The 72,089-nt window shown below is 39.6% G+C and overlaps 1 pseudogene; it reads right to left on the reverse strand.

Annotated features, from left to right (window-relative positions):
• Positions 1-1,211: 1,211 nt before the first annotated feature.
• On the reverse strand, positions 1,212-45,397 carry LOC140806836 (uncharacterized; annotated as a pseudogene).
• Between the last annotated feature and the right edge of the window lie 26,692 nt (positions 45,398-72,089).

The following is a 72,089-nucleotide window of genomic DNA, read 5'->3' on the forward strand; positions in this document are numbered from 1 at the left end:
ACCGGTTGTGACTCATATCTCTGTAATGAGTTACAGGTGATCGGAAGAAGTAGAAGACTTAGGGAAGGTGAGACCTTCTTGAGGTTGGGCAATGGAGCAAGAGTTGCTACCAAGACCGTGGGAAATGTTTACCTGTTGTTGAATAATGATTTTAAGTTGATTTTGAGAGATGTTTGCTTGTACCTGATTTGGTGAAAAAAAAATTGTTTCCATTTCTATGCTTGATAAAAATGGATATTCTTGTTTATTTAGCAAATGTGTTTGCAACATTTACAAGAATGAATGTTTAAATTGTACTGGAGAACTTGAAAACGATCTATATAACTTAAAATTGAAAGATATTCCACTAAACAATGTCCAAGCAATAACAACAACAAACAAGAAAAAAACAAGATTGATACGAAACCTCGTACGAATGAGAAGCAAACACGATTGTCGAAATCGCACCCTCAACTCAATAACAAACAAGGATCGATTATGTTGTCCCGATCTTTTGAAACAAGTAACGATTTGTGATATTCACCTCTAAGCGATTAAAACTTAGCAACAAATATCAACGATAAAACAATTGAATTTCAAACTAACCTTCAAAGATCTTGTTATGACATCCGAGCGAAAAACAATCGACAAACGCCACAAAGATGCAATCTTTGATAAGTTTGATTTTGGTAAAAACAAAGCAATGAAATGCCTTGAATGTTGAGAATAAACTCAAGCAAATTTCATATCATTCAATAATGTTCCGTTCATCCCCCTTACAATGCATTATATAAACAATAAAATACAAGAAAAGTTGTGTGAAGAGGCTTAATAAAGATAAATAGCAAATTTGACAAGGAAAGTGCGCGCGGCAGCGCATGATCTCGCGCCATGGCGCGCACCATACTGCCATGTTTCAGCTCGGACGCGCGGTAGCGCCATTTCATGCGCGGTGGCGCGCTATGTACTGTCTTCCCGGGTAGCACCATGCACGCGCTGTTCTGCCTCAAGGCACGCGCGGCTGCGCGCATGCTGCTGTCCTCATGGTCATTTTGCACTTGAATTACATTCCAAACACTTCCATCATTTTGTCCATGTTCACCAAGCTCCTCTAATTTAGTCACCCAATTTGTAGATCCTCCTTGGTAGCTCATCATGAGTCCTTGAAGTGCTTACTTAAATTTCTTGCTACGTCCCCTCGTTATAGGTCCTTCGGGCAACTCCAGCAAATCCTATGCCTTCTTTGATGCTTGATCAACCACGTTTGCATCATCCTCCCTTTCTTGAAAAAGATTTGTCCTCAAATCTTGATCATCTCCTACATCAAATAAAGAAAGATCACTAACATTAAAAGTAGAACTGACATTGTACTCACCTAGTAGGTCTAGTTTGTAGGCATTGTCGTTGATCTTTTAAAGTACTTGAAATGGTCCATCACCCCTAGGTAAGAGATTCGAACGTCGTTTTTCTGGAAATCTTTCCTTCCTTAAGTGCAACCGTACCCAATCTCCCTTTTCAAAAAAATCTTTTTCCTCCCTTGTTGGCCTGCTTCGTATATTGTAAATTCTTCTTCTCGATGTTATTCTTGACCTTCTCATGCAAACTTCTAACGAATTCAGCTTTCTTCTTTCCATCCATGTTCAACCTTTCACTCACAGGCAAAGACATCAAATCCAAAGGAGTTAAAAGATTAAAACCATAAACAATCTAAAATGGTTAATAATTTGTAGTAGAATGCACGCTACGGTTATAAGAAAACTCAATAAATGACAAACATTCTTCCCAATTTTTCAAGTTCTTTTTGAGTATAGCACGCAAAAGTGTTCCTAGAGTTCTATTAACAACTTCAGTTTGTCCATCCGTTTGAGGATGACATGTAGTAGAAAACAACAGTTTAGTGCCAAGCTAAGCCCACAAAGTTTTCCAAAAGTAACTCAAAAATTTAACATCACGGTCAGATACAATAGTCCTAGGCATACCATGCAACCTAACGACTTCCTTAAAGAAAAAATCTGCAATGTTGGATGCATCATCGGTTTTATGACAAGCAATAAAATGTGTCATTTTAGAGAATCTATCAACAACAACAAATACTGAATCCCTCCCTTTCTTAGTCCTTGTCAAGCCTAAAACAAAATCCATAGAAATATCAATCCAAGGTTCACTAGGAACAGGAAGTGGTGTATACAATCCATGTGGTTGTGTTCTAGACTTAGCTTGTCTACAAGTAATGCACTTTTTACAAACACGCTCAACATCACGTTTCATATGTGGCCAATATAAATGCTCATGCAAACAACTCAAAGTTTTAGTCACACCAAAGTGCCCCATCAAACCACCACCATGTGCCTCCCTCACAAGTAACTCACGAATTGATGACTTAGGAATGCACAATCTATCTTCTCTAAATAAAAACCCATTATGCAAATAAAATTTATCATATGGACATTGTATACATGTTTCCAATATCTCCTTAAATTCCTCATCCAACAAATACAACTCTTTCACATGCTCAAATCCAAAGATTTTCGATTCCAAAGGTAGAAATTAAGACGTACCTCCGTGATAGTGCGTCGGCCACTACATTATCCTTACCTTGTTTTTATTTGATTATGTAGGGAAATGTCCCTATGAATGCCACACACTTGGCATGCCGCTTGTTCAGTTTCTGTTGTCCCCTAAGGTATTTTAGAGACTCATGATCGGTATATATCACAAACTCCTTAGGCCTCAAGTAGTGTTGCCACATCTCCAAAGTCCTCACAAGCGCATACAACTCCTTGTAATACGTTGGATAGTTCAGTGATGCTCCATTGAGTTTCTCACTAAAGTACACCACTGGTCGTCCTCCTTGCATCAAAACACCTCCAATACCTACACCTGAAGCATCACATTCAATTTCAAAAGTATTAGAAAAATCAGGCAAAACAAGTAAAGGCGCATTAATTAATTTTTGTTTAATAATATTAAAAGACTTCTCTTGCTCCTCGCCCCAATGGAATGGAACGTTCTTCTTAATCACCACCGTCATCGGTGCCGCCAGTGTGCTATAATCTTTTACAAACCTCCTATAGAAGCTTGCAAGACCATGAAAGCTTCGAACTTGACTAACATTAGCAGGCGTTGGCCAATCTCGAATAGCACTTACCTTGTCCTCATCCACTTGTATCCTGTGAACTTACCACAAAACCAAGAAAGACAAGTTTGCTTGTACAAAAATCACATTTCTTAAGATTAGCATATAAATGTTCATCCTTAAGTATTATCAGTACAAGTCTTAAATGCTCAACACGCTCTTCTAAATCTTTGCTATACACAAGAATATCATAAAAATAAACCACAACAAATTTCCCTATGTAAGCACGCAAGATATGATTCATCAACCTCATAAAGGTACTAGGAGCATTAGTTAAGCCAAAAGGCATGACCATCCACTCATATAACCCATACTTTGTTATAAATGATGTTTTCCACTCATCACCTTCCCTCATTCTAATTTGGTGAAAACCACTTTTCAAATCATTCTTACTAAAAATGCATGCACCATGCAACTCATCTAACATATCATATAGTCTAGGTATGGGATGCCTATACTTGATGGTTATATTATTGATTGCCCTACAATCTACACACATTCGCCATGACCCATCTTTCTTAGGAACTAATAAAACAGGTACAACACTGTTAGAGTAGGTGCCCGTCGAGCCAAGTGTTGGCCGAGTGTTCACAATGAAACTCTATGTATAAGCAATCTTTATTTTAATAATATTTGGATTTATTGTTTTGGCACTTCTTTATCTGTATACCCATGCTAGTTGCATAGATAAAGCCCTTGAATATACAAATAGTAAAAAGAATATGAGATGCTCATATGATGAGTATCATGAAACTCATATTTGTAATACTGTATATTCTAAACGGTTCCTAGTCGATTCAACCGCCACTAAGAAGGATATAGACCGCTAGAGCTCGAGACTAGTATCTGCGATGTGAGTACCATGTTTCATTGGTAGGGGACATTGTGATGTCCGGGCATGCAGATAGGTGCTCCTGGTAGAGTGCACTGAACAACCCTCTATAAAGGACTTTCCAAGTGGTTCTCACTTATCGAGTGGAAACGTCCTAGTTTATGGTTGTACACCATTAGTCCTTATGACCTGGGACAACATTGAGACTCTATGTGCTAGCGTTTCACTTTGACTTGTTTACCGACTCTCATGGGGTCTTAAGGTGGCAAGGTTGGGTGTTATGTCGAAACATATAGGAGTCGATGCATTGTAGTCTGGGATTCACCGCTTACCTTCGGGTATGGATATCCTATGTGTATGAAGTATGAAATCTCTGATCAGAGCATGGTGGTAATTATGAAAGGGGTTTCATAGATTACACCATCGATGCAACTACAACATGACACATAGTATCGATTCATTGACAATTCTCGATAAACCAATGGTTGTCGAATCTATCTGGATATATGAGTTGAAGGGACCGTACTGTACGCTAACCATAATTGAATGGTTCTTGCAGGCACTATCATTTGATACCTAGGGAATCATGTAAGCGATGCTGCTAGGCATTTAACATGATTGGTTGGGTACTATCAGACTTGAGTTCTGACGTTCTTGTTATCAAAGTGTTGATAAGTAAGGATGGAGCAATTGGGGTATGCTCATATAAGGACATGTTTAGTCTGAATCACATGGAGATGTGAAACCCACGGCTAGTTGTATCAGTGAACCATTGAGGGCCACGAAAATACGAGCTTTCTAGATCCCGTTGAGAAGTAAAATAGTTCAATGTGTTTAACGGCTTATAAATGAGTTTATAAGCGTAAATAAAAATAGAAGTACGACTTCGATGAGAGAAATGTAAATTGTAATTTATGGAAGTGTTCCTAAATTAAAAGTTGGCCAAGTGAATAATGTATTTGAAAATTGTGATTTTCATAAACATTATTATGGACTAAATTAAATTAATTCAAGTGTTGAATTAATTAAATCATATTGAGTCTTCTGGAGCTCAATTTAAATAAATTATTTAACTAGTGGACTTGAGTAAATTCAAGTAATGTTTAATTAATCTCAAAAATGTTTGAGATAATTAAATTAAGTCCGTGGGTTTTTAATTTGTTGAAAACCATATAATATATGCATGCATGGGAGGTGAAGGGTTGGAGACTACTTTTTGGGTTATCAAGGCATGACATGCAAAAATGTGTTTTTGCTTTTTGCTTTTTGCAAGACCAAGACAAGTCTCTCTTCCCCCTCATTCCATCTACCATGGCCGAAATATTGAGCTTAATTCTCTCCAAATTTTTCTCTCATTTTCTTCTTCAAGTGTTTAGGAAAGAAAACTTCTTCTCATTGAAAAATCCTCTTAGTTTTCTAGTGCAAATTAAGAGGGGATCTACCTAATTGGTGGTGGGCTTAATAGTTGAGCAAGGAGTGCTCAAAGGAAGCTTGTAGATAGTTTCTACCATTGAAGAGCTAAGGTGTTTACACCTTAGTTGGAGCCATACATCAATCCTTGTGATTGATAGGTACATTTCTTAACACACTATGAATGTCATTTTGTGTTTATTGTATTTGCTACACATTAAATCAAGGTGGCCGAAATTTCTTGTTGAAAAATTCGATTTTTAAACTTTCGTTGCGCTTCCGGTCACCGTAACCGATCCCCTTTCAATTGGTATCCGAGCTATGGTTACGATTTTGTGAAGCAATTACAAGGTATTATGTTGAGATCGATTTCTAACCGCATGAGAACAAAATTTTGTATCGAATCAAGGCCGGTTTCGGGGGAATTTTGGGCAGCAAGTTGCTGCCCGTTTTGGGCAGCCCAGCTGCCCAAAACGGGCAGCCCTTGGGCTGCCCGAACAGCCCCTACAATTTATTAAAAATTTTTTTTTGCCAAGTTGGCTGGAATCCGGCGACGGAGCTCCGGCAACGGCGATGACGACTAGGGTTTTCAAAAGATGTTTTGAAATATCAAAGTGTCATGGGCCTTGATGTTGTTGGGCCATTAGATGGTTAACATATTTGTGAATTTTAAATGAGCCAAAATGTTTTTGGTGAAAAATGAGTTTTTGGGCCCTTAAGTTTAAAATTACAAAAGTTGCAAATATTTTCTCATGAAATAAATATTTTAAGTTGGACTTTAAATATTTATAGTAAATGGTGATTTACAAGAAATTCGGTTATAAATAAATTAATTTGAAAGTAGACAAAGGTGTTTGTATACTTTGTTAATTTCGTTTATAATTGTGGCGGTTAGTGATTGGATCAAGATATATAATATTGGATCAATTAATTATTGTGATAATTAATTGATGGTGTATGATATGTGATATTGTGTATGAAGGATGATCAAAAGCCCAAGCCCAATTTGCTAGGTGTATGCTAGGATATTTTGTGTTGAATGATTGTAATAATTATCAAATTTAAAGTGGGCTTGGTTTATGGCTTGTTCCCACTCCCATGAGATGTATATCTATTTGCCATGGATATTTATTTGTAAATATTAGTATAGTAGATGATCAAGATTGGAAGATGGTGGCCATGATGATTATGAGGATCGAAGACATGTAAATATTGGAAGCTAATGTAATAGTTGCATTTGCATTCCATGCATTTCCCTAGGATTGGACCTAGACCCGTGTTTAGCTCACACGGACCGTTAGTATTGGGGCGATTGATCATCCTTGTTTGTTTACTGTTTATAATATATGCATGATATGTTATAAATAATGAGTATGTGCGTTATTATTATGATAATAACAAAGTTGCATGAATCCGGCAAACATACGATCAAACATGGCGAGCTTTTAAATAAACTTAATGATGAGACCTTTCAAAATTAAAAACCCTCATTTTGAATAATATTCAAAATTAATATCAAGCCCGAAAAGGGGAATTATAAATTTGTTTATAATTTCCATGTCTTCCATCGAAAATGGGTGCATGATGAACGCTACCCGTACTCGGGGCTCGGCTCATATTATTGGGGGGGCCCTGGGTGCCGGAAAGCTGTGACATCCATTGACATGGTGATGTGAACTACGTGGAACTCCCATGATTTCGGCTCATATTATTGGGGGAACTCATGGCGACCGTCCATTAAGGTTCAACATCGATGGATAAGGCTTGACACGTGAAGATGAACGACGTCATATTATTGGGTCCTAATCAAACGTGAGACAAAAGTTTACGTAGAGGGTTGCATTGTGATGCAATTGGAAACTACCTTTTAGGAATTGTGATTGGCTGATATAATTCGGGATCATAACTCGCTAATTGGACCTTACGTCTCTATTGAGGAAAGGAGTTTCCCGTTTTCACTAGAGGGTAGTGAAAGATGTCAAAACAGTGGGAGAAAATATTTATGAAGTAAAAGTCCGAACTTCATAACTTACTAAATATTTTAAAATAGTCATCAACATTTATCTGTTTTTACTTTTCAGTACAAATTGACAATGTCTTCGATTCGCAATCCGATATCTGCAATACTTGACAAACACATATTAACTGGACCTAATTACCTTACTTGGCTAAGAAACCTGAAAATCGTCTTGAATTCGGAAAGGGTAGCATATACACTGACTGAGTCGCCCCCTGTTGAGGCTCCGACTGACTGCACTCCTGAGGAATTGCAGGCTTACAAGGAATGGTGTGACCATGACTTGATAGCCAGGTGCTATATGCTGACTTCTATGAATGATGAGTTGCAGAGGCGTTTTGAGGATGCAAAGAGTGCTGCTGACATTCATTTGCATCTCAAGGAGCTCATTGGTGAGCAAATACGGCCTCTTAGACATGCTACCGTCAAGGAGCTGATCACTTTGCGCATGCGAGATGGGGCCTTGGTCCATGAGCATGGACTGATGTTGATTGGGCTCGTGGACAAGCTCGTTGGCATGGATCTGATCTTGCCTTCGGAGTTGACCACCGACGTGTTGCTGTTATCATTGCCTAGCTCATTTGATCCTTTTGTGGTGAACTTCAACATGAACAAGATGGAGCCGACCCTTGAGGAGTTTTTGAATATGCTTGTTACGTTTGAATCAACCATCAAGAAAGAGAAGTTGGTTCTTTATGTGGGTTCTTCATCTGGTACGAAGATTGATCCACATGGGAAGGGAAAGAAGCGTTCTTTCCAACGTCCCAAGAAGAACGTGCCCTTGATGAGGAAATCTCCGAATCCCTTGTGGCAGCTATACCAGTTAAGGCTGACAAGACTGTTGATGAATGTCATCACTGCAAGAATCCTGGACATTGGAGGCGTAACTGCATAGAATATCTTGCCCAGAAAGGTTCTAGAACTGGTATGTTCTATATTGAAGTAAACATTTCAATTAACTCTACTTTTTGGGTATTGGATACCGGTTGTGGCTCACATCTCTGTAATGAGTTACAGGTGATGGGAAGAAGTAGGAGGCTTAGGGAAGGTGAGACCTTCTTGAGTGTGGGCAATGGAGCAAGAGTTGCTGCCAAGGCCATAGGAGATGTTTACTTACTGTTGAACAATTATTTTAAGTTAATTTTAAGAAATGTTTGGTTTGTACCTGAATTGTTGAAAAACATTGTTTCCATTTCTATGTTGATAAAGATGGGTATTTTTGTTTCTTTTGCAAAGGTGTTTGCAATATTTACAAGAATGAATGTTTGATTGGTACTGGTGAACTTGAAAACGATCTCTATAACTTAAAATTGAAAGATATTCCACTAAATGTCCATTTAAAGGCAGACACCATATGAGATATGGATGGGTAAGCCACCCAAATATTCTTATCTTAGAATATGGGGGTGCCCTGCTTTTGTGAAGCTGGTAGTGGGAGATAAAGTGGATAGTCGAACCATTTTATGTTTCTTTGTGGGATATCCAAAGAATTTTGTTGGATATTATTTCTATTATCCCCAAGAAACAAAGGTGTTTGTTTCTAGGAATGAAACCTTTTTGGAAAAGGAATTTCTATTGGATAGAAAAGGCGAGATGATAGAACTTGAAGAGGTTCGAGAGACACCCACAATTATAGAACCCATACCTGAAGAGCCAAGAGAGGAGATACAAGCTCCTAGAAGATCCGAGAGAGTCTCGAGACCACCTATGAGGTATGGTCTGCTTCTTGAAGAGGGCCATGATGAGCCTAACCTTGAATGTGATCCAAGGACCTTCAAGGAAGCGTTATCTGATGCCGATTCATCCAAGTGGCTTGAAGCAATGGAATCTGAGATGAATTCCATGCATTCGAACCAAGTGTGGAATCTCGTGGATCCACCTGAGGGAATTGTTCCCATAGGGTGTAAATGGATTTACAAGAGGAAACTTGGGGATGAGAAGGTATTGACCTTCAAGGCACGATTGGTGGCAAAAGGATATACTCAAAGACAAGGAGTTGACTTTGAGGAAACCTTTTCTCCAGTTGCAATGTTCAAGTCCATAAGGATATTGCTAGCCATAGCTGCATGGTATGACTATGAGATATAGCAGATGGATGTCAAGACAGCCTTTCTGTAAGGTTCGAGATTATTATTTTTCATTAATATGATATCCGGAAGATATGGGAATGCATGACGTGCAAGGAGAGGAGAAAAGACATGAGAAATTAGAAGATTGCAAGACCGCACCCGCGCCCAAAACAGGAGTGCACCCACGGTCATGCAATTATGGATTTTAGCAAGAAAAGCCGAAGCCATACCGCACCCGCGGTGCAACCCAGACCGCACCTGCGGTGACAAGACCGCACCCGCGGTGCAGAACAGGACCGCACCCGCGGTCGAATATTTTAGAAAATGATAGAGTTGCCGAAGGCACAGCGCACCCGCGCTCCTTGAACCACCGCACCCGCGGTCGTGCGTGCCCTTTGAAGAATGAGCCATGGGTTATATAACATGCAAGATATATATATAGAGGTGGCTTCATTTCCTCCTTGCTCAGATGAAACAACCGAGAGAGAGAGAGAGCTTAAGGAAAAGGAGAGTTCTTGCACTTTGAATTTAGATTTCTCAAGATTTAGTCACCCGAGTTGTATTCCGAGTTGATATTCTTGTTCCTCGCTTTAAGGGCTTCAAGGTGATGTAAGTTTCCTTCAATTCCAACATGATTCAGATTTTATGGATTACGGAAATTGTAATATGATGGTTATATTGTGTTCTTGACATAGTAAGCATAGTATATTCACAAATGGATTGAATATCGAATAGCATACGCAATGGTTATGGAATTTCAGATTGTGGGAGTTGAAATAATGCAGATTTTGGGGAGATTATGATTTTGTTATTGATGTGGTGAGTTGTGGATAATCTACCAATTATTATTGAGAGATTAGTATCGAAGAATCAGAACATTACATTACTGTATTGTATTGAGATTGAATTGTGAATGGTACAAGATTCACTTTGAGTTATGTTTTGATAGAATGTATCTTTACATTGCCATTTCAGACTGTCATTGGTAAGATTCGTCTTCGAGACCTCGACATCAATAACGGTTTAACAAGAAAGGTATAATGCATGTTTTGTTTGGGGAGATACAACTCAAATGAGATCCCATTTGAGTTTCCCAACCAAAATCACATACTAGATTTATTGTGTATTTTGTAATATGACTATGATTTGTTTATAGATTTGTATTCAAATCTTTTAAGATGATTATGCATTGTTTACAGATTGTTATGCATTGCATTTAAGATGGGGAGTCTTGACTGAACAGTCAAACTTCTAGACGTTCGGTGGTATCACAACGTAGAGGAAGATCAGTCTCCTATTGTAGAGGTGGATATAGATCAGACCGAAGTCTAGGAATAAGACGTACCGTCACCCCGATTGGGAGAGTAGGTGATAGATCATCTTATTCACACCAGGATCCCTAGAGTTTTAGTCGAGTCGAGTCCAGACATGGTTTGATTCGCATTGCATGTTCATATAGATGTTATTCATACTAGCATGTTTCATGTTTGAGAATGATTATATGCATGTATACATGTTTATACTGGGATTTGTTCTCACCGGAGTTTCCGGCTGTTGTTATGTCTGTATGTGTGCATAACAACAGGTGGGGCAGGATCTGGATCGAGACAGAGACGAGATTGATATAGCGTGGAGACTACGGGCGCAGCAGATGACTAGTGGCTTTTATTAGACTTGGAGTACTTGTATTTGGTATTTTGTACTAAACACTAGTTGAATTGATGTATTAGAACAAGACATGTTTGTATGCTTGTAAAATAAATAAAGACTTTATGCTTGTTTATATAACATTAGAATTAATGTTGAAAAGCGAAAATTTGACCCACTTTTTATAATAAAGATCCATTTAATCCCAAAGAAATGAGTTAGAGCCCGGGTCCCCACACTTTCTTAATGGGGATATTAAGGAACTGAAGGGTTTACATCTGTCGGAAGTGAGCATATGGTATGCAAACTCCAGAGATCTGTTTATGGTCTAAAATAGGCATCTAGGAGTTGGAACCTCAGATTCGACAGTACAATCAAAGAGTTTGACTTTGCTAAGAATCCTGAGGAACCCTGTGTGTATAAGAAGGTCAGTGGGAGTGTTGTGACATTCCTTGTGTTTTATGTTGATGACATTCTAATCATTGGGAATGATGTAGGAATGTTGCAATCTACTAAAATATGGTTAGCAAGTAAGTTCTCGATACAGGACTTGGGTGAAGCATCTTTTGTATTGGGAATACAGATCTATAGAGATAGATCAAGAAGATTACTTGGTCTTACCCAGTCCACATATATTTATACCATCGTGAAGCGGTTCTCGATGGATGAGTCCAAGAGAGGACATCTACCAATGTGTCATGGCGTGTCTCTATCCAAGTCGATGTCTCCCAAGACTGATGCAGAGATAGCGGCGATGACACGCATTCAGTATGCTTTGGCAATTGGTAGTATCATGTATGTGATGATATCTACACGTCCTGACGTGGCATTTGCACTAAGTGTAGTGAGTAGATATCAATCGAACCCTGGTCTTCCGCACTGGAAAGCTGTGAAAGACATCCTCAAGTAGTTGAGAAGGACCATTAAATTGTTCTTGGTCTATGGGGTGGAGAACTGAAATTGGAAGGCTATACCGACTCTAGCTTCCAAAGCGATATCGATGACTCGAATTCAACCTCTGGATTTGTATTCATGCTCAATGGTGCTGCTGTCTCTTGGAAGAGTTCCAAGCAAGACAATACTGCGGATTCTAGCACAGAGGCCGAATACATTGCTGCATCAGATGCTGCAAAGGAGGCGATTTGGATAAGGAATTTTGTCCAAGAGTTGGGCGTCATTCCTAATGGAGTTGCTCATGTCCCGGTGTTTTGTGAAAACACGGGAGCTATAGCTCAAGCAAAGGAGCCAAGGTCTCATCAGAAATCCAAACACGTATTAAGAAAGTACCACATCCTCTGAGAGATTTTGGAAAGAGGAGAAGTGTCGATTGACAAAGTCGGCTCCGCAGATTATGTTGTTGATCCACTAGCTAAGCCTTTACCTAGACCAATATTCGAGATGCATCGCGAATCAATGGGTTTGAAGCATTTGGGCAGTTGGCTCTAGTGCAAGTGGGAGATTGTTAGAGTAGGTGCCCGTCGAGCCAAGTGTTGGCCGAGTGTTTACAATGAAACTCAATGTATAAGCAATATTTATTTTAATAATATTTAATATTGTTTTGGCACTTCTTTATCTGTATACCCATGCTAGTTGCATAGATAAAGGCCTTGAATATACAGATAGTAGAAATAATATGAGATGCTCATATGATGAGTATCATGAAACTCATATTTGTAATACTGTATATTCTAAACGGTTCCTAGTCGATTCAACCGCCACTAAGAAGGATATAGGCCGCTAGAGCTCGAGACTAGTATCTGCGATGTGAGTACCATGTTTCATTGGTAGGGGACATTGTGATGTCCGAGCATGCAGATAGTTGCTCCTGGTACAGTGCACTGAACAACCCTCTATAAAGGACTTTCCAAGTGGTTCTCACTTATCGAGTCGAAATGTCCTAGTTTATGGTTGTACACCATTAGTCCTTATGACCCGGAACAACATTGAGACTCTATGTGCTAGCGTTTCACTTTGACTTGTTTACCGACTCTCATGGGGTCATAAGGTGGCAAGGTTGGGTGTTATTTCGAAACATATAGGAGTCGATGCATTGTAGTCGGGGATTCACCGCTTACCTTCGGGTATGGATATCCTATGTGTATGTAGTATGAAATCTCTGATCAGAATATGGTGGTAATTATGAAAGGGGTTTCATAGATTACACCATTGATGCAACTACAACATGACACATAGTATCGATTCATTGACAACTCTCGATAAACCAATGGTTGTCGAATCCATCAGGATATATGAGTTGAAGGGACCGTACTGTACGCTAACCATAATGGAATGGTTCTTGCAGGCACTATCATTTGATACCTAGGGAATCATGTAAGCGATGCTGCTAGGCGTTTAACATGATTGGTTGGGTACTATCAGACTTGAGTTCTGACGTTTTTGTTATCAAAGTGTTGATAAGTAAGAATGGAGCAATTGGGGTATGATCATATAAGGACATGTTTAGTCCGAATCACATGGAGATATGAAACCCACGGCTAGTTGTATCAGTGAACCATTGAGGGCCACACAAGTACTAGCTTTCTAGATCCCGTTGAGAAGTAAAATAGTTCAATGTGTTGAACGGCTTATAAATGAGTTTATAAGCGTAAACAAAAATAGAAGTATGACTTCTATGTGAGAAATGTAAATTTTAATTTATGGAAGTGTTCCTAAATTAAAAGTTGGCCAAGTGAATAATGTATTTGAAAATTGTGATTTTCATAAACATTATTATGAACTAAATTAAATTAATTCAAGTGTTGAATAAATTAAACACTAGTGGACCTAGTAGAGTCCAAATAATTAAATTAATTCAACTGTAGAAGTAATTAAATCATATTGAGTCTTGTAGAGCTCAATTTAAATAAATTATTTAACTAGTGGACTTGAGTAAATTCAAGTAATGTTTAATTAATCTCAAAAATGTTTAAGATAATTAAATTAAATCCATGAGTTTTTAATTTGTTAAAAACCATATAATATATGCATGCATGGGAGGTGAAGGGTTGGAGACTACTTTTTGGGTTATCAAGGCATGACATGCAAAAAAGTGTTTTTGCTTTTTGCTTTTTGCAAGACCAAGACATGTCTCCCTTCCCCCTCATTCCATCTACCATGGCCGAAATATTGAGCTTAATTCTCTCCAAATTTTTCTCTCATTTTCTTCTTCAAGTGTTGAGGAAAGAAAACTTCTTCTCATTGAAAAATCCTCTTAGTTTTCTAGTGCAAATTAAGAGGAGATCTACCTAGTTGGTGGTGGGCTTAATAGTTGAGCAAGGAGTGCTCAAAGAAAGCTTGAAGATAGTTTCTACCATTGAAGATCTAAGGTGTTTACACCTTAGTTGGAGCCATGCATCAATCCTTGTGATTGATAGGTACATTTCTTGACACACTATGAATGTCATTTTGTGTTTATTGTATTTGCTACACATTAAATCAAGGTGGCCGAAATTTCTTGATGAAAAATTCGATTTATAAACTTCCGTTGCGCTTCCGGTCACCGTAACCGATCCCCTTTCAAGCACAAGGAGACATAGACTCACGCACAAAACCTCTTTCTAACAACTCACTTACCTGCCGCTGAAGCTCCTTAGTCTCTTCCGGATTGCTTTTATAAGCTGGACGGTATGGTATTGGGTGTTTTCTTAATTGCTTGCAAGTGCACAACGGCAAGTTTGTAATAAAATGTTTTTTCGAGTACAAGTGTCGATCCCACGAGGAATGTATTTCTAAATTTATATTAATGCTTGTAATTGAAATAGTCTTGCCTTTATTTAGAATAATTAATTGACAGATTTGTTTATACCAATAACTATATTTGAAACTAAATTAATTATATTATAACACCAAACTTTTTATAACAAATAACTATGGAATAAAAGATCTAGAGGTCCGATTTCACGCAACTATCCACCATGTGTTATTTTGTGTAGCTATATTATAAATGTCCTTATTATACCTTAGCCAAGAATTCTAAATTATCTACTCCCTCTTCCGAGTGCTAAGTAGATACTAATTATCTAACAACAGATTGTAACGTCGCCATCAACAATCTATAATTAAATAATACAATAAGCACTAAATTCTTTTAATAGCTTCAATAGCAATATATGTCCTCCCGAACTATATAAATACTATCGATTTATTTTTCTCTTTCTTGTTTATAAATTTCTTTTTCCAAGTGATAAATTATAAACATAAGAATCATTCAAGATATGGCCAATAAAATGAAAGCATTAAGATTGGAAAAATACAAATGAACAATAAGGAACTTATATAGCATAAATCATAAATCCCAACACATAGTTTCTAGTTTTGTTCCATCATTCCTCTAGAAATAAAAATTAGTACATAATAAAAATAACACAACAACACATAAATCTTAAACAAGACATATCAAATAAAAGTAAAAATAAAGAAAGAAGAACTTAGAACAAGAGCTTGCAGTGCAATGAAATTCCTTTCCAAAAGTGTGCAAGAGAATTCTCAAGAACTTGATGAACTTGATCTTCAATCTTTCTTTGTAGCCTCCAATCCTTCCCTTGGCTCCTCAATGACCTAGATGGTGAATAATAGAAGCATTTTATAGTCCAGACAAGCTTTCCCACGCAGCACACCATTTTCCTCTACTTTTATTCAAAGTCCACAAAGTTACAGATTTTTCGGACTTTGTTTTGCATGGACCGCGGGTGCGGTGTAATCAGGACCGCGGGTGCGGTGCTGCTTCGGCAGAAAAATCCATCTTCAAAGTGTGAGACCGCGGGTGCGGTGCTAGGATGGACCGCGGGTGCGGTTGTGTTTCGGGGAAGACTGCGGGGGCGGTGTTGAGGAGACCGCGGGTGCGGTCGTGTTTCGGCAAGCTTTGTCCTTTGCACCTTCTAATTCATCACTATACTACTCCAAATTCTCATTTCTAAGCTCCCAAACTACAATAAAAAAAAAACAACAAATCAAATAAAACCTGCTCAAGAATCACAAAATTCCAAGTTAAAAACAAGTAATAAAAGTACAATAAATTGCACTTATCAAACTCCCCCACTTAAGATTTTGCTAGTCCCGAGCAAAACAAAACAACACAAACAACCAAACAAGTCATGAAATATTTTAAAGAACTTGGCCTCGAGATAAATTTAAAACCCTTCATTCATTTACAATTCAAATCAGTCCAACCACTTGTTCATCCGGATAAAATCATGTGATCGGTTAATTCTCTTAACTTCTAATCTCTTCAACCATGTATCAAATCATTCTCAATTGATTTCAAATTTTTACAAACACACATATCAAGGTCTTTTTCGGTAAAAATTGGGTTCAAAGCAATATTCATTCAAGAAAGGGATACCCAATAAATATTTGATGCAATGAGGTGTGTGTAAAATTGATCAAGATTCTTACTCAATGAAAGTGTTTATCGATTGTCCATAAGCTAGATCCTCCCAATCACTCTCCACTAGTATATTGGACAACTATGACTAGGTTAATAGGATTTTAAATGGTTGTAATGTTAGGCCTCGGTTCATGGCTACAAATAAAGATTAGGATTTCAAATAAAGGAGTAACTTGAATTTTATTTCTTTTGCAAACTCCATTTTTTTCTTTGATCTCCAATTTTTTACATTTCTTTTCATCTCTTTTTCTCCCATTTTTCTCCAACTTCATCAATGTAGTGTCATTCATTTTTTTTTTCTTTTCTTTTGTAGGAGAATGTGCATTTCTTTTCCTTTGAATTCTTACTCCCTTGAGAAGGTAGGAATTTAATTTTTAAGATATTCAACGGGGTAGTAAATGTGGGATAATTGAAAGAACAATCGAATGGGGGTCTTTTACACATACTAACGTGTGCCATTCGAATTCATATAAGCTCAAAGAGGTGACAAATGATAAATTAATTTTATTTGGTAGCTTGAAAGGCTCAATCGATCCAAAAATAACCTAAATCATAAGTTGTCCGTATTTCGCCTCGAATGATATTTGGATAGTTCTAGAAAAAATCTCAATTCACCAACACAGAGTAGAATCTAATCATCGTGAAAATGGTGTCTCAATGCATCAACCAAATCCATATATATTCAAAAGAAAAGTGCATTAGCTTTCAATAAATTTCAAGAACACAATTCTTTTCTCATATAGGCTCAAGAGAGCTTCAAATGAATGTTTATGAACAATATAAATGGCCCAAATAAAATCAAAGATTGCGTCAATCATCTATGTGTTTGCAAAAAATTTATTTCAATATCCAATGATAATCACAATGTTTTATAGAAATTATAAGTCTCAAACTTACCAAATCTCATGATTGTTCTCTAAATTTTTCAAATTGATCGATTAACATGAATGTAATGCATGACCTTTCTTTTCAATAGAAAATATTTTCATCATTGGCCAATTCAAAAGAAAAAATTTCATGACTAAAAATACAAAAAAAAAAAAACTAAAAACACACAAAATAACCTAAATAAATAAACACACCAAATAATATAAAATAAACCAAATGTCCCCCAAACTTAAACATGTGCATCGTCCTCGATGTAAATAAGCATGATACTTAGGAGAATACACATACACTGTGCAACGACCGTCAGTGGTCATTGCCATCATCCTCATCTCCGTCGTCGTGGGGTTGTTGGAACTCTGGCGGGTGGTAAATGGGTGGCCACTGTGGAGGAGGTGGAAATGGATTGCCCGAGGTGGAAGCAGATGGAAATTGCTGAGCCAAAATCGATGTGAAATCCATCATATACCCCATGAATGTATCGGTCCTAAACCGAAACGCATCCATCTCTTGGCGTTGAACTCGCATATCCTCTTCCAACTGAGTCAATCTATCTCTCATGTGCCTTTGTTGCGGTGGTGGTCCTTGAGCCCGAGCTTGGGCTCGTCTCTCTGCAGCTCTCCTATTGAATTCTCTTTCGGCTATGCGTGCTGCAGCGTGTTCCCCTCTGACTGCCCCATATGGTTGAATTACCAAAATTTCATTCTTTGGTTTCAACAATTCTTCGTTCGCTGCCCAAGTCACTCCCGCATGTTGGCATAAAACAGTGATGAGAGAGGGGTGGAGAAGTCCACTCGGAGAGTTACCTCTTGCATAGTCGAGTATTGAATTCTGAAGCAATTGACCTATCAATTGTCTTCCCTGTCATAATGCAAAAGGTGAGGATAGCCCTCTCCTTGATGACGGTAATGGTGTGTTCGGTAGGCTTGATCCTAGCAGAAATGAATGAATACCAATTTTTCGCAACAGTCTTCAGATCAGACTTTGCTAGGCTGACGTGCACATCGTCCCTCATTCTCCACTCGGCTCCCTGTATGCAAATTGTTTGAAGAATACTATTATAATCAACATGCTCGTTCCTGTATTCTTCATATTCGTCGTGCATGATTGCAAGGATACCATATAATGTGTTAATCATATGTGCATCAAAGGCTACCGATTTTCCTCGCACAAAAACAGTCAACTGATCATACCTAACCCTGAGGTTAGCATAGAACTCTCTCACCAATGAAATGATAGCATCTTGTGGCTGCCTGCCAAATTCTTCCCAATGTCGAGCTGTAAGCATTATCCCAATTTCGGTTCGAGGAAAACTCATATCAAATCCCCTTTCTTTGACAATGCTTTTATTCAAAATTTGCCATATTGCTCCTCCGCCTTCTCATCCCAAAACCGACTTGCATCGTAATTCACAGTTGATGAGGATGATGCACCCTTAAATTGTTTTCTTCTTGGAGGCATTGTGTCGAACACCTTTCAAACACCAACTTTACTTCAATCCAATTCTCAAAATTCAATGATTCTTGCACTCCCCCAAACTAATATTCACAATATACACACTCCAACAATGTACAACACAACCAATCAACAATATCCCCAAAATCAAGAATATACTTCACCAAATGCAATTTCCTTCCATAGCGACTAACACCAATAATTTCAAATTTTTCACAAATATGCAATGAATTTGCTCACCTTGAGTGTGTTGAATTGTTTCTTGAAGAACAAAATCAAAGCTTCCTTCAAATTCTTGAAGAAATTTTAGAGCCCCTTTGCAACCCTAGGTTTCATGTTGAATTTGGTGGAAAGAAAAGTGATATTTGATTGAATGAGTGAAGCTTTTTAGGTTGGAATGGTAAAATTATTGAAGGAGTAACAAAAATTTAGTGTGAGAAGTGTGTTCTTGAGGAAGGATTTCGAAAATGGAGGAGGAATTTTGAGATGTTTTGTTCGATAATGAAGATTTCTGCCCAATTCTGTGTTTAAAAACGTCGACCGCGGGTGCGGTGTTAACAGGACCGCGGGTGCGGTGTGCCTTCGATTTAATTTTTTATTCAACACTGTGCGATCGCGGGTGCGGTGTCTACAAGACCGCGGGTGCTGTATGCTTTCGGAAATTGTAGCGCGGGCGCGGTAGAGATGTACCGCGAGTGCGGTGTTGTCTCGGCAGTTCTTGTATTTTTCAACATTTCAAGACCGCGGGTGCGGTACAGGTAACACCGCGGGTGCGGTGTTGCTTCGGCAAACGTAGCGCGGGTGCGGTATTGTCAAGACCGCGGGTGCGCTACTGCTTCGAATTTTCTTGTATTTTGAATGCACCACAAGCGCGGGTGCGGTGCACATGAGACCGTGGGTGCACTCCTGTTTCGTCAAAATTATTTTCTTCTCAAATTTTCAGTCCTGAAAATAAACAATTGGGATTCATTAAATTTGGGGAGATATAAGCACACACTATATTAAAAATACACAACCAAAAATAATCATGATACTAAAATAAAATCAAAACCGAAATCAAAATGTAAAAGAGAAACAAAATTTTGGGTTGCCTCCCAATAAGCGCTTGGTTTAACGTCTTCAGCCTGACTTCCATCAGTTTTCATCAATTCGATCCACCCAAGGAAATGTTGTCAAGGTGCCTTACTTCGGTTCCATAGTATGGTTTAACTCGTTGCCCGTTCACCTTGAATGTCCTCCCATCATTGCATTTTAGCTCAATCTCCCCATGAGGGTACACTTTCTCCACCAAAAATGGTCCTGACCAACGCGATTTCAATTTACCAGGAAACAACTTCAGACGGGAGTTGAACAAGAGTACTTGTTGTCCTTGTTGTAGCTCCTTTCGTACAATGAGTTTATCGTGCCACTTTTTGGTATGTTCTTTATAAATCTTGGCATTTTCGTATGCATCATTGCGGAACTCCTCCATTTCATTTAACTGTAGTTTTCTTCCATCGCCAGATGCTTTCAAATCAAAATTCAACTTCTTAACTGCCCAAAATGCTCGATGCTCCAATTCCAGCGGCAAGTGACAGGCTTTACCAAAAACCAACCTATAGGGAGACATCCCAATAGGCGTCTTGAATGCGGTCCTATAAGCCCACAATGCATCATCCAACTTTATAGCCCAATCCTTCCGGTTTGTATTGACAGTCTTTTCTAATATTTGCTTGATTTCCCGGTTGGATATTTCAGCTTGTCCATTCGACTGAGGATGATATGATAATGCCACTCTGTGCTTCAAATTGTATTTAGCCATCAGTGAGTTGAAAATTTTATTGCAAAAGTGTGTACCTTCGTCACTTATGATGGCTCTCGGTGTTCCAAATCTGGTGAAAATGTTCTTGTGCACAAACTTAACTACAACACGAGCATCGTTAGTACTGGTGGCGACTGCTTCCACCCATTTCGAAACATAATCTACATGTGGGGACCCGGGCTCTAACTCAATTCTTTTGGGATTTAATTGGATCTTTGTTCGAAAATGTGGGTCAAAAATTTGCTTTTAACATTAATTCAAATGTGTAGTCACAGCATAACATTGTCTTTATAAGAAATAAACAACATAATGTACATACATGTCTGTCTAGTACAACCATACACTAGTGTTTACATACCAACTACAAACATAGGTGATACAAGTCTAAATAGAAACCACTAGAAATCTTCCATGCCCGAGATCTCCACGCTATCATCAACCTCTCATCTAGCTCGTGACCCAGATCCTGCCCCACCTGTTGCCATGCACACATACAGACACGACAACAGCCGGATAACTTCGGTGAGAACATATCCCAGTATAAAACATGGATGCATGCAATGTAATAATCATGTACAAGAGCATAGCATATATCAAATAACATGACTGCAATCTAAACATGTAGAAGAATACAAATCTGTATTCAACATTTACATCTTGACTCGACTCTTTTCTAATCTAGGGATCCCGGTGTGAATAAGACGGTCTGTCACCTACCCAACCACTCGGGGCAACGGTATGTCTTATTCCTAGACTTCGGTCAACTCTGTATCGAGGGTCTACACATATAGCAAATCTGCTCCTATGTGTCGATACACCGAAACTTCTAGTTTTGGCCAGTCTGCCAATATCTCCTATCTCATGACTCGAATATAAATCAATAAACAAAACATTACATAATCAAACGTAATAACAGTCTAGTATATGATTTAGGGAAACTCGTATCAAATCTAAATCGAGTTGTGCAATCCCGAGACCACATGAATTATACCTTTCTTGTCGAATAGTCGGTGTCGTAGTCGAAGTCTCGAGTTCACAATAGCCAATACAAATCTAAGATGGCATAAACAATGTGCACTTCAGTCATATACATCTCAAGCAAATCAATATGCGAAGCTGAAATCGGTTTCAATACAATTCGACGGCGTAACGACGTAGTTCTTTGATACCGATAATCTCACAACAATATACTCACTCACCATCACCTCATAATCTCATCAACCCCTCAATACACAAGCTGAAATCTATCCAATCTTAACATAATACATGCTGAAAGTTCGAATAATGGCATACGGTTTCCGAAAATTAATCCGATAACGAATATACCAAGCTCAAAATATCAAGAACACATATTCTAACTCAAATCTGAATTTCCCCAACATATATATTTCGAAACATGCTGGAATTATATAAGACTTACATCACCTTATAGCCGTTGATGCAAGGAGCACAAATCTTAACTCAAAGTACAAATCGGATAGTTAAATCACTCAAAATCCCCAAATCAAAGATCAAAAGAAATGAAAGCTCATCCCCTTAAGTGCTCTCGGCTCTTGTTCTGAATGAAAATGGAAATGAAGACACCTATCATATATTGCATGCAAGGGACGAGTGTTATTGTTTTCCAAATGACACGCACGACCGCGGGTGCGGTACCTCAAGAGCACGGGTGCGCTGATGCTTCGGCAGCCCATGCATTTTCTGAATTTCGATCACCGCGGGTACGGCACTTGCACGACCGCGAGTGCGGTCTCACCACCGCGGGTGCGTTCTTGCTCGCACCGCGGGTGCGGTGTTGCTTCGCACAAATCCATCACCTTTCTGTCACATACACCGCGGGTGCGGTAGTCTTAGCACCGCAGGTGCAGTGTGGCTTCGGCCATGCTTCACAATTCCATTCTAAATATCATGCATTCTCATGGCTTCAAGTCTAACATTAATAACAACCGATAATTCTCGAGCCTTACATTTCTCCCCCTCTAAGAAATGATTTCGTCCTCGAAATCGCATGCCATTCTACTAATGCAAGCATATACAGAAATATTAAAATCAAACTAGCCAAATACTTACATCAATTGAATAGCTCGGGATGTCTCTGTCTCATATCAGATTCCGTCTCCCAAGTTGCTTCTTCGATGCCATGACGACTCCACTGAATCTTCACAAGCGGAATAGTCTTGGTTCTAAGCTGTTTCTCTTTCCGATCAAGAATCTGTATCGGTCTTTCAACATAGCTTAGAGTCTGATCCAACTCGGCTTCGTCAGGTTGAATGGCATAAGAATCATCTGGCATGTATTTGCGCAACATCTATACATGAAAAACGTCATGTATACCGGACAGTGAAGGAGGAAGAGCAAGTCTGTAAGCTCGATCGCCAATCTTCTCAAGAATCTCATACGGACCGACGTATCTAGGAGACAACTTTCCTCGCTTGCCAAATCTGACAACGCCTCTGAAAGGTGAAATCTTCAAAAATACTTTGTCTCCCTGCTCAAATACCAACGGTCAGCGTCTGACATTGGCGAATTTCGCTTGCCTATCTTGTGCCGTCTTCATTCGTTTTTGAATGATCTTCACTTTTTCGGTCATCTCACGAATCATATCAGGCCCCAACTCTTGTACCTCAGAGATATCATCCCAGTACAACGGAGATCTGCACTTCTTTCCGTATAAAGCTTCGAACGGTGCCATCTCAATGCTAGTCTGATAGCTGTTGTTGTATGAAAACTCACACAATGGCAATGAATCTTGCCAACTAGTACCAAAGTCTAGTACTACAGCTCTCAGCATGTCTTCTAAAGTTTGGATAGTCCGCTCTGACTGTCCGTCCGTCTGAGGATGATAAGCAGTGCTCAGGTGTAAAGTCGTACCCAAAGCCTGCTGCAAGCTGTGCCAGAAGTGGGAAGTGAATCGTGGATCACGATCTGATACGATCGACTTCGGCACACCGTGCAATCTGACGACTTCTCTGACATACAACTCTGCCATCTGATCGTGTCGATAGGTCATTCTGTACGGAATAAAGCACGCTGATTTGGTCAGTCTGTCTATCACAACCCAAATTGCGTCACAGCCCCGCGAAGATCGAGGTAACTTCGTCACGAAATCCATGGAAATGTGGTCCCATTTCCATTCAGGAACAGACAATGTAGTAGCCCGAATTCCAAATTGGGTAATTAACGGATTAATGGTGATTAAGAAGGTTTAATGTGTAATTTTGACCGTGGTCATGATCGGACGGACCGAAGATGGTTCGGTAGCACCGAAGAGTTCGGACGATCCGAAGTGGGTTCGGTGGATCCGATCATGAGGTGTCAAGAGTTGATCGACACGTCAGTTTACATGCAAGTTCGGATGATCCGAAGTGTAGGTTCGGTGGATCCGATCATGAGGTGTCAAGAGCTGATGGACACGTAGGAGTTCGGACGTTCCGAAGTGGGTTCGGTGGATCCGAACATAGCCTATAAATAGTGCTCGAATTTCCTCATTTTGCATTGCAAATTCTTGAGTTGTGTCTCATATTTGAGAGGTTTGGAAGGTTTCTAGGGTTAGTTGTCGGTCGAGCGATAGCCAAGAGCTGCCAGGATTGGTAGTGTAGCGACGCCTGAGTTACGAGGCAATCGACATCAAAGGGCTGTCGACGGACGAAGGTAAACCCTAAACCTTTGGTAGTACTGGTTTTGCTAGTTGAGCATGGTAGTATTGTTCATTGGGTATGCTTTTGATGCGTAGGCTTGTTCTAGACCTGATTAGCGGTGTTGCGTAAGGCTAGGCTTGCTGTGATAGAGGTACGAAAGTACTATCCGAGATATCCTGGTCGAGTATACATCCTTATATGTGTTGCATGATTATGTGGTGCATTGATATATGTCATATGATGCATGCTATTATGTCACGTTTTATGATGCATGTTGCATTTCATGTTGAGCCGTATCTCCTTCGAGATAGCCTTTACTGTTGAGCTGTATCTCTTTCGAGATAAGCTATATCTTGTGGGGCCGCTCAGCCCTGTCTTGTCTTGTGGACGCATGGACACCGAGAGTACACAGTGGCCGACGGGTCCGGAGGGCTTCGGTGATCCGGGACATTTTAGGTCCACGTTTGTTCTTGTAGTGGATGCAGTGACCCAGAGGAGTACCGCGCGGCACTATCCACTTGGCGCCTCTAGACTGAGCATTTTGAGATCCTTTGTTACTCCTGTTTCTTGACTACCCTGGTATCATATCATAGCATGTGCATTTCATATAGGCTTGTATACTTATGCTTTTGTACTGGGCGTTCTTATCGCTCACGTCCTCGGTTTTGTTTATCTTGGACACCCCATTCCCACGGGGCAGGCCTCAGGTTGGATGGCTCAGGAAGAGCAGGAGGAGGTCAGTGAGTAGCTGGTTGGTTTAGGTTTCAGTACTATTCTATTCGATATGGTTGTACCGAATATTTGTGAGTTGTTCTGATTTCGATTGGGTTGTATAACTATTGTCGTTGGCCATATTTCCGCTGTTATCTCTGATTATTATTAATTAAGTTAATTTCATGCTTAGTTCTTGATTAGTAGGTGATTCTGGAACGGGTCACTACAGACAAACTCTGAAGTAATCCTCCGGGCTTCTTTCTTTCTGCCTTCACCTGCTGGCAATTCAGACATTTAGACACAAATTCTGCAATGTCTGTCTTCATTTGCTTCCACCAGAATTGCGTCTTCAAGTCATTGTACATCTTCCTGCCTCCAGGATGAATGCTGTACCGACTACAATGTGCCTTTGACATGATCTGTCGTCTCAAATCTTGTAATGCCCAAGAATTAATCACTGCAATTAACGATGATTGATTTATCATTTCATGTGATTATGACGGGATTAATCGGGACACCGAGAAATGTATTCAGAAATAAAATTATGAAAGATATGAGCATGCCAGACCGCACCCGCGGTGTAAGTCCAGTAGGGTAGGGATTTTGGGCGAAGCAAGACCGCACCCGCGGTCTTGCATACACCGCACCTGCGGTCAAGACACCGCACCCGCGGTAATGATAACACCGCACCCGCGGTCTAAGCTTTCGGGAAAAATAAAGGATAGACATTGCATGAGCGCACCCGCGGTCTTACACTTACCGCACCCGCGGTACGACGTGCTTTGCAAAGAATGCGCCACCTCTTGACATGCATGCAATGATATATATAGGTGGTAATCCATTCGAAATTCATTCAGAATTGAGGAAAAGGGTCGAAGCTTTGGCACGAGAACTCCTTACGCCTTTTGTGAGAAATCCGTCCGTCCGAATTTGAATCCGACTTCGGTATCGAGTTCCTAGCGACGTAAGCTACAACTGGATGTAAGTTTTACTACGTTTTGACATGTTTTAGAATTATGATATTGTCAGAACTAAATGGAACTCATATATGTTGTTCTTGACATATGAGACATTATAGAATCGAAGTCAGACTAAGAAACGGACTGATTATGGAATTGTTATGAATTTTTAGGGTATATTGATTTATACCAGACAGATCTGAATTGTGATTGGATTACAGATGGTATCAGATATGGGTTATGGATTGTAACTATTATCTGTTGAATCGGTATTGACGGGGATATTGAAATTGTACCGTTATACCGTTGATTTGAATTAAATCCAGATTCATCAGATTGTTATTGAGTTGAACGGTATATTGACATGAGATTATTGATATTGTCATTGCCAGACAGGCTGTGAGTTCAGGACATCGACTGAGCCAGAAACCGACGAAAGAAAGATATAAATTAATGTGAGTTGGGATTGCACAACTCGAGTGAGGTTTGACTCGAGTTTCCTTAAATCACATACTTTCATTTATTGCATTGATATTTGCAATTGATGAGACTTATGATTGTAGTCTATTGATTTATAGCAATTATATGATAAGATTGATATTTGTAGTCTATTGATTTATAGCTACTGCATGTGATGACTGCTGATTCGCCAGTCATCTACTGATTTGCTTAGATACTGAATGCATGTATTGATTACTGAGTCGTTGAGTCATAGGCTGATTCGCCTAGTCACCGGCTGATTCGTCTGGTTATAGACTGATTCGTCTATTTATTGGCTGATTCGCCTAATTATAGCTGATTCGCTTAATCACAGGCTGATTCGTCTGGTTATTGGCTGATTCGCCTAATTCTTGACTGATTCGTCAATTCTGCGGCTGATTCGCCCAGACACTGGATAAGTATTATATCGATTCCGTTTAGGGATTGATTCATTCCTATCGACTGAGATTCGGTATAATTACTATTATTCAGACTTCGGGATCCCTAGGTTAGAGTTGAGTCGAGTCTGAGACGACGCGTCGGATGAGTTGAGTCTGATACGACATGTTGATTTCCATTGTTATATCATTCATGATTATTGAATGTCTGAGATTGATTTATGTTTCTGATTGATACATGTTATGAATATTTCTTATATGCTTTCGTATATGTTTTTATATGATTGCATTTATACATTGTTTATACTGGGATATTTATATCTCACCGGAGTTATCCGGCTGTTGTCTTGTTTGTATGTGTGCATGATAACAGGTGGGGCTGGATCAGGGTCAAGAAGAGGATGAGAGAAGATTAGATAGCGTGGAGATCTGGGCTTCGAAGCAACATAGGATTCAGCACTGATATGTAGTTGAACCTAGTTGAATTCTTGTAGATAACGCAAGATTTGTATGGTCATGTTTAATATGTAATTTGAGTAAATTACATTACGTTTCCGCTTTGTATTTTAAAAAAAAAAAAAAATTTAGACCCTGTTTTATAATTGATTAATTAGTCCCAATGATGATTAAGAACTTGATTAGCGTCCGGGTCCCCACAACAGGTGGTATCAGAGCTGTAGGTACCAGAACTGTAGATTCTTGAGATTGAGATAGAAAAGGCTAGTGAGCGGGGTAGACTGAGTTTTCTTTCCTTGCTTGTGATTGCTAGCATGACTTACTGCTTTATATGATACATGTTACTTGATTTATCTGGTTTGATATAGTAATATGTTTTATTGAGATTGGATCAGTATTGATTCTCGATCAGCAGTAAGATGATCGGAGGAGAGACTGAATTGAAACAGATGTGTTGGATTGGGTTACTAATCCTTTTGAGTTTCAGATATGCCTCCTAGACGAATCCCAGAACAGGGTAGTACATCGAATCCTCCAATGGATGTAACACCAACTCCAATGGACACCTTGCTGAAGAGGTTTCAGTCATTCAAACCACCCACTCTGAAAGGTACTGAGACATCGGTCGAGTGTGAGAGTTGGTTAGGTAGTATTGAGTTGCTGTTTGATTCATTGGAGTACAGTGATGAGCGCCGGATTAAATTGATTGGGCACCAGTTGCTGGATGTTGCACAAAGCTGGTGGGTTACGATGAAGAGGGCCTTGGAGCAACGAGGTACGATTATTACTTGGGATGTATTTAAAACTGAGTTTTATCGGAGATTTTTCCCAATATCGTACAGAAAGGACAAGGGGGCGGAGTTTGCCAATTTGAGACAGGGTCAGCTGAACATTGAAGAATATGTGACCAAGTTCTCTACCTTGTTGAAGTTTGCTCCTCATGTGTCTGAAAATGACGAAGCCGTTGCTGATCAGTTCATCAATGGCTTGAATCCCGATATTTTTACATTGGTGAACACAGGGCGACCCAATAACTTTGCTGATGCCATGAATAGAGCAAAGGGCGCTGAGGCGGGCCTGATAAGGCAGAGAGGAGCTGAATTTGTTCCTCCAGTGTCGAGACCACAGCAACCACCTCCCCGATTCGAGAGTGGCAGTAGCAGTGGTGGAAGGAAAGATTTTCTGAAAGCTAGAGGAAAGCAATTTAAGAAGTCTGGCGGAAGTTCTTCTAGCTCCAGTGGTTCTCAGCAGAGTTATACCGGTGTTTACTGCGGAAATTGTGGCGGAAGACATTCCACTGAGCAATGCCAAGGAGTACTTGGTAGCTGTCACTTCTGCAAGCAACAGGGACATTTTGCCAGAGTATATCCACAGAGGGGTTCCCAAAGATTCCAGGGAGCCGAACCATCTGGACTAGCAGCACAGGGAAGTAGACGATCAGCTGCTGTTTCTTCATTTCAGCCAGCACTATCTCAGTCACAGCAGAGGCCAGGAGGAAGCCAGACAGTTGGCCAGCCTCCTGGACAGCGGGCCAGAGTATTTTCTTTGACCGAGGAGCAGGCTCAGGAAGCACCAGATGATGATGTTGCAGGTAACTGATTTGTTTGATTATCCTGCGTATGTATTGAGGGATATCGGTGCTTCACATATTTGTATTTCTGAAAGATTTGCATTGATGCATGCATTATCTGTTGAGTCTTTATTTACTGTAGTAGTGTTTCTTCCCTTGAGAAAAGATCTTGTATCAGCGATTTCTGTTAGATTTTGTATACTACAGTAGGATGAGAATGAGATCGAGCTAGATCGTGTGGTAGCTTGTATTGTACTGGTGTTCTATGATTTTGGAACTGCATTACTGATATTGATATGCGGGCCAAGTACAGAGCTACCATAGATTAGTTCCAGAAGATGGTGAAAATCAGACCTGAGATGATCAAGAGATGAATATAGTACGATAAGAATTCTAGATTGTGAATTCTTTTGATATTCGTACTAGCTATGACTCGATTATTACAGAAAGGAGCAGAGTGACTCCTTATGTATTCAGTTGATTTACTGAAGTTGAGTCAGATTTACTAATGATAAGAAAGTTCTCGATGTTTTCTCTGATAAAACTTCAGATCTGATTCCAATCAGAGAGATTGATTTTAGTCTTGAACTGATCTTAGAAATTGTTGAAATTTTGAATCCTGATTGAGAAAGATAGTAGACAATCAAGATTATATTGTACAGTCCGAACCAGAGTTGATTTCGAAACGTTAGCAGTTCAAAACGCTGATTAGAATGTTTAGAACTCAATATCGATAGTCAGAACAGAGTGTCGATCAGAGTAACAGATACGTGATTTTGTATTTTGTATGAGATTGATTATTCTGTGATGTCAGATGTGTCAGAATTGTACAACAAAGATTGATAGTGATAGTCAGAGCCGAATACCAGGTAGGTATTTCCTCTTTAATTTATGTTATTAACTGATTGTATATGTCAAATAGTTTGAATCAGAAAGGACAGATAGTGTCAGAAACTTACAGTAATGGATTCAGTGTTCAGTCTGATGATTAAGAATGTATTGTATTCGAACAGATAGTTGTGATATAGACAGATGAGATCAGTTATAACAGAATTATACTGAAATGTTGGCAGAAATTATACGGATATGTCTGAATTGCTAACAGAAAAGACAGAAAGATAGAAATCAGAAAATTTATTACAGAATTGTATAGTTCTGAATAGAAATGGGAATATATTTCTATGACTTTCGTAATGAAATTACCGCCTTTTCTTTAAATTATGTTATGATATGATTATGATTGACAGATTATTCAATCTATATCTATCAGTTTGTACCAGATTACGTACAAACAGAACTAGATGACATAGATCAATGTCAAAGAAATAGTCAGATTGACGAGAATGCAAGAATTAGATGATATCAGATTGTGATTTTGACGGAGTTGTACTTGTGATAGATTATATCATAAGCTCTCTTGTGCAGATTTATTACAGATTGACAGATAGTCAGAGTATATTATCAGATATTGACAGATAATTGTAGAGCTTTGGTACTGGATGTTAGTACTAGTTGATATAGATTACTGTCATGACATGATTGATTGTATGACAGTAGCTATCAAGATAGTTCAGAATGGACAGATTTAAGAAACCAACGTTGGATAATAACGATTGGTAATTGAAGATGAAGATTGATTATGTTCTAGATTGGGATAAACAGATAGGATAACAACTACAGATGGTATTGTTTTGTTATAGATTGCAGATTGGCATATACGGATGTTGTATAGCTAGTAATGCAGGATTGATTCGGCTAGAACGAGTTGAAGAAGGATTATGATATTATAATTCTGGACTTCTGATTCTAGACCAAAATCAGAGCTTGATCAAAGAAAAATACCTCAGAATGATGTTAGTAAAACGAGTTTGGATGTTAAACTCTTTTATTCATTTCTTCTAATAGATTTAAATTGCTTGTGGAGAGTTCGAGGACGAACTCAGATCTAAGAGGGGGAGAAATGTAATGCCCAAGAATTAATCACTGCAATTAACGATGATTGATTTATCATTTCATGTGATTATGACGGGATTAATCGGGACACCGAGAAATGTATTCAGAAATAAAATTATGAAAGATATGAGCATGCCAGACCGCACCCGCGGTGTAAGTCCAGTAGGGTAGGGATTTTGGGCGAAGCAAGACCGCACCCGCGGTCTTGGATACACCGCACCTGCGGTCAAGACACCGCACCCGCGGTAATGATAACACCGCACCCGCGGTCTAAGCTTTCGGGAAAAAGAAAGGATAGACATTGCATGAGCGCACCCGCGGTCTTACACTTACCGCACCCGCGGTACGACGTGCTTTGCAAAGAATGCGCCACCTCTTGACATGCATGCAATGATATATATAGGTGGTAATCCATTCGAAATTCATTCAGAATTGAGGAAAAGGGTCGAAGCTTTGGCACGAGAACTCCTTATGCCTTTTGTGAGAAATCCGTCCGTCCGAATTTGAATCCGACTTCGGTATCGAGTTCCTAGCAACGTAGGCTACAACTGGACGTAAGTTTTACTATGTTTTGACATGTTTTAGAATTATGATATTGTCAGAACTAAATGGAACTCATATATGTTGTTCTTGACATATGAGACATTATAGAATCGAAGTCAGACTAAGAAACGGACTGATTATGGAATTGTTATGAATTTTTAGGGTATATTGATTTATACCAGACAGATCTGAATTGTGATTGGATTACAGATGGTATCAGATATGGGTTATGGATTGTAACTATTATCTGTTGAATCGGTATTGACGGGGATATTGAAATTGTACCGTTATACCGTTGATTTGAATTACATCCAGATTCATCAGATTGTTATTGAGTTGAACGGTATATTGACATGAGATTATTGATATTGTCATTGCCAGACAGGCTGTGAGTTCAGGACATCGACTGAGCCAGAAACCGACGAAAGAAAGATATAAATTAATGTTGAGTTGGGATTGCACAACTCGAGTGAGGTTTGACTCGAGTTTCCCTAAATCACATACTTTCATTTATTGCATTGATATTTGCAATTGATGAGACTTATGATTGTAGTCTATTGATTTATAGCAATTATATGATAAGATTGATATTTGTAGTCTATTGATTTATAGCTACTGCATGTGATGACTGCTGATTCGCCAGTCATCTACTGATTTGCTTAGATACTGAATGCATGTATTGATTACTGAGTCGTTGAGTCATAGGCTGATTCGCCTAGTCACCGGCTGATTCGTCTGGTTATAGACTGATTCGTCTATTTATTGGCTGATTCGCCTAATTATAGCTGATTCACTTAATCACAGGCTGATTCGTCTGGTTATTGGCTGATTCGCCTAATTCTTGACTGATTCGTCAATTCTGCGGCTGATTCGCCCAGACACTGGATAAGTATTATATCGATGCCGTTTAGGGATTGATTCATTCCTATCGACTGAGATTCGGTATAATTACTATTATTCAGACTTCGGGATCCCTAGGTTAGAGTTGAGTCGAGTCTGAGACGACGCATCGGATGAGTTGAGTCTGATACGACATGTTGATTTCCATTGTTATATCATTCATGATTATTGAATGCCTGAGATTGATTTATGTTTCTGATTGATACATGTTATGAATATTTCTTATATGCTTTCGTATATGTTTTTATATGATTGCATTTATACATTGTTTATACTGGGATATTTATATCTCACCGGAGTTATCCAGCTGTTGTCTTGTTTGTATGTGTGCATGACAACAGGTGGGGCTGGATCAGGGTCAAGAAGAGGATGAGAGAAGTGTAGATAGCGTGGAGATCTGGGCTTCGAAGCAACATAGGATTCAGCACTGATATGTAGTTGAACCTAGTTGAATTCTTGTAGATAACGCAAGATTTGTATGGTCATGTTTAATATGTAATTTGAGTAAATTACATTACGTTTCCGCCTTGTATTTTAAAAAAAAAAAAAAATTTAGACCATGTTTTATTATTTATTAATTAGTCCCAATGATGATTAAGAACTTGATTAGTGTCCGGGTCCCCACAAATCTGAAACATCTGGCACTACTAGACGGTTATTCACATACAGAATAGAATCTCTAACCTGATATTCTGATATATGACCAGCTCTGACCATATCAATCGATCTCTGAATGCTCGGATCAGTTTTCTGCGCTTCTTTGACCTTCAAAATCAGATCTGGCTCAATCTGGATCACAGCAAGTCGCAACGGTCTACTATCCGTATCAAATATCAATCCAGACAAGCAACAATATTCTACTAAATTCGATACACCTACGGTCGACAAGGAAGGAGCACATACCTTTCGACTCAAGGCGTCTGCCGCTGCATTCGACTTCCCTGGATAATACTTGATCTCGCAATCAAAATCTTTCAGCAGATCAAGCCATCGTCGCTGCCTCATGTTCAACTCTGACCGAGAAAAGAGGTACTTCAGGCTATTATGATCGGAATAGATTTCAAATTTCTCGCCATACAGATAATGACGCCAGATCTTGAGTGCAAATACAATCGCCGCCAATTCAAGATCATGAATCGGATAACGGGTCTCGTGCGGCTTCAGCTGTCTAGAGGCGTACGCTATCACGTGCCCTCGCTGCATAAGAACACATCCTAGCCCTCTGTGAGATGCGTCACAATATACAACAAACTCACCTGTACCTGAAGGAATCGTCAAGACAGGCGCACTGGTCAGCCTCTTCTTCAGCTCTACAAAACTAGCTTCACAATCTTCAGACCACACAAATGGCATATTCTTCTGGGTCAACTGAGTGATAGGCTTCGCTATACTGGAGAAATCTCGAATAAAACGACGATAATACCCGGCTAGACCCATGAAACTGCGTATCTCAGGCACCGAAGCCGGTCTCGGCCAACTGATCACAACCTCAATTTTACTCGGATCTACTGCAATACCATCTCCAGATATAATGTGACCCAAAAATACAACCTGTCTCAGCCAAAATTCGCACTTGGACAGTTTAGCATACAACTGCTCATTTCTCAACGTCTTCAATACGATTCTCAGATGATCTGTATGCTCAGTCAGACTCTTCGAATATACCAAAATATCATCAATGAACACAATCACAAAATCATCTAAATATCTCTGAAAAATGCGGTTCATCAAACTCATAAACACCGCTGGTGCATTCGTCAAACCGAAAGGCATAACAATAAACTCGTAATGCCCATACCTGGTTCGGAATGCAGTCTGCGGAATATCAACGTCTCTAACTCGGAGCTGATGATACCCTGATCTCAAATCAATCTTCGAGTATACAGAAGATCCTTGTAACTGATCAAACAGATCATCGATGCGAGGCAACGGATACTTGTTCTTCACTGTCGCCTTGTTCAACTGTCGGTAATCAATATACAGTCGCATCGAACCATCTTTCTTTCTAACAAAAAGTACGGGAGCACCCCAAGGAGATACACTGTGTCTGATATATCCCTTGGACAGAAGATCTTCCAACTGTGCTTTCAACTCTTTCAGCTCTATCGGTGCCATCCTATACGGAGCTCTCGAGATAGGAACACTGCCTGGCACAAGATCTATGCTAAAATCCACCTCTCGAACCGGAGGCAACCCTGGAATCTCATCAGGAAAAACATCTGCAAACTCGCAAACCACTGGCAGATCTGCCAATGCTGGGCTCGACTTCAATAGATCTACTGAATATACGAGAAAGCCCTCTGCTCCTCTCTGAAGCAATCTACTCATAGTCAGAGCAGATACTAAGGGAATCCTAGATCTGGAACCCTTGCCGTAGAATTTCCACTCATCTGTCATGTCGGGTCTGAATCTGACAATTTTGTGGAAACAATCTACCGTGGCCCTGTACCTGGTTAACATGTCTATGCCAACTATATAATCAAAATCAGCTAAACCAAGTACTACGCAATCAAGATCAATCTCATGCCCCTCAAACTGAAGCATACAGTGTCTAACAGTAGTCACAGATATCAAACCACTTCCAAACGGAGAAGCTATAGACACTACTGTCGACATCGACTCAACAGGCAATGAATGTCTCAATGCAAAATGTTCAGATATGAATGTATGAGATGCCCCTGTGTCTATCAACACATATGCAGGATAACCGCAAAGAAAACAGTTACCTGCAATGACGTCATCTGGCGCCTCCTGCGCCTGCTCCTCTGTCAGGGCAAAGACACGTGCCTGCTGTCTGGGAGGCTGACTCACCGTCTGACTACCTCCTGGTCTCTGCTGGGTCTGTGTGGAGGGTGGCTGGAAGGAGTGTACAGAGGATGCCTGTCTCTCCATCTGTGGCACTGGTGCTGATGACCCTGTACTCTGAAATCGTTGTGCACCTCTCTGGGGACAAACTCTAGCGAAGTGTCCCTGTTGCCTACAGATGTTGCAGCGTCCCATAACTCCTTGACACTGCTCCGTCGCATGTCGTCCTCCACACGAGCTACAATATACGCCACTGTAATCTGAACCCTGACCTCTCTGTCGAGATCCACTCGAACTCGATGAACTACTCCCGGACTTCTTAAACTGCTTACCCTTAGCCTTCAAAAATTCCTTCTTGCCACTACCACTAGATCCACTATCGAAACGAGGAGGAGGTGGTGGAAACTGTACGGTAGTAGGCTGTGGCGGTCTCTGCCCCTGAACACCGTAGGAAGCCCCTCGCTGCCTGATCAAGCCAGCCTCTGCTCCCTTCGCTCGGTTCAGTGCCTCTGAAAAAGTACTAGGCCGGCCCGTGTTCACCAAGGTAAAGACATCGGGGTTCAGCCCGTTGATGAACTGATCGGCCACTGCCTCGTCGTTCCCGGCCACATGCGGTGCAAATCGTAACAATGCAGAAAATTTAGCCACATACTCCTCGATGTTCCACTGTCCCTGCTTCAAATTCGCAAATTCAGCTCCTTTATCTTTTCGGTAGGAAACGGGGAAGAAGCGCTGATAGAACTCATCTTTGAAGACTTTCCATGTGATATCAATGCCTCGGTGCTCCAAGGCTCTCTTCGTAGTCAACCACCAGCTCTTGGCAACCTCTTGCATCTGATGCCCTATCAACTTCACACGTCGCTCATCAGTATATGCCAAAGACTCAAACAACATCTCGATATCATCAAGCCAGCTCTCGCATTCTACTGCATTCTCTGTGCCCTTCAAGGTAGGCGGATGGAAAGACTGAAATCTCTTCAATAAGGTCTCCATCGGTGTAGCGGTAACATCCATCTGTGCACCTGATGTGCTACCCAACTCTTGCTGTGGTATACGTCTAGGCGGCATAAATCTGATTATCAAACTGATTAGTACACAATCAATATCATCTGTCTCAGCCCTCCTCTGATCATAGACTCTGATCGAGAATCGGTTCTGATTCAGGCTTGAAATGCTGTAAATCAATTCAGATAATACAACACAACATATAATAGGGAAAGCAATAAATCATGCTAGCATCTCAAAAGCAAGGAAGATGACTCGATCTACCCCGCTCATTCTATTCTATCTCAGTCTACAGAACCTACTGCTCTGATACCACCTGTTGTGGGGACCCGGGCTCTAACTCAATTCTTTTGGGATTTAATTGGATCTTTGTTCGAAAATGTGGGTCAAAAATTTGCTTTTAACATTAATTCAAATGTGTAGTCACAGCATAACATTGTCTTTATAAGAAATAAACAACATAATGTACATACATGTCTGTCTAGTACAACCATACACTAGTGTTTACATACCAACTACAAACATAGGTGATACAAGTCTAAATAGAAACCACTAGAAATCTTCCATGCCCGAGATCTCCACGCTATCATCAACCTCTCATCTAGCTCGTGACCCAGATCCTGCCCCACCTGTTGCCATGCACACATACAGACACGTCAACAGCCGGATAACTCCGGTGAGAACATATCCCAGTATAAAACATGGATGCATGCAATGTAATAATCATGTACAAGAGCATAGCATATATCAAATAACATGACTGCAATCTAAACATGTAGAAGAATACAAATCTGTATTCAACATTTACATCTTGACTCGACTCTTTTCTAATCTAGGGATCCCGGTGTGAATAAGACGGTCTGTCACCTACCCAACCACTCGGGGCAACGGTACGTCTTATTCCTAGACTTCGGTCAACTCTGTATCGAGGGTCTACACATATAGCAAATCTGCTCCTATGTGTCGATACACCGAAACGTCTAGTTTTGGCCAGTCTGCCAATATCTCCTATCTTAGGACTCGAATATAAATCAATAAACAAAACATTACATAATCAAACGTAATAACAGTCTAGTATGTGATTTAGGGAAACTCGTATCAAATCTGAATCGAGTTGTGCAATCCCGAGACCACATGAATTATACCTTTCTTGTCGAATAGTCGGTGTCGTAGTCGAAGTCTCGAGTTCACAATAGCCAATACAAATCTGAGATGGCATAAACAATGTGCACTTCAGTCATATACATCTCAAGCAAATCAATATGCGAAGCTGAAATCGGTTTCAATACAATTCGACGGCGTAACGACGTAGTTCTTTGATACCGATAATCTCACAACAATATACTCACTCACCATCACCTCATAATCTCATCAACCCCTCAATACACAAGCTGAAATCTATCCAATCTTAACATAATACATGCTGAAAGTACGAATAATGGCATACGGTTTCCGAAAATTAATCCGATAACGAATATACCAAGCTCAAAATATCAAGAACACATATTCTAACTCAAATCTGAATTTCCCCAACATATATATTTCGAAACATGCTGGAATTATATAAGACTTACATCACCTTATAGCCGTTGATGCAAGGAGCACAAATCTTAACTCAAAGTACAAATCGGATAGCTAAATCACTCAAAATCCCCAAATCAAAGATCAAAAGAAATGAAAGCTCATCCCCTTAAGTGCTCTCGGCTCTTGTTCTGAATGAAAATGGAAATGAAGACACCTATCACATATTGCATGCAAGGGACGAGTGTTATTGTTTTTCAAATGACACGCACGACCGCGGGTGCGGTACCTCAAGAGCGCGGGTGCGCTGATGCTTCGGCAGCCCATGCATTTTCTGAATTTCGATCACCGCGGGTGCGGCTCTTGCACGACCGCAGGTGCGGTCTCACCACCGCGGGTGCGTTCTTGCTCGCACCGTGGGTGCGGTGTTGCTTCGCACAAATCCATCACCTTTCTGTCATATACACCGCGGGTGCGGTAGTCTTAGCACCACAGGTGCAGTGTGGCTTCGGCCATGCTTCACAATTCCAATCTAAATATCATGCATTCTCATGGCTTCAAGTCTAACATTAATAACAGCCGATAATTCTCGAGCCTTACACTACAGCTAATAATATATAAGGTTGACCAAAAGAAGGGGGAAAAGGTCCCATGAAATCTATGCCCCAGACATCAAAAAGTTCCACTTCCAAAACATTTGTCAGTGGCAATTCGTGACGCCTAGAAATGTTTCCTAACCTTTGGCATCTATCACATGATTTCACTAAGGTATAGCTATCCTTAAACAAAGTAGGCCAGAAAAAACCTGATTGCAATACCTTAGCTGCCGTTCTTGTTGCTCCAAAATGTCCACCATAAGGTGATGAATGACATTGTTCCAGAATTTTGTTTGCATCTTCGCCATCAACACATCTCCTAATCACTTGGTCAGCACATCTTTTATATACACAAGGATCATCCCAAAAGAAAAATTTGATATCATGGAAGAACTTCTTTTTCTGATGGTGATTTAGATCTGGAGGAAGAGTACCACAAGACAAGAAGTTAGCTATATCAGCAAACCAAGGGAGTTTAGAATTTACCTCAAACAGTTGTTCGTCTGGGAACGACTCATTGATAACTCCACCTTCTGTTCTTTCTTCCAGCTCTAGTCGTGACAAGTGATCTGCCACCTGGTTTTCACAACCTTTCTTGTGTTTTACTTCCAAGTCAAATTCTTGAAGTAGAAGTATCCATCGTATCAACCTGGGCTTGGAATCCTTTTTGGCAAACAAGTAACGAAGAGCTGCATGGTCAGTGAAAACAGTTACCTTGGTGCCAATAAGATATGTTCTGAACTTGTAAAATGCAAACACCACTGCTAGCATCTCTTTCTCAGTAGTTGTATAGTTTTGTTGGGCTGCATTAGTGTACGACTTGCATAGTATATAGCCTTGAACATCTTGTCTCGCCTCTGTCCCAATGCTGCTCCCACAGCATAGTCGCTAGCATCGCACATGAGCTCAAATGGCTCCTTCCAATCAGGCACTATCATAATGGGAGCAGAAATCAGTGCTTTCTTGATCCTGTTAAATGCCTGCAAACAATCATCATCAAAAATAAATGTCGAATATTTCTCTAACAAATTACATAAAGGTCTAGTAATTTTAGAGAAATCTTTGATATAACGACGATAGAACCCGGCATGTCCCAAGAAACTTCTGATCCCTTTCACATTCTTCGGTGGTGGAAGATTTTCAATTGCCACAACTTTGGCTCTGTCAACTTCTATCCCTTTAGCCGAAATTTTATGCCCAAGCACAATACCTTCTGGAACCATGAAGTGACATTTTTCCCAATTCAAAACTAAATTCTTCGCCTGACATCTCTGCAAAACAAGCATTAAATTTTGCAAACAGTGATCAAAAGATGAACCAAACACAGAGATATCATCCATAAAAACCTCCATTATTTCCTCGACCATGTCAGAAAATATGGCCATCATACACCTCTGAAAAGTAGCAGGTGCATTGTACAGACCAAATGGCATTCTCCTGAAAGCAAATGTACCGTAGGGGCAAGTGAAGGTAGTCTTCTCCTGATCCTCCGGTGCTATGACAATCTGATTGTAACCTGAATAACCATCTAGAAAGCAATAATAATGATAACCACCCACTCTATCAAGCATCTGGTAAATAAAGGGAAGAGGGAAGTGATCTTTCCTAGTAGCATCCTTCAATTTCCTGTAGTCTATGCATACTCGCCAACCAGTCACTAAACGAGTTGAAATCAATTCATTATTCTCATTTCTCACTACAGTTATTCCCCATTTCTTAGGCACTACTTGTACTGGTGAAACCCACGAGCTATTAGATATAGCATAAATAACACCAGAATTTAACAGTTTTAATACCTCAGCCCTCACAACCTCTTTCATTGCTGGATTAAGCCTTCTCTGATGATCAACATAGGGTGAATATGATTCCTGCATTAAGATTTTATGCATACAAAAAGTAGGGCTAATCCCCTTTATATCTGCAATTGTCCATCCCAAAGCAGATTTAAATTCCCTCAACACTCTCAACAATTTCTCTTTTTCAACACAAGTAAGAAAGGAAGAGATAATTACCGGATATGTCGAATTTTCACCTAAAAATGCATAACAAAGGTGACTTGGCAATTCCTTCAATTCAGGAGATGCTTTTGGTACCTCTTTACTTGCATCTTCAAGTAGCTCTACATGATGCACATCACTCTTTTCTTTAGGTAGTGTATTGAGAGCTAGTATCTCATCTTGCACATCCCAATCACTTTCATCCAGTGCAGACGCCAATTCCAACAAACATCTTTCTAAGGAATCTTTCGTCATCCTACCTGCACCAACATGAGATACACATGAATCAATTACATCAATACTATTACAAGTACTTACCTCATTTGGTTCTTTGATTGTGTTGTAGATGTTGAACATGACTTCTTCTCCACCTACTCTCAATGTGAGCTCCCCCTTGTGCACATCAATCAAAGCTTTTCCGGTGGCCAAGAATGGCCTTCCAAAGATAAGCGGAGTCTCCTGATCTTCTTCCATATCTAGAATGACAAAATCAGCAGGAAATATAAATTTGTCTACCTTTACCAGAACATCCTCCACTATCCCCCGTGGATATGTAAGTGATCTGTCCACCAGCTGCAGGGTAATAGTTCTAGGCTTCACCTCGCCAAGCTTTAAAGTCCTGTAAATAGAAAAAGACATTAAATTAATACTGGCACCTAAATCACATAAAGCTTTATTTATTCTAGAACCACCAATAACACAAGGAATAGTAAAACTCCCTGGGTCTTTCAGTTTTTGTGGTAGTTTCCTTTGAAGTATGGCGCTACACTCCTCGGTCAACTTAACTGTCTCAAACTCATGCAACTTCCTTTTCTTTTACATCACATCTTTGATAAACTTTGCATAGTTTGGCATTTGCTCTAAAGTATCAGCAAATGGAATGTTGATGTGAATCTTCTTGAAAATCTCCAAAAATTTAGCAAATTGATCATCCAATTTCTTCTTTTTGAACCTCTGCGGATATGGAAGAACTGGCTTAAATACCGGAGGTTGTTCAACTTCAACTTCAGCTTTGGATCCCTCAGTTTCAACTTCTTCAACTGTTATCTCATTTTCATCCTTCTCTTTGGAATTTTTAACCTCAAGTTCTCTTCCACTTCTCAAAGTTACAGCTTTGCATTGCTCCTTTGGATTCACTTCAGTGTTACTTGGGAATTGACCTTTATTTTGATCTATCAATGCATTAGCCAATTGACCAATCTGTGTCTCCAATGATTTCATTGTGGCTCCCATATTTCCCATGTGAGTTTCCATGTCATCAAGACGAGATTCAGTCCTAGCCATCCTTTTACTAGATTCAACAACAAATGTCCCAACTAAATCCTCAAGTGAAGGTTTTCCTTCCCCCTTTGATGTATTGAACCCCGGTGGAGGATTCAACACATTCTTATTATTAGCATATGAAAAATTTTCATGATTTCTCAAACCAGGATGATAAGTGTTAGGGGGATGGTTACCTCGATATCCTCCGTAGCCACCAAAATTCCTATTGTTGATATAATGAGCCTCATCAGGAATATGTGGTTCTTCAGTAACAACCGATGCATTTTCAACCTCTGATGTACTAGCCTTATTCATTGCTGCAATTTGAGTTGTCAAAGCTGAAACTTGAGCGGTGAGTGATGTAATAGGATCTATGGCATAAATTCCAGCTTGCTTCTTTACTCCTGACCTCTCGGACGGCCACTGATAGCTGTTAATAGTCATCTGTTCAAGCAAATCATATGCTTGATCAGGTGATTTTGCAAATATCGTGCCACCAGCTGCTGCATGCACAGTGCCTCTTGTTTGTCCATTCAAACCATTATAAAACAATTCAATCTGTACCCAATCTTCAAAACCATGGTTTGGACACCTCCTCAACAACTCTTTATAACGTTCCCATGCCTCATATAATTGCTCAAAATTAGTCTGCCTAAAAGTACTTATCTCTATCTTCAACTGTGGAGACTTCGCAGGTGGAAAATATTTAGCAAGGAACTTGGTTGCTAACTCCTGCCATGTAGTGATACTCCCCAAAGGAAGCGATTGGAGCCATCCTCTTGCTTGGTCCCTATGAGAAAAAGGAAACAAACGCAATCGAATTATATCATTAGAAACACCATTTATTTTTACCGTATCAGTAATTTCAAGGAATGTTCTTAGATGTAAATGAGGATCTGCAGTAGCGGCTCCCCCAAACTGATTCTGTTGAACCATGTTTATCAATGCTGGCTTAAGCTCAAAGTTGTTTGCATTAATAGTCCCTCGTGCTATGCCCGAGTAATGAGCATTCAGTACCGACCTAAAATGATCTCTGATGGGTATTGCAGGGGGTGGATTTTCATTATCTCTGTTTTCAGCCATTGCTCGAATCTCTTCTCTTCTTGCCTTTCTTAATCTTCTTGTGGTCACTGATAAGCAAGTCAAGATTTTGCGATCTTCGCATGCACTGTCAAACAAAGATAGTACACATATCAATGTTTATTATAATACAATAAAAACAGCTCTAAATTAAAATCTAGACTAATTGGTAACAATACTAATATAAATTTAAAATATACACTCACCGGCAACGGCGCCAAAAACTTGTTGCGTGTTTTCTTAATTGCTTGCAAGTGCACAACGTCAAGTTTGTAATAAAATGTTTTTTCGAGTACAAGTGTCGATCCCACGAGGAATGTATTTCTAAATTTATATTAATGCTTGTAATTGAAATAGTCTTGCCTTTATTTAGAATAATCAATTGACAGATTTGTTTATACCAATAACTAGATTTGAAACTAAATTAATTATATTATAACACCAAACTTTTTATAACAAATAACTATGGAATAAAAGATCTAGAGGTCCGATTTCACGCAACTATCCACCATGTGTTATTTTGTGTAGCTATATTATAAATGTCCTTATTATACCTTAGCCAAGAATTCTAAATTATATACTCCCTCTTCCGAGTGCTAAGCAGATACTAATTATCTAACAACAGATTGTAACGTCCCCATCAACAATCTATAATTAAATAATACAATAAGCACTAAATTCTTTTAATAGCTTCAATAGCAATATATGTCCTCCCGAACTATATAAATACTATCGATGTATTTTTCCCTTTCTTGTTTATAAAATTCTTTTTCCAAGTGATAAATTATAAACATAAGAATCATTCAAGATATGGCCAATAAAATGAAAGCATTAAGATTGGAAAAATACAAATGAATAATAAGGAACTTATATAGCATAAATCATAAATCCCAACACATGGTTTCTAGTTTTGTTCCATCATTCCTCTAGAAATAAAAATTAGTTCATAATAAAAATAACGCAACAACACATAAATCTTAAACAAGACATATCAAATAAAAGTTAAAATAAAGAAAGAAGAACTTAGAACAAGAGCTTGGAGTGGTATGAAATTCCTTTCCAAAAGTATGCAAGAGAATTCTCAAGAACTTGATGAACTTGATCTTCAATCTTTCTTTGTAGCCTCCAATCCTTCCCTTGGCTCCTCAATGACCTAGATGGTGAATAATAGAAGCATTTTATAGTCCAGACAAGCTTCCCCACGCAGCACACCATTTTCCTCTACTTTTATTCAAAGTCCACAAAGTTACAGATTTTTCGGACTTTGTTTTGCATGGACCGCGGGTGCGGTGTAATCAGGACCGCGGGTGCGGTGCTGCTTCGGCAGAAAAATCCATCTTCAAACGTGTGAGACCGCGGGTGCGGTGCTAGGATGGACCGCTGGTGCGGTTGTGTTTCGGGGAAGACCGCGGGGGCGGTGTTGAGGAGACCGCGGGTGCGGTCGTGTTTCGGCAAGCTTTGTCCTTTGCACCTTCTAATTCATCACTATACTACTCCAAATTCTCATTTCTAAGCTTCCAAACTACAATAACAATAACAACAACAAATCAAATAAAACCTGCTCAAGAATCACAAAATTTCAAGTTAAAAACAAGTAATAAAAGTACAATAAATTGCACTTATCATATGGCAATGAACTTTCGGGTACAAAATCAATTTGGTGCTCAATCCCCCTCAATGGTGGTATTCCTGGAGGTAGATCCTCCGGAAATATATCATCAAACTCCTGCAACAGGGAAAAAACAGTGCTCGGAAGGGTTCCGACTATATCACTTGTGTTAAGGAGAATCTCCTTTTAAAGAATCAACACAAGTGGTTCACGTGTGTACATTAATTGCTTCAACTCACTCTTTTGGGCAATATATATTTTTTTCTTGGCCTCTTTCCTTTCATTTTCTTTTCCCTCTTTTTTTATCTATGTGGTCATCTCATCATTTTTTTTGTCGCTGATTTTTTTGACCATATCTTTTTCTTGTTTGTTTAAGGTCACCTCACTTTTCTTTTCACTCTTTCTTTTAGCCTCATCTCTTTTTTTCTTTTCTCGTTGGTCCTCCATTATTTGTTTTGGGGACAAAGGAAGTAAAACAATGGGTTCTTTCTTGAGTACAAAAGAATATCGATTTCTAAATCCATCATGTGTCACTTGCCTATCATATTGCCATGGTCTCCCTAACAAAATATGACAAGCATGCATTGGCACCACATCACACAACACCTCATCAATATACTTCCCAATCGAAAACGCAACCAAAACTTGTTTGTTCACCTTCACTTCAGCACAGTCATTCAACCACTGTAGCCTATATGGTTGAGGATGTTTCAAAGTAGGCAAGCTCAATTTTTCCACCATCTCAAGACTAGCAACATTGGTACAACTCCCTCCATCTATAATAATGTTGCAAACTTTGCCACTGACAAAACATCTAGTATGGAACAAGTTTTCCCGCTGATTATTCTCCTCTTCTTTGACTTGGGCACTCATGATACGCCTAGTCACTAACGCCTCACCCACAACTGCCTCATATCCCTCATCAGGATCTTCTAATGCAGGCATCTCATCTTCATCCTCTCCATCATCTCCCTCACTATGAGATTCATACTCCCCATAAGTATTCAACACCATCACTCTTTTATTGGGACATTGGCTAGCAATATGGCCAACTCCTTGACACCTAAAACATTTAATATCTCTAGAACGATTAATAGTAGTTTCAGGTTTACCTTGCACTCCTTGCTTAGGCACCTCCAGTTTAATGTCAACTTTGGGCTTGACCACTACTTTGCCTTCTTCACGTTTAACAACGTTGGAACGACAAGGTGTTGATGTATTCCCAGCTCGGGTGGTACGACCAACTCCTCTCCTCTTGAGTTGTTGCTCCACTTTCATCACCATCTGCACCATTTCATCTAGATCCAAGTAGTGTCTAAGCTCCACTTGGTCTTGAATTTTCCTGTTCAAACCACACAGAAAACGAGCCATAGTAGCCTCACTATCCTCCTCTATGTTTGCTCTAATCATGAGTACTCCCAAATCGTTATAGTAGTCCTCAACACTCTTCACGCCCTGTCACAAAGTTTGTAACTTTTTAAACATTTCTCTATAGTAGTGATTTGGTACAAACCTCTTCCTCATTACGCTTTTCATCTCAGCCCAAGTTTCTATAGGCCTCTCATTGCATATTCTCTTAGTGGTCACTAATTGATCCCACCAAATAAGTGCATAATCAAAAAATTCAACCACGGCCAACCTAACCTTTTTGAGTTCAGAATACTGGTGACAATCAAAAACAAATTCAACTCGCTTTTCCCATTCTAAATAAGCATCTGGGTCTGACTTACCATGGAACGACGGAATTTTCATTTTTTTACTACCTCTGTTATTATCTTCCTTATTCCCATCATTATACCTACCCCGTACGGATTCTCTTCTTCCCCAATTCTCGTTTTGACTCTCCTCTTCTCCTTCCAAATCATAATCATCCTCTTCTTCTTCCACTCTACCCAAACCTTTAGGCTTAGATTTATTTTCACTCGTACTAACCTCAAGCCTATCCAACCTCTCATATAAAGGATCCAACTCGGCCCTCATCATTCTACTAAAAATTCCAAAATAACGCCTCCATTTGAACCTTAGACAACTCCTGATTCGAACTCTCTCCTACCTCCCTCTCCATTTTAATTTTAGATTTTGTACCTGCAAGAAAATGTTAGTAGAAATTAAAGATGTTCCTCACCCAAATTCTCACAATCACTCCAAAGAAAAAACACTCGCACTCAAAAATTTTCACTCGAATGTGATAGTTCTCTCAAAGATGTGATCAATCTTTATATTTTTTTTTATCAAACTAACAAGATTTAACTTGTGAACACTTGCAACTGTCTCACTTGGATTGCACAAAGCCAAGAACACTAGAATAACACAGATTTGAAAACAAAACAAAGGATAACACAGATCTGAAAACAGAAACGAAGGAATAATACAGATCTGATAACAGAACGAAATTTATGTTTTTCTTTGTTTATATATATATATATATATATATATATATATATATATAAATATATATATATATATATATATATATATATATATATTTTAATAGAAAGATTTGACAATAGAAACGAAAGGATACCACAGATCTGAGATCGAAACGAAATTTTAGACAGATCTGAAAATAACAACAACAACGATAACTTACTTGAATTCAAAGAGCCAAAGCTCTGATACCAAATGATACGAAACCTCGTACGAATGAGAGGCAAACACGATTATCGAAATCGCACCCTCAACTCAATAACAAACAAGGATCAATTATGTTCTCCCGATCTTTTGAAACAGGTAACGATTTGTGATATTCACCTCTAAGCGATTAAAACTTAGCAACAAATATCAAAGATAAAACAATTGAATTTCAAACGAACATTCAAAGATCTTGTTTTGACAATCTGAACGAAGAACAATCGACAAACGCCACAAAGATGCAATCTTTGATAAGTTTGATTTTGGTAAAAACAAAGCAATGAAATGCCTTGAATGTTGAGAATAAACTCAAGAAAATTTCATATCATTCAATAATGTTCCGTTCATCCCCCTTACAATGCATTATATAAACAATAAAATACAAGAAAAGTTGTGTGAAAGGCTTAATAAAGATAACTAGCAAATTTGACACGGAAGTGTGCGCTGCAGCGCGTGATCTCGCGCCATGGCGCGCACCATACTGCCATGTTTCAGCTCGGACGCGCGGTAGCGCCATTTCATGCACGGTGGCGCGCTATGTACTGTCTTCCCGGGTAGCACCTTGCGCGCGGTGGCGCCATTTTCGGCGCGGTGGCGTGCGCAAGGCGCGCGGTGGCGCCACTTTTGGCGCGGCTGCGGGCGCTGTTCTGCCTCAAGGCGCGCGCATGCTGCTGTCCTTATGGTCATTTTGCACTTGAATTACATTCCAAACACTTCCATCATTTTGTCCTTGTTCACCAAGCTCCTCTAATTTAGTCACCCAATTTGTAGATCCTCCTTGGTAGCTCATCATGAGTCCTTGAAGTTCTTCTTTAAATTTCTTGCTACGTCCCCTCGTTATAGGTCCTTCAGGCAACTCCAGCAAATCCCATGCCTTCTTTGATGCTTGATCAACCACGTTTGCATCAAAGATACTCTAAATTCAGCACAATTGTGGCATGCTCGATTAAGACATATTTCCCTAAGAAGGATGAACAAGCTAGTGGGAGTTGGCATGTTTGATTTGTCTGATATTAATGCTCTCACGACTTGTGAATCCTGTCTGAAAGGAAAGATGACCTAAATTCCCATTAAGGGCCATGTGGAGCAAGCCAAAGAATTATTGGATTTGATCCATACCGATGTGTGTGGTCCGCTTAGCATCACCACTAAGCATGGACATGCCTACTTCATCACATTTACCGATGACTTTTCGAGGTATGGGTATGTGTATTTAATGAAATACAAGTCTGAAGCCTTTGAAAGGTTCAAAGAATTCAGAAGTGAAATAGAGAAACAGTTGGGACGAAGCGTCAAGGCACTTCGATCGGATCGAGGTGGTGAGTACTTGAGTGCCGAGTTCCAAGAGTATCTTAGGTAGAATGGGATTCTCTCGCAGTGGACTCCGCCCCTACACCACAGTTGAATGGTGTTTCAGAACGTCGTAACCGGACTTTGATGGAAATGGTTCGGTCTATGATGGGGTTCACGGAGTTGCCGCCATCCTTTTGGGGATATGCGCTTGAGACAGCGGCACTGTTGTTGAACAATTTTCATTCAAAAGCAAGTGACAAGACACCATATGAGATATGGATAGGTAAGCCTCCCAAATATTCTTATCTTAGAATATGGGGGTGCCCTACTTATGTGAAGCAGGTAGTGGGAGATAAATTGGATATTCGATCCATTTTATGTTACTTTGTGGGTTATCCAAGGAATTCAGTTGGATACTATTTCTATCATCCCCAAGAAACAAAGGTGTTTGTTTCTATGAATGCAACTTTTTTGGAAAAAGGAGTTTCTATTGGATATAAAAGGGAAGATAATAGAGCTCGAAGAGGTTCGAGAGACGCCAACAATTATAGAACCCACACCCGAAGTGCTAAGAGAAGAGATACAAACTCCTAGAAGATCCGAGAGAGTCTCGAGACCACCTATGAGGTATGGTCTGCTTCTTGAAGAAGGCCATGATGAGCCTAACCATGGATGTGATCTAAGGACCTTCAAGGAAGCATTATCTGATGCCGATTCATCCAAGTGGCTTGAAGCAATGGAATCTGAGATGAATTCCATGCATTCGAACCAAGTATGAAATCTCATGGATCCACCTGAGGAAATTGTTCCCATAGGGTGTAAATGGATTTACAAGAGGAAAACTTGGGGCGGATGGGAAGGTATTGACCTTCAAGACGCGATTGGTAGCAAAATGATATACTCAAAGACAAGGAGTTTACTTTGAGGAAACCTTTTCTCCAGTTGCTATGTTCAATTCCATAAGGATATTGCTAGTCATAGCTGCATGGTATGACTATTAGATATGGCAGATGGATGTCAAGACAGCCTTTCTTAATGGGGATATTAAGGAAGAGATTTACATGTCTCAACCTGAAGGGTTTACATATGTCGGAAGTGAGCATATGGTATGCAAACTTCAAAGATCTATTTATGGTCTAAAGCAGGCATCTAGGAGTTGGAACCTTAGATTCGATAGTACAATCAAAGAGTTTGGTTTTACTAATAATCCTGAGGAACCCTGTGTGTATAAGAAGGTCAGTGGGAGTGTTGTGATATTCCTAGTGTTGTATGTTGATGACATTCTACTCATTTGGAATGATGTAGGAATGTGCAATCAACTAAAATATGGTTAGCGAGTAAGTTCTCGATGCAGTACTTGGGTGAAGCATCTTTTGTATTGGGAATACAGATCTATAGAGATAGATCAAAAGATTTCTTGGTCTCACCCAGTCCACATACATTGATACTATCATGAAGCGGTTCTCGATGGATGAGTCCAAGAGAGGACATCTACCAATATGTCATGGCGTGTCCCTATCCAAGTCTATGTCTCCCAAGACTGATGCAGAGATAGCGGCGATGACAAGCATTCCTTATGCATCTGCAATTGGTAGCATCATGTATGGGATGATATCTGCACGTCCTGATGTGGTTTTCGCACTAAGTGTAGTGAGTAGATATCAATCGAACCCTGGTCTTCCACATTGGAAAGCTGTGAAAGACATCCTCAAGTATTTGAGAATGACCAATAAGTTGTTCTTGGTCTATGGTGTAATGCCAGAGATTTTGATTACATGAATCTGAGATTCATATGGACTGATTTCTTGATTTATTGATGTGATTATAGACGGAAAGGAGTGGACCGGGAAAGGCGAGAAAAGACTCGAATATATGTGCAAGGGTGTACACTCGCGTACATGCGCAGCTTGAATGCGCGTACATTTGCAAGCATGGCAGAGAAGTTGGCGCATATGCGCCGGATGGAGGCGCGCATATGCACGAGGGATAATGTGCGGAGACAGTAGGTCTCGCGCATATGCGCGGTATCAGTGCGTGCATATGCGCGAGCACTCCAATAGCAAATACCGGATAGAACTTCCGGCGCATATGCGCGGGCCTTTTGCGCGCATATGCACGCGGCATGAAATACAAGAACAAGCCACTTGCCCTTACATGCATGAGACGTATATATATATATATATAAATATATATATATATATTTATATATATATATATATAAATATATATATATATGTTGAAGAAAAGCTTTTGAAGCGTATAATTTGACTTGGTGAGAATCTGTCCGTCCGAATTTGAATCCGAGCACAGGTCTGTGATCCTCTCAAAGACAGCTACAACTGGATGTAAGTTTTATCAAGTTTTGATATGATTTGAAATTATGTTACTGCCAGAATTAGATAGGATCCATATAGGTTGTTCTAACGATATCAGATATCGTATAATTGAAACCAGATCGAAGCACAAAGACCGTATGGAATTGTTATGATTTTCAGAGTGATTAGACTGAGAATTGAAATCAGATTTGTATTGTTATCGAGTATGAGTTACAGGAATTGATATCTGTTGATTTTTATTGCTGGGTATATTTATATGGTACTGTTATGCCGTTGAAACCGAATTTGATTAGGTTCTGATTTTATCCATTATTGATTTGAGTTTTATATTGATACAGTACATTCGTTAGTATTCAGAGCTGGTATCAGATGAGTTATTGATTTGTATATACTGAAACTGTATTACCGATATTGCGAGATTATACAGAGTTGAGATTATGATCTGTTATTGTTAAGATTTCGAGTTGTACTGATATTGATTATGAGCCGTGTTATTATATCTGTGATGTGAGATTGACGGGGTTACTGAGACTTTATTGTTATGCCGTCGAAACATCAGTAGATTGATATTGACCAGATACAGTATTGATTGAGATTGTATCATCATATCGTTGACATTTATCAGATTATGTTTTGATTCGAGTATTGATCAGAGAAAGTATTGAATTGAGTTGTATTTTGACACAGTCTATTCGATATTTTCATTCCAGATTTGATATGGACAGATTTGACTTCGAGATTTCGACTTCCTCAGATCGAGAAGACAAAGGTATAAGTCAATGTGGTATTGGGAGATCGACTCAAGTAGGATATACTTGAGTTTCCCTAAATCACATACTTACTGTTATTATATGCATTGATTTAATTTGATATGCTTGTTCTATTGATTTATAGGAAGCATGTATTAGACGACTATTAGACGAATGATCTTGTGACAGAAGTGCCTGATAGTGGTGGGATCGCCACGGGCACATTGCACGATGTCACAAGATAGTGAATTGGCGAAAGTACCAAAGTCTATCACGTATAGGTCACCGGACAATTGGCTATCGATGTGGATAGAATTGGAGTTTCTTCTATTACTGGTGATCGATACCATATCGATGTGGATAGAATTGGAGTTTCTTCTATTACTGGTGATCGATATGGAATGCCAACGTCTGGAAACCGGGATCCCTAGACTAGGAATGAGTATAGTCTTAGATGTGGAGTCACGAGTCTGATTGACAGTTTTATATGAATTCTGTTATTAGGAATTGATATAGTATTACTAGTTCGTGTTCCCGATTGTGGTACACGTGCAGAGTATGATTTATAGTTTGATATTGATTCATGTTTCTGATTGCAATACATGTTCTGAATATATGCTTCATGCTTTATATTTGTTATATGAAATGCATGTTTCGTTGATTTATACTGCGAATATAATTCTCAGCGGAGTTATCCGGCTGTTGTCTTGTTTGTATGTGTGCATGACAACAGGTGAGACAGGTTCAGGGTCAAGGAGATGAAGAGAGATCGTGATTAGAGTGGAGACTACGAACTTTGATTAGAAATAGGGTTTGGACACTTGATGTTTAGTTGTTAAAACTTAGTTTGAATAAATGTATGCTGTACAGGACTCGTACCTTAATTTGTACTGATATGTATAATAGATGAATGCCATTACGTTCCGCATATAATAGTGTATGTTAAAAAAAAATGAGACCCTGTTTATTATAATTGATTAATTATTCCAAAGGTGATTAAGAATCGAATTAGCGTCCGGATCCCCACATATGGGGTGGAGAACTGAAATTGAAAGTGTAGTATCCCGATGCCTAATTTGAGTTAATTATTGGATTAATTATATTTCGGTGGGATCGGAAGGACCGAACCGGGTTCGGATCGTCTGAAGAGGGTTCGGATCGTCCGATCAGGGTTCGGATCGTCCGAAGACAGGTGGCTGGACACGTGGAAGACATGCAGAGTTCGGATCGTCCGATCAGGGTTCGGATCGTCCGAGACAGGTGGCTGGACACGTGGAAGACATGCAGGGTTCGGATCGTCCGAACAGAGTTCGGATCATCCGAAGTGTGCCGGATCGGATCTTCCGAAGTGGATCGGATCTTCCGATCGTTGTCTATAAATAGAGGCGCGAGGCTTCACTTTTTACTCGCCAATTCCGAGTGTTCCAGAGCGTTTTAGTCGTTTCTGATGGGTTTCTAGTCTTTTCCCGAGGTTTAGGCACTAGCAGGGAGCTACTGGTTTTGTAGCGGAGCTGTGCTCTAGTTGGGAGCTAGCGGCATCAGTGGGCTGACTATACGCAGGCTTGATTCTAGGGCTGATTTCTAGGATCTACTGGTTTGAGGTACGAAAGTACTATCCGAGATAGCAGGATTGAGTATGCTTTACTATGTGTTGCATGTTTATATGTTGCATTATTATCTGTCATATGATGCATGGTTTATTATGCGGCATTTGCATAATCATGTTGAGCCTGACTATTTTTGAGATAGCCTGTTGAGAGGGTGCTCAGCCCTCGTTTATTGTGGATGGTTGGACCCCGTTGGCCGACGGTGGTCAGGTCACCGGTATATCCACAGGTTTATTTTGGTATGGGAGCCACCTCCTGGTGCGACGGCGCAGAGTGCTACATACCTTGACGTCATTTACCTGAGCAGTCTTTCGTTATACCCAGATCTTGGTATCCAGTACATTTTGCATACATGCATGTCATAGTCTTGTATACTCATGCTTTCGGTGCTGAGCGTTTTATGCTCACGTCCTCGGTTTATCTCTGTTTTGGACACCCTATTCGATGGGGCAGGTCTCAGGTTGGACGGTCCAGGAGGGAGCGGACAGGGAGCTGGCAGAGGTTGATCTGTAGTTGTTGGTATTTGTTCTTGGTATTTAGTTCAATCTGGTTGTTTAAGTATTTTGTACTTATAGATTCGATTGGGTTGTATTACTGTTTTTCCGCTGTTTACCTGATTCAGTTTTAAATGTTAATTTTGCATGCTTAAGTTCTGATTAGTAGGTGATTCTGGAACGGGTCACTACATTTATGGTATCAGAGCATGCATTAAGATTTTGGGATTTGGAACTGTTCTTTTGGGTTTAATCTCTGGTAACTTTTGTAGTTAGAGATGTCTGGTTTTGACGACGATGCTAGTAGTCATGGCAGCATTGGACGCTGGGGAGACCGCGACGATCGGGAGCGTCGTCGAGAGCATCGAGAACGTCGTCAACACCGTCGTGATGAGCCTTGGAGTCTTAGTATGCATCGGTTCTTGCAGATGGGGCCGAAACCTCTTTCGGGCGGTGAGACTCCGGATGTTGCAGAGAAATGGCTTGAGAGGATGGAGAGCTGTTTCAAGGCTTTTCAGTGCTCGGCGGAGCAGCAGATTGATACCCTTGATTTCTTGCTGGAGGGTGGTGCGCGTAAGTGGTGGAGGTCACTACATTTTTGGGAAGAAGAAGGGCCCGTGTCAGCCTTGCGGGAAGGATCATCCGACGGAGCGTTGTCGCAAGGTTGCGGGTGCTTGTTACAAGTGCGGTGAGATGGGCCACATGAAGAGAGATTGTCCACAGACGGGCGGAGGATCAGGATATGGTTCTCAGGCTTCAGTTCATCAGAGGCCACAGCAGGGACAGTCTACTCAGGGTTCTAACCTCCGACCGCGTACTCAAGGGCAGGTCTTTGCTCTTAACCAGGATCAGGCTGCTGAGGAGAACGAGAGAGTTATCGCAGGTGCTTTTTTTATTATGTGGATTACCTGCTTACGTTCTCATTGATACTGGTGCATCACATTCATTCATATCTGCGAGATTTGCTAAGCGTCATGCATTACCCTTCACTTCTTTGGGCGTTGTGGTATCTGTTTCCACACCGATGGGTCATTCGGTGTTAGCTAAACGTCTAGTTTTGGGTTGTCCTCTAGAGTTTGAGGGTAATGTTTTAACTGCTAATTTGATGATTCTTGCGATGGAGGATTTTGATTGCATTCTGGGAATAGATGTGCTGACTGTGTTTAGAGCTACTGTGGACTGTTATCAGAAGTTTGTGCAGTTTCGTCCAGTTGAGGGCGACAGTTGGTTTTTCTATGGAGAGGGAGCGCGACCCCCGATGCCCGTGGTTTCTGCTCTGAAAGCCTGTCGTGCTTTAGAGTCGGGCGGGGAAGGCTACCTTATCTATGCTATTTATTCGTCCGCAGATAGTGTCGGTATCAGTGACATTCCAGTGGTTTGCGATTTTCCGGATGTTTTTCCCGAGGAGATTCCTGGTTTTCCTCCCGTTCGGGAAGTGGATTTCGGCATTGATTTAGTGCCAGTCACGGCACCAATCTCTAGAGCTCCTTATCGATTAGCTCCATCGGAGATGCAAGAATTGAAACAGCAGTTGCAGGATCTTCTTGACTAGGGGTATATTCGACCCAGTGTGTCCCCGTGGGGAGCACCAGTTCTTTTTGTCAAAAAGAAGGATGGTTCTATGCGGCTCTGCATAGATTATCGGCAGTTGAATTGTGGTACGATAAAGAATAAGTATCCGTTGCCACGGATTGATGATTATTTGATCAACTGCAAGGTACCTCTGTGTATTCCAAGATTGATTTAAGGTCTGGTTATCATCAGCTTCGAGTTCATCAGGGAGATATATCGAAGACTGCATTCAGGACCCGGTATGGGCATTATGAGTTTCTGGTTATGCCTTTTGGGGTGACGAATGCACCAGCAGTTTTTATGGATCTGATGAATCGGGTTTTTTCGGGAATTCTTGGATAAGTTTGTTGTGGTGTTTATAGATGATATCTTAATCTATTCGCATGATCAGCAAGAACACGCACAACACTTAAGGATTATTTTACAGACACTTCGCGAGAATCAGCTTTATGCGAAGTTGAGTAAATGTGAGTTTTGGATTGACAGGGTTGTATTCCTTGGTCATGTCATTTCTAGCAAGGGAGATTCAGTTGACCCGAGCAAGGTGGAAGCGGTATTGAACTGGTCGCGTCCGACGACAGTAGCCGAGATCCGCAGTTTTCTGGGATTGGCTGGGTATTATCGCCGTTTCATTGTCAACTTCTCTCAGATTGCTAAGCCACTCACTCAGCTCACTCGGGAAGATGTTTCATTTGAGTGGACATCAGAGTGCGAAGAGAGTTTCTTGGAACTTCGCAGACGTTTGACATCTGCGCCTGTTCTGGCTTTACCGTCTGGATCTGGTGGTTTCAGTGTTTACACCGATGCCTCTTTATAGGGACTAGGGTGTGTTCTTATTCAGAATGAGCATGTGATTGCTTATGCGTCGAGACAGTTGAAGTCTCATGAGGAAAACTATCCTGTTCATGATCTGGAATTAGCAACGATCGTTTTTGCTTTGAAAATCTAGCGCCATTATCTGTATGGTGAGCGATTTGAGATTTTCACTGATCATAAGAGTTTGAAGTATCTATTCACTCAGGCTGAGTTGAACATGCGTCAGCGTCGTTGGATGGATCTACTCAAGGATTACGATTGTGAGATCAAGTATCATCCAGGATCTGCGAATCTCACGGCCGATGCTCTTAGTCGCAAGGTGAGATTGTCTGCTCTTTAGACTTGTGCTGTATCTGGGATTATTCAGGATTTCTGTTCGATGGGATTCAATTGTAAGCATCGGAAGGGAAAAGAGAGTATCCGTGTAGCTACTATTTTGTCTGAGCCGGTTTTGTATTCTCGGATTAGAGATGCTCAGATGTCTGATTCTAAGGTTCAGAAATTAGCTCGGTTGGCTGATGGAGATAATACTTCTGGATTCCACTATCAGTCCGAGGGTCTTTTGTGCTTATCTGGTCGTATTGTTGTACCGGAAGATGACACTTTGAGGGAGGAGATTTTGTCCCAGGCTCATCGTAGCAGGTTGAGTGTTCATCCGGGGAGCAACAAGATGTATAAGGATTTGAGGACTCGATTTTGGTGGAAAGGTATGAAACGTAATGTTTATCAGTATGTCTCCAAGTGCCTAGTATGTCAGCAGGTGAAGGCTGAGTATCGACGACCTGGAGGTTTGTTGCAGAATCTTCCTATTCCGGAGTGGAAGTGGGAGCATATCACGATGGACTTCGTGACTCACTTGCCTATGTCTGTGGGGAATAGAGATGCTATCTGGGTGGTAGTGGATCGGCTTACTAAGTCTGCCCATTTTCTTCCGTATAACAGAGATTTCACTTTCGATCGGATGGCACGGTTGTACATTCAGGAGATTGTACGGTTTCATGGTGTGCCCGTGAGTATCGTTAGTGACAGAGATCCTCGATTTACATCTAGATTTTGGGGCAGCTTTCAGCAAGCTTTGGGCACTACCTTGAGTTTGAGTACTGCATATCCTCAGAGACTGACGGTCAGTCAGAGAGGACTATTCGTACTCTTGAGGATATGTTGAGATCTTGTGTGATGGATTTCGGGCCAGCTTGGCAGGATCATCTGCCACTGATAGAGTTTGCATACAACAACAGTTTTCATAGGAGTATTGGTATGTCTCCGTTTGAAGCATTGTATGGTCGACGTTGTCGTACTCCTCTGTTCTAGGAGGAAGTCGGAGAACGACAGGTCGAGGGTCCAGAATTGATTCAGCAGGCCATGGACAAAGTTCTTGTGATCAAACAGCGGATTAAGACTGCTCAGGATCGGCAAGCGAGTTATGCGAACACCAAGCGCAGACCTCTTCATTTTGATGCAGGAGAAAAATGTTTCTCAAGGTATCACCTTTTCGGAGGATTCTGAGATTTGGACTCAAGGGTAAGCTATCTCCGAGATTCATTGGTCCTTTTGAGATCTTAGAATGTGTGGGAGATTTGGCCTACAGATTAGCTTTGCCACCGTATCTGTCTAGTGTTCACAATGTGTTTCATGTGTCCTTGTTGAGACGATACGTAGCGGATGAGTCTCATGTTTTGCATCCGACAGAAGTTCAGCTGAATCCGGATATGTCTTTTTTGGAAAGACCGGTTTCGATCTTAGACCGGAAGGATAAGGTACTGCGGAATAAGACTATTCCTCTTGTCTTAGTGCAGTGGCAGCGCCGAGGTACTGAAGAAGCTACTTGGGAACTAGAGAGTCGCATGCGGTCAGAGCATCCAGAGTTGTTCTAGTTGTAGTATTTTCAGTTATGATTGTAATTTCAGTTGTGCTTTCAGTTGTAATTCATTCTTAAGTTGAATGTATTGTTTTTCAGAATTGTCATTCTTCAGACTCGATTTCGCGGACGAAATCCTTTTTAGAGGGGGAGAATGTAGTATCCCGATGCCTAATTTGAGTTAATTATTGGATTAATTATATTTCGGTGGGATCGGAAGGACCGAACCGGGTTCGGATCGTCTGAAGAGGGTTCGGATCGTCCGATCAGGGTTCGGATCGTCCGATGACAGGTGGCTGGACACGTGGAAGACATGCAGAGTTCGGATCGTCCGATCAGGGTTCGGATCGTCCGAGACAGGTGGCTGGACACGTGGAAGACATGCAGGGTTCGGATCGTCCGAACAGAGTTCGGATCGTCCGAAGTGTGCCGGATCGGATCTTCCGAAGTGGATCGGATCTTCCGATCGTTGTCTATAAATAGAGGCGCGAGGCTTCACTTTTTACTCGCCAATTCCGAGTGTTCCAGAGCGTTTTAGTCGTTTCTGATGGGTTTCTAGTCTTTTCCCGAGGTTTAGGCACTAGCAGGGAGCTACTGGTTTTGTAGCGGAGCTGTGCTCTAGTTGGGAGCTAGCGGCATCAGTGGGCTGACTACGGACGCAGACTTGATTCTAGGGCTGATTTCTAGGATCTACTGGTTTGAGGTACGAAAGTACTATCCGAGATAGCAGGATTGAGTATGCTTTACTATGTGTTGCATGTTTATATGTTGCATTATTATCTGTCATATGATGCATGGTTTATTATGCGGCATTTGCATAATCATGTTGAGCCTGACTATTTTTTAGATAGCCTGTTGAGAGGGTGCTCAGCCCTCGTTTATTGTGGATGGTTGGACCCCGTTGGCCGACGGTGGTCAGGTCACCGGTATATCCACAGGTTTATTTTGGTATGGGAGCCACCTCCTGGTGCGACGGCGCAGAGTGCTACATACCTTGACGTCATTTACCTGAGCAGTCTTTCGTTATACCCAGATCCTGGTATCCAGTACATTTTGCATACATGCATGTCATAGTCTTGTATACTCATGCTTTCGGTGCTGAGCGTTTTATGCTCACGTCCTCGGTTTATCTCTGTTTTGGACACCCTATTCGATGGGGCAGGTCTCAGGTTGGACGGTCCAGGAGGGAGCGGACAGGGAGCTGGCAGAGGTTGATCTGTAGTTGTTGGTATTTGTTCTTGGTATTTAGTTCGATCTGGTTGTTTAAGTATTTTGTACTTACAGATTCGATTGGGTTGTATTACTGTTTTTCCGCTGTTTACCTGATTCAGTTTTAAATGTTAATTTTGCATGCTTAAGTTCTGATTAGTAGGTGATTCTGGAACGGGTCACTACAGGAAGGCTATACCGACTCTAGCTTCCAAAGCGATATCGATGACTCAAAGTCAACCTCTGGGTTCGTATTCATGCTCAATGGTGTTGCTGCGGATTCAACCACTGAGGCCGAATACATTGCTGCATCAGATGCAGCAAAGGAGGCTATTTGGATAAGGAATTTCGTCCAAGAGTTGGACGTCATTCCTTATGGAGTTGCTCTTGTCCCGGTGTTGTGTGACAACATGGGAGCTATAGCTCAAGCAAAGAAGCCAAGGTCTCAACAGAAGTCCAAACATGTATTGAGAAAGTACCACATCCTCCGAGAGATTGTGGAAAGAGGAGATGTCTCGATTGACAAAGTTGGCTCCGCAGATAATGTTGTTGATCCGCTAATTAAGCCTTTACCTGGACCATTATTCGAGAAGCATCGCGAATCGATGGGTTTTAAGCATATGGGTAATTGGCTCTAGTGCAAGTGGGAGATTGTTAGAGTAGGTGCACGTCGAGCCAAGTGTTGGCCGAGTGTTCACAATGAAACACTGTATAAACAATCTTTATTTTAATAATATTTCAAATTATTATTTTGACACATCTTTATCTGTATATCAATGCTAGTTGCATAGATAAAGCCCTTGAATATAAATAGTAGAAAGAATATGAGATGCTCATATGATGAGTATCATGAAACTCATATTTGGAATACTGTATATTCTAAACAGTTCCTAGTCGATTCAGCCGCCGCTAAGAAGGATATAGGCCGCTCGAGTTCGAGACTAGTATCTGCTATGTGATTACCATGTTTCATTGGTAGGGGACATTGTAATGTCCGAGCATGCAGATAGGTGCTCCTGGTAGAGTGCACTGAACAACCCTCCATAAAGGACTTTCCAAGTGGTTCTCACTTATCGAGTGGAAACGTCCTAGTTTATGGTTGTACACCATTAGTCTTTATGACCCGGGACAACATTGAGACTCTATGTGCTAGCATTACACTTTGACTTGTTTACCGACTCTCAAGGGATCACCAGGTGGCAAGGTTGGGTGTTTTGTCAAAACATATAGGGGTAGATGCATTGTAGTCAGGGATTCACCGCTTACCTTCGGGTATGGATATCCTATGTGGTCTCATGTATATGTAGTATGAAATCTCTGATCAGAGTATGGTGGTAATTATGAAAGGGGTTTCATAGATTACACCATCGATGCAACTACAACATGACACATAGTATCGATTCATTGACAACTGTAACACCCCGAAAATTTTAAAGTCTACGTAAACCACATGCGCAAGTTATTAAATTCTTTGTGTATTTTAATTAAATGTTTTAATTGCATGAATTAATTATGTTGTGCATACTTGCATGTTTAAAATATATTTTTCTACATGATTACATTAAAACATATTTTTAAAAGTTATTCGAGTTGCGATCGAGGAACGGAGACCGAGGGCTGAAAAATAGAAAATGATTTTTATTAAATAATTATTTTTAACTATTTAAAAATATGGGTGGTGTTTTTTATTATTTTTGAAAATATGGGGTTTTGACGTAATATTATACGCCGGGACGTAATTTTTACGGTGTTGGATTTTCAACAAAAATACGAACTTTTGGGAAACCCGGCTATTAAATTCACAAACTATTTTTAACAAAACCATTTTTATATTTTAATTAAATCCTAATCTAGTACTAATGGGCCTAAACTCATGCTTAATAGGCCTAAAGCCTTGTTAGGACATAATTAACTATATATTATAAGTTAAAACACCCCAAAACCCTACACTTCCTACACAAGACACACGCCCCACTTTCTGAAAATCCAACCCATATACACGACACACACAGCACCTTATTTGGAGGAAAAATTTCGGTAGAAAGCTAAGGAAGGTGATAGCCGCGGTTCTCGCCCGTTCTTCGCAATCGTCAACAAGTTTTTCGTGGGTAATTACGCAAAGGCACGCCTATTCTTTCCTTCAAAAACCATCATCACATCATATTATTCTTTTATGCATGAAAATTATGAAAAACAAGTGACACTTTATGTATTTTTCGTTTTTGCATGTATCATGAAATTTTCAAGCATGATTATAGATCCAAAGTGTGTTGTTTTTGTGCATAAAGGGGCTGCCATGGCAAGGTAGTGTTATGATATGTTTTACAAGAATTTAGACTCCTAAAGAACCACCTAAAACACCACAACCGAATCTGCACGTTTTTTTTTGGCAACTTGTTGTCATGGGTTCAAGGGGGTTTGTTTTTTTAGTGTGGTGGGTTGGGCTTGGTTCGGCTGGGACCAGGGGCTGGCCATGTACGTGGAAGAGTCCCGGGTAGAGTCCTGGCTAGGCTAGGGCACGAGCTAAGTGGCTGGGAGGAGTCCTTGTTGACAAGGACTCCTACCCGAGAAATTGATAGGAGGGGAGCGCAGGTTTGCGGGTTTGTGCAGGGAGTTTAGGTTTGGTCCAAGGGGCCTGGGCTGGGTTAGGTCGACCCTTTGGGGTCCTAGTTGAGTGAACAATAGGCTGGTTCAAGGGTTGGCTCGGTTGTTGTGGACCTAGCAGCAAAAACATGGGAAACGTGAGTGTTGGCAGCAAGATGGGCGAGGAAGCTGCTGTCTTGTTCAGGGAGTTCGCTGCTCGCGTCTATGGTGTGGGCTGGTCTGGGCAGGGCCTGGGCGGGGTCCAGGGAAAGTTAGGGTCAGGGTGGGTCGATAGTTAAGGGTTGGGAGGAATCCTAGACTAGGTGGGAGTCCTAATGGTCAAGGGAACTCACGTACACACACATGCAGGAAATTGGGTTTGAGGGACAGCAGGTTTTTGAGCGGGCCAGGGCCGGTTTTATGGGCTGGGCTTGCACAGTAGGGTCCCTAGGTGGGTTTGCTAGGTTTTGGTTCAAGGCGGCTCGGGTGTGGCTCGAGAAAATTGGGAGATGGCTCGGGTGGTTCGGTAAGGGGTCAATATTTCGAATTTAAGAACTAAAATTGAATCCAAGGGTCCACGGGTGTGGCTCACGACTTGGAAGGGTAGAATAAGTAATAGTTAAAAATTGGGGATCAAAATAACGAGTTTTGGATTTATTCGAATTTAATCGCCGCGCGAAACGCTAATTAACGAGTTAATTGAAACACCTAGTTTTAAGCTTTATAAAATTATGAAAAATTCTATTTAAGCTTAAATAATTATTATAAGTCTAAGTTTTCAATTTGGGAATTTTATATTAAGGTTTGGTTTAATTCGGGATTAAAACGCATTAATACGTCATATTTAAAGATAAATTTAAAAGTCATCGAATTAAGCTAAATAAAAATATGAGAAAATTCTTGTAGGCTTAAATAATTATTTGGGACATACTAGAGTCATGAAATCAAGAAAAAAGTCGAAAACGTAAAATGTCACGTCCAGGGGTAAAACGATCTTTTTACACCTAAAAATTGTAAACGTCATGGCAGTGTCCTAAATGCTATTTTATATGCTAATATGATTATTTTCAATGATTATGTATGTTTATATGTTAATATGTCAATTTTATATTTTATGGATTTTTAAGACGTTAATATGTTTAATGTTTTATTATTTAAAATGTTAAAACGTTTATTTTAAATGTTTATTTTAAAAGTTTACGATGTTAAAATGTTTATTTTAAAAATGTTCATAGATGTTTATGATTTTTAATATGTTAAGTTATTATTTCTAAATGTCTATGATTTTTATGATTTAAATATGGGCATTTAAAAGACATGTTGCATGCTTGGTTTCAAAATAAAATGATAATATATGCATATTTTATTAAGTGATGGAAATACGACATGTTGAAGGATGTGAAGGATTGTGACTACAATATGTTGGAAATATCGTGAGGGTTATGGTCCCAGTGGGAGCCCGACGATCGTGTTTCCGTTGATACGAATACGAATACGAATATGAATACCATGAATATGATTGGAGATGTCGTGAGGGGTGAAGGCCCCAGAGGGAGCTCATTTATGGGAAAAGGCCCCAGAGGGAGCCCCGACGATCGTATTTCCAATGCCATGATATGTTAATACGTAGGCCAGGGCCCAGTTGACCGGTGAGAGTGTTGCTGGTGTCCCCCGCCGCCCAGTACTGTGGTTACATGTAGATGGATCCATCGCCCAATACGTTTAAGAATACGAGTCACAATCACGATCTGAATTCAACGAACACGAACATGAACATGAATATGAATACGAATATGGACATGAATATGAATATGTTTAAGTGATATGTTTATGTCTTTTGAAAATGTTTTTACGCATCATGAAAATGTTTACGAAAACGTGTATTTTTAAAGTTATGCATCTTCATGAAATGATATTTTAAGTATAGGTATTTTTCACTGTTATATGTTAACTGTATTACGTATTACTCGTTATCAAGGATATGACGTGTTGAGTCTTTAGACTCACTAGGTGTGATTGATGCAGGTGATATTGATTATGAATATGATAATGGAGGTCTTGATGGTTGATCTGACTGGACTGGAGGTGCACATAACCCGAGGACCGACGCTAGTTTTCATGATTTATGATTTTAAATGATGTTAAAGATATTTTTTTACGACAATTTATTTATGAGTGGTTTTTGAGAGGTTATAGTATGGGCTATACTTTTCAAATGTTAGTTGGTTGATTTATTTTAAAATGATGTCAAAATATTTTATACTTGTGTATGCAATTCGGCCGATGCTATGTGAGGTTTTAAAAAAAAAATTCTAGCACGTTTTTATAAAACGAATAGCAGACGTCTCAGTTGGTATCAGAGCCAGGTTCTGTAAAGGGTTGTGCCACCATCAGCGCCGGGAAGATCAGTCGTCAAGCCTCAAACTTGTAAGTTTAAATGCTTTATATGCTTTTATGATGTTACCTGCATAATTATATGAATCATATGTTTACGGTACATGTTTAATAACCTAATGAGGATATGTGATTTATATGCTTTGGAATTTTTATATGTGTTACGATATGAAATGGAAAATTATTATTATTATTATTTTTTTAACGCATGTTGGCTTTGTGGTGGAAATGGACGATGTTGATTTTTGGGTTTTAGTATTGACGTTCTACTTTTTGGGCTATAAGTTAATCGAGAATATTATGAATGCTTTGGAACACGTAGATTTTCTAAGACAATTTTTATGATTCATGGTTACTAGTCGAATTAATTTTTGGGAATTACTCATAAGTAATAATGATTCGAGGATTTACAACGACTTTGAGAATAAGAACATGTATAAATTGGGAATTTAAGTTGATGAAAACTAAGATTGGTTATAGAAATTTATTTTTTGGGTAAATAAGTTTAAATTTATTGAAATTATATTATGGGAAACCTGTAGAAAGAAATTAAGAATGCCAAGAACTTATAGGTTAATCGTAGGATTTTCAAAATTAAAGATCAATTAGGATAATTTTTGAGGAAATTAAGAATTGATTTTGTAATTATTACGGAATTTGGGGACTAGTTTTAGCAATAAGCGAGAATTGAATGTGTTAAATTAAATGATAAGAATTTTGAGGATTTAGATTTTAAAGAATATTCAGAACCTTGGGGTACTATTGGTTTTAGTATTATAAGGAATTTGAATCAAAGGTTTTTAAAGATGAATCGATATTAGGCTTGAAAATCTAAGCATTTAGCAGATGCGTTTGGGATTTTAAGATTGAAATATGATAAGTCGACGAACATTTTGGGCATAAATTAAGGAAAATAATATACGATAAGTATGGTCATCCATATTTTATATTGGGAATTTTAAGAAAAGTCGACATTCGAGGTAATAATAACATAGCGCTTAGTCATTATGGGTCTTTTTAAGTTGCGATTTGAAAATAAGGATTTAGAAGATAAATTTAATTGGGATCATAGAGACGTAAGGACATTCTAGAACTTAAGTTTGATCAGAGTAGCGCAGTGGAAGCGTGTATTTTTGGGATATTAGAACTAAGCCTAAACTTTGAGTTATCTAGGATAAACGAATTTCGAGGACGAAATTCAATTTAAGGGGGGAAGATTGTAACACCCCGAAAATTTTAAAGTCTACGTAAACCACATGCGCAAGTTATTAAATTTTTTATGTATTTTAATTGAATGTTTTAATTGCATGAATTAATTATGTTGCGCATACTTGCATGTTTAAAATATATTTTTCTACATGATTGCATTAAAACATATTTTTAAAAGTTATTCGAGTTGCGATCGAGAACGGAGACCGAGAGCTGAAAAATAGAAACTGATTTTTATTAAATAATTATTTTTAACTATTTAAAAATATGGGTGGTGTTTTTTATTATTTTTGAAAATATGGGGTTTTGACGTAATTTTATACGCCGGGACGTAATTTTTACGGTGTTGGACTTTTCAACAAAAATACGAACTTTTGGGAAACCCGGCTATTAAATTCTACAAACTATTTTTAACAAAACCATTTTTATATTTTAATTAAATCCTAATCTAGTACTAATGGGCCTAAACTCATGCTTAATAGGCCTAAAGCCTTGTTAGGACATAATTAACTATATATTATAAGTTAAAACACCCCAAAACCCTACACTTCCTACACAAGACACACGCCCCACTTTCTGAAAATCCAACCCATATACACGACACACACAGCACCTTATTTGGAGGAAAAATTTCGGTAGAAAGCTAAGGAAGGTAATAGCCGCGGTTCTCGCCCGTTCTTCGCAATCGTCAACAAGTTTTTCGTGCGTAATTACGCAAAGGCACGCCTATTCTTTCCTTCAAAAACCATCATCACATCATATTATTCATTTATGCATGAAAATTATGAAAAACAAGTGACACTTTATGTATTTTTCGTTTTTGCATGTATCATGAAATTTTCAAGCATGATTATTGATCCAAAGTGTGTTGTTTTTGTGCATAAAGGGGCTGCCATGGCTAGGTAGTGTTATGATATGCTTTTACATGAATTTAGACTCCTAAAGAACCACCTAAAACACCACAACCGAATCTGCACGTTTTTTTTTGGCAACTTGTTGTCATGGGTTCAAGGGGGTTCGTTTTTTTAGTGTGGTGGGTTGGGCTTGGTTCGGCTGGGACCAGGGGCTGGCCCTGTACGTGGAAGAGTCCCGGGTAGAGTCCTGGCTAGGCTAGGGCACGAGCTAAGTGGCTGGGAGGAGTCCTTGTTGACAAGGACTCCTACCCGAGAAATTGATAGGAGGGGAGCGCAGGTTTGCGGGTTTGTGCAGGGAGTTTAGGTTTGGTCCATGGGGCCTGGGATGGGTTAGGTCGACCCTTTGGGGTCCTAGTTGAGTGAAAAATAGGCTGGTTCAAGGGTTGGCTCGGTTGTTGTGGACCTAGCAGCAAAAACATGGGAAACGTGAGTGTTGGCAGCAAGATGGGCGAGGAAGCTGCTGTCTTGTTCAGGGAGTTCGCTGCTCGCGTCTATGGTGTGGGCTGGTCTGGGCAGGGCCTGGGCGGGGTCCAGGGAAAGTTAGGGTCAGGGTGGGTCGATGGTTAAGGGTTGGGAGGAGTCCTAGACTAGGTGGGAGTCCTAATGGTCAAGGGAACTCACGTACACACACATGCAGGAAATTGGGTTGAGGGGCAGCAGGTTTTTGAGCGGGCCAGGGCCGGTTTTATGAGGCTGGGCTTGCACAGTAGGGTCCCTAGGTGGGTTTGCTAGGTTTTGGTTCAAGGCGGCTCGGGTGTGGCTAGAGAAAATTGGGAGATGGCTCGGGTGGTTCGGTAAGGGGTCAATATTTCGAATTTAAGAACTAAAATTGAATCCAAGGGTCCACGGGGGTGGCTCACGACTTGGAAGGGTAGAATAAGTAATAAAAAGGCTATGTTAAAAATTTGGGATCAGAATAACGAGTTTTGGATTTATTCAGAATTTAATCGCCGCGCGAAACGCTAATTAACGAGTTAATTGAAACACCTAGTTTTATGCTTTATAAAATTATAAAAAATTATATTTAAGCTTAAATAATTATTATAAGTCTAAGTTTTCAATTTGGGAATTTTATATTAAGGTTTGGTTTAATTCGGGATTAAAACGCATTAATACGTCTTATTTAAAGATAAATTTAAAAGTCATTGAATTAAGCTAAATAAAAATATGAGAAAATTTTTGTAGGCTTAAATAATTATTTGGGACATGCTAGAGTCATGAAATCAAGAAAAAAGTCGAAAACGTAAAATGTCACGTCCAGGGGTAAAACGGTCTTTTTACACCTAAAAATTAGTAAACGTCATGGCAGTGTCCTAAATGCTATTTTATATGCTAATATAATTATTTTCAATGATTATGTATATTTATATGTTAATATGTCAATTTTATATTTTATGGATTTTTAAGACGTTAATATGTTTAATGTTTTATTATTTAATATGTTAAAACGTTTATTTTAAATGTTTATTTTAAAAGTTTACGATGTTAAAATGTTTATTTTAAAAATGTTCATAGATGTTTATGATTTTTAATATGTTAAGTTATGATTTCTAAATGTCTATGATTTTTATGATTTAAATATGGGCATTTAAAAGACATGTTGCATGCTTGGTTTCAAAATAAAATGATAATATATGCATATTTTATTAAGTGATGGAAATACGACATGTTGAAGGATGTGAAGGATTGTGACTACAATATGTTGGAAATATCGTGAGTGTTATGGTCCCAGTGGGAGCCCGGCGATCGTGTTTCCGTTGATACGAATACGAATACGAATATGAATACCATGAATATGATTGGAGATGTCGTGAGGGGAGAAGGCCCAGAGGGAGCCCATTATGGAAAAGGCCCCAGAGGGAGCCCCGACGATCGTATTTCCAATGCCATGATATGTTAATACGTAGGCCAGGGCCCAGTTGACCGGTGAGAGTGTTGCTGGTGTCCCCCGTCGCCCAGTACTGTGGTTACATGTAGATGGATCCATCGCCCAATACGTTTAAGAATACGAGTCACAATCACGATCTGAATTCAACGAACACGAACATGAACATGAATATGAATACGAATATGGACATGAATATGAATATGTTTAAGTGATATGTTTATGTCTTTTGAAAATGTTTTTACGCATCATGAAAATGTTTACGAAAACGTGTATTTTTAAAGTTATGCATCTTCATGAAAATGATATTTTAAGTATAGGTATTTTTCACTGTTATATGTTAACTGTATTACGTATTACTCGTTATCAAGGATATGACGTGTTGAGTCTTTAGACTCACTAGGTGTGATTGATGCAGGTGATATTGATTATGAATATGATAATGGAGGTCTTGATGGTTGATCTGACTGGACTGGAGGTGCACATAACCCGAGGACCGACGCTAGTTTTCATGATTTATGATTTTAAATGATGTTAAAGATATTTTTTTACGACAATTTATTTATGAGTGGTTTTTGAGAGGTTATAGTATGGGCTATACTTTTCAAATGTTAGTTGGTTGATTTATTTTAAAATGATGTCAAAAATATTTTATACTTGTGTATGCAATTCGGCCGATGCTATGTGAGGTTTTAAAAAAAAAAATTCTAGCACGTTTTTAGAAAACGAATAGCAGACGTCTCAACAACTCTCGATATACCAATGGTTGTCGAATCGGTCGGGATATATGAGTTGAAGGGACCGTACTGTATGCTAACCATAATTGAATGGTTCTTGCAGGCACTATCATTTGATACCAAGGGAATCATGTAAGCGATGCTGCTAGGCGTTTACCATTATTGATTGGGTACTATCAGACTTGAGTTCTGACGTTCTTGTTATCAAGGAGTTGATAATTAAGAATGGAGCAATTCGGGTATGCTCGTATAAGGACATGTTTAGTTCGAATCACATGGAGATGTGAACCCACAGCTAGTTGTATCAATGAATCATTGAAGGTCACACAAGTGCTAACTTTTTAGATCCCATTGAGAAGTAAAATATTTCAATGTGTTCGAATCACATGGAGATGTGAACCCACAGCTAGTTGTATCAATGAATCATTGAAGGTCACACAAGTGCTAACTTTTTAGATCCCATTGAGAAGTAAAATATTTCAATGTGTTGAACGGCTTATAAAAGAGTTTATAAGCGTAAATAAAAATAGAAGTATGACTTTTATAAGGAGAATGTAACTTTTATTTTGAGAAAGTGTTCCTGAATTAAAAATTGGCCAAACAAATAATGTTTTTGAAAATTGTGATTTTCATAAACATTATTATGAACTAAATTAAATTAATTCAAGTGTTGAATTAATTAAATCACATTAGGTCTTGTAGAGCTCAATTGAAATAATTATTTAAACTAGTGGGCTTGAGTAAAATCAAGTAAAGTTTAAATGAGCTCAAATGTGTTTGAGACATTTAAATAAAAGTCCATGGGCCTTGTAATTGTTACAAGCCCAAATAGAATGTGCATGAGGAGATGAAAGGTTGGGAGACAACTTTTTCAAGGTCCAAGGCATGGCATGCTTTTGGGACACCACAACACTTTTTCAACCACCAAGAAAATTGTTCTCTTTTCTCTCCCATCACCTTATGGCCGAAAATTTGATGTCTAATTCTCTTCAATTTTTGCTTCTTCACTTGTTGATTAAAGCACACACTTCTCAAAGAAAATTGCCCTAATTTTTCTAGTGAAAATTAGGGTGGATCTACCTTGTTAGTGGTGGACCTAATTTGAAGAAAGGAGTCCAAAAGAAAGGTGAAGTTTGTAGATTGTCTACCTTCAAGAGCTAAGTTGTTTACAACTTAGTTGGAGCCAAAAATCAATCTTTGTGATTGATAGGTAATGATTTCTCAACATCCTATGAATGTCATAGTTGTGTTTTTGTATATGTTACATACTAGTATATGAGGTGCTCGAATTTTTCTTGTAAAAATCCAAATTTTTGAATTTCCTTTGCGCATTCGTGCACCTAAAATCGATCCATTTCAGAACTCGTGATTTTGGCCCATCTGCTTACAACCGACCACGATCGAAGTGGAGATCAGTTACTATGAACATTTTTCAACAAAGAAGAGGATGAAAGGGAATCAGCCAACAATCAACTCAGATCAACAACAATATTTCACAAAACTTTCTACACAATATTCTGAAATTTCATCAACATTATGTTTTTTGAATTTTCAATCTATAGTTTCCAATAGTTTTCTTTACTGTGTAGAAATAATGTAACGCCCCGAAAATTCGAAGGTCAACGAAAACCACGTGGATGCAATTATTAAATTCTCCTGTATTTTAATTAAATGATTTAATTGCATAAATTAATTATGTTGTGCATATTTGCATCTTAAGATTATATTTTATATATGTTTGCATTAAAACTGTATTTTTAAAGGATATTCAAGTTGCGATCGAGGAACAGAAACCGAGGGCTTAAAAACGTAAATTTTTTTATTGGTTAATTGTTTTTAATTATTTAAAATATGTGTGATGCTTTTTATTATTTTTGAAAATTTGGGGTTTTGAGGTTATTTTATACGTCGGGACGTAATTTTTATCGATGTTGGATTTTCTATAAAAATACGAACTTTTTTGCAATCCGGCTATTAAATTCACAAACTTATTTTTACCAAAACTTTGTTAATATTTTATTAAATACTAATTAAGACTAATGAGCTTAATTTAAAAGCTTGATAGGCCTAAAGCCTAGATAGTAATTTAATTAGTGTATTTATACTATATTAAAGCTCCTAAAACCCTACACCTTGCATCAAACTAACGGCCACACACTTTTAATTCTGAAAAACTCTCTCCCAACTCACAACACACACGGCACTACACTCCCAACTTTTTGGAAGAGAAATTCGTGGGGTTCTAAGGAAGTCAAGCCAGAGGTTTCGTCCCGTTCTTCGTCGTCAACGTTATTTCGTGTGTATAATATGCAAAGACACGCCATACATCTCCTTTTCTCATCCATCATATCATAATATTGTTTAAATATTGTATGCATGAAGAACATGAAGCCACTTTTCTGTATTTTCGAAATATTGCACTTGCATGTATTAACTTCATGAGGTTTGATCCAGGCATGTTAAGAGGCTTCCATGATGTCATATTACGTTTAAGAAAAGATTTTATATGAACTGGAGTCCTAACCAATCAACAAATCACGGCAAAAAACAAAAGAAACCAGGAAAACCGTGAGTTGCTGTCAGGGGCTAAGGGTGATAGGGTTCCTTGGTGTGAGCGCAGGGGAGTAACGGCTTGGGGCTAGGCTAGGTCAGGGGTTGGTTCAGTCATGGGGGATGGTCCTATTCAGGCCAGGAGCCGAGTTAAGGGATGGGGAAAGAGTCCTAGCCATGTTAGGACTCTACCCGAGAAACGCGCACCAACTATGCGAACGAGTGCAGGCTGCCAGCGAGTGAAGGGATCGGTCCATGGCTCAGGGTCTGGGCTAGGGCGAGTCCTTAGGGTCCTAGGTAGGTGTACTAGAGGGTGGTTCAGAGTCTGGTGCGTCGGCTAGGGCCACAAGCGTCAAAACTTAGAGTCCATGCATCATGAAACTCTTGGCCAGCTTAGGGGATTAGTGAGGGGCTCATGTTCAGGGTTTTGGCATGGGTTTTTAGTGGTCTAAGGGTCCAGTAAGATACCTTAGGATGTTGGTCAGGTTTCGGATCAACATGGTTCGGGGGTAACTCGTGAAAATCAAAAGTTGGCTCGGGGTCGAAGTTTAGGAGTCACTTTAGGGTTTTTTTAACTAATAAAATTTGAAAAACACCTCACGGGGGTCGAGTCGTGCTTCATAAGGGATAAAAATAATACAAAAAGACTAAATTTTGAATTTTGGAATTTTATATTAAAGTTTGGGATTTTTCGAGATTAAAACAACGTCAAAACAATTAATTAAAGATAAATGAAAAAGTCTAATATTTAAGCTAAATAAAATTATGAAAAATTCATGTAAGCTTAAATAATTATTTGGGACATGTTAGAGTCAAGAAATAAAGAAAAAGTCAAAATCGTAAAATGTCAAGTCTAGAGGTAAAACGGTCTTTTTACACCAAAAATAAGCAAACGTCATGGCAGTGCCCTAAATGTTGTTTTTATCATATTATGATTATTTTTAAATGCTTATGAAATGTTCATGATTAAAATATGATTATTAAATGTCTAAGGGATTTTTATGATTTAAGGAAGATATCTAAAAGGCATGTTGCATGCTTGGTTTCAAAAACAAAAGAGTTATGTAATGCATTATTTTATAAAGTAATGAGAATGTTAAACGTTGAAGGAAGTCAAGTAATTGTGAATATTGAGGTAACGGTTTGTG

The sequence above is a fragment of the Primulina eburnea genome, chromosome 1 (genome assembly GCF_022965805.1).
Source record: "Primulina eburnea isolate SZY01 chromosome 1, ASM2296580v1, whole genome shotgun sequence".
NCBI lineage: Eukaryota > Viridiplantae > Streptophyta > Magnoliopsida > Lamiales > Gesneriaceae > Primulina > Primulina eburnea.